General features: G+C 45.0%; 2 protein-coding genes across 5 annotated transcripts; both read right to left on the bottom strand.

The window, feature by feature from the left end:
- Positions 1-9,773: 9,773 nt before the first annotated feature.
- Positions 9,774-24,393, bottom strand: RAE1 (ribonucleic acid export 1). 4 transcript variants are annotated; one of them, XM_073681016.1, is made up of 13 exons: positions 24,240-24,392; positions 23,956-24,052; positions 21,519-21,623; positions 17,403-17,495; positions 17,199-17,285; positions 17,014-17,100; positions 14,391-14,462; positions 14,159-14,266; positions 13,576-13,682; positions 13,424-13,499; positions 10,763-10,957; positions 10,603-10,688; positions 9,774-10,266 (listed from the first exon to the last, which is right to left on the bottom strand). In XM_073681016.1, coding segments are annotated over exons 2-13 (1,107 nt in total). In that variant the 5' UTR covers positions 24,046-24,052; positions 24,240-24,392; the 3' UTR covers positions 9,774-10,265. The 4 variants fall into 4 exon arrangements, with proteins under 4 accessions (XP_073537117.1, XP_073537121.1, XP_073537120.1 ...); XM_073681020.1 differs by having other exon boundaries at positions 24,203-24,355; XM_073681019.1 differs by having other exon boundaries at positions 24,151-24,298.
- Positions 24,394-31,309: 6,916 nt separating this feature from the next.
- On the bottom strand, positions 31,310-61,018 carry SPO11 (SPO11 initiator of meiotic double strand breaks). Its single transcript, XM_073681015.1, has 13 exons — positions 60,886-61,018; positions 54,920-55,033; positions 54,437-54,525; positions 53,423-53,489; positions 53,187-53,295; positions 52,998-53,084; positions 52,327-52,363; positions 34,660-34,769; positions 34,487-34,586; positions 33,124-33,161; positions 32,011-32,087; positions 31,815-31,926; positions 31,310-31,715 (listed from the first exon to the last, which is right to left on the bottom strand). The coding sequence occupies exons 1-13, from the start codon at positions 61,014-61,016 to the stop codon at positions 31,596-31,598; spliced, it is 1,191 nt and encodes a 396-aa protein (XP_073537116.1). The 5' UTR covers positions 61,017-61,018; the 3' UTR covers positions 31,310-31,595.
- Positions 61,019-72,089: the final 11,071 nt, after the last annotated feature.

Below are 72,089 nucleotides of genomic sequence, written 5' to 3'. Positions count from 1 at the left end.
GTTTTTTTTTAACTTTGACTATGGGGTTAGTAATGGGGGTGTCTTATAGACGCCTCTCCATTACTAACCTGGGCTTGATGTCAGCTGGCATTATAAGCTGAAATCAACCCCAGCCCTATTACCCCACTGCCACCTCTACAGGGCAGTGGGAAGAGCGAGGCTAAGTGCCAGAATTGGCGCATCCTATGGATGTGCCTTTTCTGGGTCGGCTGACTGCTTGTGTTTCTAGCCTGGGAGGGGGCCAATATTCATGGCACCCTTCCTGGGCTATTAATATCAGCCCCCAGCTGTCTGCCTAGCCTTTGCTAGCTATTAAAATAGGGGGGAACCCCACGTCATTTTTTTGGGGGGGGTCCCCCATTTTAATAGCTAGTAAAGGCTAGGTATTCAGCTGAGGGCTGATATTAGTAGTCTGGGAAGCTCCGTGGGTATTACCCCCTTCCCAGGCTTCAAACATCAGCCCCAGCCGTCTGCTTAACCTCCGCTAGAGACTAAAATTACAGGGATCCCCACGCCAATTTTTGTTTTAATAAATTCTTTAACACTAAATGACAAGTACAGTAACCAACACTGTCACTGTACTTCATATATATGTTACTGACATGTTTCTATCTATCTAATCTATGTGTGATGCTCTATTCTTTCTGTTGTAAATTGCCGGGTACCGGTGTATGCCGCTGATGAATTGCCGGCTTTTCATGTAATACATTCTACATTATTCTTAGTTGCTTTCCTTCATGTAGAATTAACCTACAAGGAAAGAAAGGGTTTATTTTCATTCCGATATTTGTGTCCCATTGACTTGCATTGGTTTCCGGTATCGGAATCGGCGATATCCGATATTTTTTGGGTATCGGTCCGATCCAATCCGATCCGATATTTCCCGATATCGGAAGGTATCGCTCAACACTAATTACGACTGTAGTAAATGTGGGCGGGATCTACTCACACCTGTGAGGTCACTTCTCATCTCCTGTTCTGGGCGTTTACTTAAGGATAAGGGAGGATGAAGTTTAGGATCACAGCCCAGAGAGATTTTGTTGGTGACTAATGTGATACGGATATGTGGATAGTGTCAATGAAGACAGCTGGCAGCGCCAATTCTGTTAGTTTTTGCTGCTCGCTGTATCACACACACTGATTAGATACGCGACTCAAATGGAGTGAATCACACGCGCTGGAATTAAATAAATGGCACAGAAGACAGTATCAAACATGATAGAGTCATGTATCTAATCCTATGTCAGTGAAAAGTTCCATTCAGATTTTTGTAATACAGGGACGTCTGAATGAGGCTTTACAGCTGTGTCTGCAAAGTGAATCAGACTTCTGAATGAGGCTTACACTGACATAGCAGAGCCGAGTCAGTGTTCAGGGCATAGAAGTGTTATCATTTCTCTGCTGTGCACAAAACACTGCAGCGCTAACTGCGGTGGTGAGGGCAGGACGGGCAACCTTGTTTTGTACTACCAATGCCAGGCTACGTCCCTGTTCTCACCACTGGATATAGTTTCTGCCACAGCCCTTCATCGGTGACTTCTTCCAGTGGGGAGAACAGCTCCGTAGCCTGTTATTGGTAATACAATGCCAGGCTACAGACCTGCGCTCACCGCCCTGGACCTCCACTTACCGCTGCAGCCGAAACCTCCTGTCACCGAATACAGTGAGCGGTGACAGGGAGAAATTGTAGCGGAGTGCACAACTCTGGATTTAAAAAAAAAAAAAAAAAAGGCATCTGGCTCCCCCCAAAGTTGTGAAATGGACAGACCAGTGTGAGTGTCCAGTTGACAGCTGAGGCAGCCACTATGTAGGAGATGCGGTTGGACACGGACCGCAGTCCCCTATGGCCTGGGGTGCTGTATTTGCAGTAGGTGTCGTGCTCACTTACACACCAGGAAATAAAAATAACAGCCCCCCAGCGACTGCAGAGAAAAAAGTTAAAACAGTACATTTCATAAAAACAATTGATTACCTAAACAATAAAAATTACAACACATTCCCTTTAAAGATAGTAGCCATCATTAAAGGCCCCGTCACACTTAGCGACGCTACAGCGATCCCGACAACGATACGACCTGTCAGGGATCGTTGCTGCGTCACTATGTGGTCGCTGGTGAGCTGTCAAACGGCAGGCTCACCAACGATCAGGGGAGCAGCGACATCGTGGAAAGAATCTTTCCACGATGTCCTGCTCCTGGTTACCAGCCTGCTGAAGCAGGAGCAGGCTGGTAACCATGATAAACAGCGGGTTACTAGGGGCACACACACACTTAGTAACCCGCTGTTTATCATGGTTACGAGCCTGCTATGGTGGGCGGGAGGTTAAAGCTCACCGTAGCAGAGTGGTAACCATGATAAACAGCGGGTTACTAAGTGCGCGTGTGCCCCTAGTAACCCGATGTTTATCATGGTTACCAGCCTGATCGCTGCTCCCGCTGGTCACACACAGCGATGTGTGCTGACCAGCGGGAGGGCAACGACCAAAAAATGGTCCAGGACATTCTGCAGCGATCAGCGACCTCACAGCAGGGGCCTGATCGCTGCAAAGTGTCACACATAGCGACATCGCTGGTGAGGTCGCTGTTGCGTCACTAAAACCTTGACTCAGCAGCGATCTCGCTATGTGAGACGGGGGCTTTACAGTGATTCTCATTAACCCCATAAAATCAAGCTGTCGGATTTTCCTGATATTTTCTTAGTTGCATTTTACATCAAAAGCCAAGGTCTGTAAACAGCTGACAACACAGAAAAGGGATCTCATGGCTGAAAATGTATCAGCAGAAGGGTACAAAAACATTTCAAGGTACTAGCTACCATAGAGCACTGTGAAGATGTCATCAAGAAGTGGCTTAAATATGGCTCAACAGTGACATTACCTAGAACGGTACGTCCCTCAAATGAAAAAGACAGTTGGTCCAGAAGGCTGCCAAGAGGCCTACAGTAACATTAAAGAAGCTGCAGGAATTTCTGGTAAGTACTGGATGTACATTGCTTGTGACAAGACAGAAGACTTAAAAAATACAATTCTAAGCATAGCTATGTTTAGTTAAAATCTACATTAAGTCTGTCAAAAACATGTGGGAAAACATGCTATGGTCAGATGAGACCAAGGTTAAACTTTTTTGTCCATAATTCCAGAAGGTATGTTAGGCACAAAAGCCAACCCCCTTGCATCACCAAAAGAACATCATACCCACAGTGAAGTATGGTGGAGGCAGCATTATGCTTTAGGGATATTTTTCAGCAGCTGGAACTGGGGTTTAGTCAAAGTGGAGGGAATTATGAACAGTTACAAATATCAGTCAATTTTTCATCAAATCCTTCAGACCTCTGATAAAAAAAGCTGAAGATGAATTTCATCTTTTAGCGCAACAACGACCCTAAGCATACCTCCAAATCAGGAAAAAAAAAGGCTTGCCAGAAGATCGACGTTTTGTATTCGGCCCAACTAATACCCAGACCTGAATCCAATGGAAAAACTGTGGGTGACCTGAAGATAGTGACGTACGCAGGAGATGCCCTTACAATCTGACAGATTTGAAGCTATTGCAAGGAAGAGTGGGCAAAGATTGCCAATCATAGATGTGTCGTGCTGATAGACTCCAACCCAAACAGACTGAATGCTGTCATAAATTCAAAGGGTATTTCAACAAAGTATTACTTTTGAGCTACGGCCCCACTATCAGTATTCGGTCAGTATTTTTTCTAAGGAGTGGGAGCCAAAACCAGGTGAGGAACAATCAGAGAAAAGGTATAATAGAAACAAGTCACCAATTCTGCATTTATCACCCACTCCTGGTTTTTGGAGAAAAAATACTGACCAAATACTGATAGTGGGGTCGTAGCCTAAAGAAGTGCATATTTATGCAAGCACATTATTTTAGTTGTAAATTTTTTTCTCTCTCTACCTGAACATTTTTATTTTCAATTTAATTGTACAGATTATGGGTGACATTAAAAGGTGGAAAATGTTGTGAAATTATTCTTGACTGTATAATTTTTTTTTTACATGTCAAAACCCTGGCATTTTAACAGGGGTGTGTAGACTTTTTATATCCATTGTACAATTAAATATGTACAGCTGGTATAAGTTATACATCTTCTGTATATAGTGATATGGAGCATGCTGATATAACCTGGGTATCTCCTGTATATAATTATACATGTACAGCTGGTATAAGTTATACATCTTCTGTATATAGTGATATGGAGCATGCTGGTATAACCTGGGTATATTTTGTATATAATTATATATGTACAGCTGGTATAAGTTATACATCTTCTGTATATAGTGATATGGAGCATGCTGGTATAACCTGGGTATATTCTATATATAATTATATATATACAGCTGGTATAAGTTATATATCTTGAATATTGTGATATGGAGCATGCTGATATAACCTGGGTATCTTCTGTATATAATTATATATGTTCAGCTGGTATAAGTTATATATCTTCTGTATATAGTGATATGGAGCATGCTGGTATAAGCTGGGTATATTCTGTATATAATTATATATGTACAGCTGGTATAAGTTATACATCTTCTTGTATATAGTGATATGGAGCATGCTGGTATAACCTGGGTATATTCTGTATATAATTATATATGTACAGTTGGTATAAGTTATATATCTTCTGTATATAGTGATATGGAGCATGCTGGTATAGCCTTGGCATCTTCTGTATATCATTATATATGTACAGCTGGTATAAGTTATATATCTTGTATATAGTGATATGGAGCATGCTGGTATAATCTGGGTATCTTCTGTATATAATTATATATGTACATCAGGTATAAGTTATATATCTTGAATATTGTGATATGGAGCATGCTGATATAACCTGGGTATCTCCTGTATATAACTATATATGTACAGCTGGTATAAGTTATACATCTTCTGTATATAGTGATATGGAGCATGCTGGTATAACCTGGGTATATTCTGTATATAATTATATATGTACAGCTGGTATAAGTTATATATCTTCTGTATATAGTGATATGGAGCATGCTGGTATAACCTGGGTATCTTCTGTATATAATTATATATGTACAGCTGGTATAAGTTATACATCATCTTTTATATAGTGATATGGGGCATGCTGGTATAACCTGGGCATCTTCTGTATATCATTATATATGTACAGCTGGTATAAGTTATATATCTTGTATATAGTGATATGGAGCATGCTGGTATAATCTGGGTATCTTCTGTATATAATTATATATGTACATCAGGTATAAGTTATATATCTTGAATATTGTGATATGGAGCATGCTGATATAACCTGGGTATCTCCTGTATATAACTATATATGTACAGCTGGTATAAGTTATACATCTTCTGTATATAGTGATATGGAGCATGCTGGTATAACCTGGGTATATTCTGTATATAATTATATATGTACAGCTGGTATAAGTTATATATCTTCTGTATATAGTGATATGGAGCATGCTGGTATAACCTGGGTATCTTCTGTATATAATTATATATGTACAGCTGGTATAAGTTATACATCATCTTTTATATAGTGATATGGGGCATGCTGGTATAACCTGGGTATATTCTGTATATAATTATATATGTACCGCTGGTATAAGTTATACATCTTCTGTATATAGTGATATGGAGCATGCTGGTATAACCTGGGTATTTTCTGTATATAATTATATATGTACAGCTGGTATAAGTTATATATCTTGTATATAGTGATATGGCGCATGCTGGTATAACCTGGGTATATTCTGTATATAATTATATATGTACAGCTGGTATAAGTTATATATCTTGTATATAGTGATATGGAGCATGCTGGTATAACCTGGGTATATTCTGTATATAATTATATACAGTACAGACCAAAAGTTTGGACACACCTTCTCATTTAAAGATTTTTCTGTATTTTCATGACTTTGAAAATTGTACATTCACACTGAAGGCATCAAAACTATGAATTAACACATGTGGAATTATATACTTAACAAAAAAGTGTGAAACAACTGAAAATATGTCTTATATTCTAGGTTCTTCAAAGTAGCCACCTTTTGCTTTGATGACTGCTTTGCACACTCTTGGCATTCTCTTGATGAGCTTCTAGAGGTAGTCACCGGAAATGGTCTTCCAACAATCTTGAAGGAGTTCCCAGAGATGCTTAGCACTTGTTGGCCCTTTTGCCTTCACTCTGCGGTCGAGCTCACCCCAAACCATCTCGATTGGGTTCAGGTCTGGTGACTGTGGAGGCCAGGTCATCTGGCGTAGCCCCCCATCACTCTCCTTCTTGGTCAAATAGCCCTTACACAGCCTGGAGGTGTGTTTTGGTTCATTGTCCTGTTGAAAAATAAATGATGGTCCAACTAAACGCAAACCGGATGGAATAGCATGCCGCTGCAAGATGCTGTGGTCGCCATGCTGGTTCAGTATGCCTTCAATTATGAATAAATCCCCAACAGTGTCACCAGCAAAGCACCCCCACACCATCACCCCTCCTCCATGCTTCATGGTGGGAACCAGGCATGTAGAGTCCATCCGTTCACCTTTTCTGCGTCGCACAAAGACACAGTGGTTGGAACCAAAGATCTCAAATTTGGACTCATCAGAACAAAGCACAGATTTCCACTGGTCTAATGTCCATTTCTTGTGTTCTTTAGCCCAAACAAGTCTCTTCTGCTTGTTGCCTGTCCTTAGCAGTGGTTTCCTAGCAGCTCTTTTACCATGAAGGCCTGCTGCACAAAGTCTCCTCTTAACAGTTGTTGTAGAGATGTGTCTGCTGCTAGAACTCTGTGTGACATTGACCTGGTCTCTAATCTGAGCTGCTGTTAACCTGCGATTTCTGAGGCTGGTAACTCGGATAAACTTATCCTCAGGAGCAGAGGTGACTCTTGGTCTTCCTTTCCTGGGGCGGTCCTCATGTGAGACAGTTTCTTTGTAGCACTTGATGGTTTTTGCAACTGCACTTGGGGACACTTTCAATGTTTTTCCAATTTTTTGGACTGACTGACCTTCATTTCTTAAAGTAATGATGGCCACTCGTTTATCTTTACTTAGAATTTGTATTATGGCAAGAAAAAAGCAACTAACAGTCTATTCAGTAGGACTATCAGCTGCGTATCCACCTGACTTCTGCACAACACAACTGATGGTCCCAACCCCATTTATAAGGCAAGAAATCCCACTTATTAAACCTGACAGGGCACACCTGTGAAGTGAAAACAATTTCCGGTGACTACCTCTTGAAGCTCATCAAGAGAATGGCAAGAGTGTGCAAAGCAGTCATCAAAGCAAAAGGTGGCTACTTTGAAGAACCTAGAATATAAGATATATTTTCAGTTGTTTCACACTTTTTTGTTAAGTATATAATTCCACATGTGTTAATTCATAGTCTTGATGCCTTCAGTGTGAATGTACAATTTTCAAAGTCATGAAAATACAGAAAAATCTTTAAATGAGAAGGTGTGTCCAAACTTTTGGTCTGTACTGTATGTACAGCTGGTATAAGTTATACATCTTCTGTATATAGTGATATGGAGCATGCTGGTATAACCTGGGTATCTTCTGTATATAATTATATATGTACAGCTGGTATAAGTTATACATCATCTTTTATATAGTGATATGGGGCATGCTGGTATAATCTGGGTATATTCTGTATATAATTATATATGTACCACTGGTATAAGTTATACATCTTCTGTATATAGTGATATGGAGCATGCTGGTATAACCTGGGTATATTCTGCATATAATTATAGATGTACATCTGGTATAAGTTATATATCTTCTGTATATAGTGATATGGAGCATGCTGATATAACCTGGGTATCTTCTGTATATAATTATATATGTACAGCTGGTATAAGTTATACATCATCTTTTATATAGTGATATGGGGCATGCTGGTATAACCTGGGCATATTCTGTATATAATTATATATGTACAGCTGGTATAAGTCATACATCTTCTGTATATAGTGATATGGAGCATGCTGGTATAACCTGGGTATATTCTGTATATAATTATATATGTACAGCTGGTATAAGTTATACATCTTCTGTATATAGTGATATGGAGCATGCTGGTATAACCTGGGTATATTCTGTATATAATTATATATGTACAGCTGGTATAAGTTATACATCTTCTGTATATAGCGATATGGAGCATGCTGGTATAACCTGGGTATATTCTGTATATAATTATATATGTACAGCTGGTATAAGTTATACATCTTCTATATATAGTGATATGGAGCATGCTGGTATAACCTAGGTATATTCTGTATATAATTATATATGTACAGCTGGTATAAGTCATACATCTTCTGTATATAGTGATATGGAGCATGCTGGTATAACCTGGGTATATTCTGTATATAATTATATATGTACAGCTGGTATAAGTTATACATCTTCTGTATATAGTGATATGGAGCATGCTGGTATAACCTGGGTATATTCTGTATATAATTTCACATGCACACTATGCTGTCTCAGGTATATAACATACATACTTGTACGGGCATCAGTGAATTTCCTTATAATAAGAGAAGCAGTGAGTCGACAGAGAACATCATTACATTATAAATTTAGGAAAAATATGCAGAGGACAGACAATGCAATTATAGAAGCTGTGCTGCCACCGTGTGGTGAAGTCGGCGTTGTGCCGGATAATTACATCTGCCAGACAGGTGCACATGTAATTCAAGCAAGGTTTCCTAGTTACAGCTGTGTCAGCTTCCAACTTATGCGCTTGCTCATCCAGGCAGTGGGTGAGGCCTTTGGCCACCTTTTCAGCCTCCACGCCCTAATTGTCAGTTGTTTTCTAATCTTGTTTCCTCTCATCCATAAGACACAGTGGAGTTTCTAGATAATTTATGCCTTGTGAAAATACAGTCTAATAAGCTAGGAGTATGTTCACACTGCGCCATTTTTTTCCCCCTGAGTTTTTGGAGCAGAAGAGTTAAAACTGAGTTTTGATTGAATGAGTTTCTGTTAAAAACAACTTAAGGTGAACACACCCTCATTTTAGTGTCTATACCAAGACTCATAGAAAACCTGTGTTCCCATGATAACACTTCTTGGTAGCGCAATCTTGAACCCATCAAATATTTATTTTTTCAGTCTCTTGCCAGAGCAAAATAGAAAAAGGAAAACTTGGTTACCCCTATATCAGCAAGCAGTCCAGGGAGACAAGGAAAGAAGTGTTGTCATGGGGACACAAGCACTTAAAATCTTGGAGATGGGAATACCCCTTATCGCAATATGTAGTAGGTGTAATAATAATACTAGCAAATACCTCCAATTAGAAATGTAGTATAGTTCTTCTGATTTGCTATGATGCTTACCCCATGTGCAGGGCATTGCAGTAACTTAGGTATCCATGGTTATGACTGCTCATATAGTGACCATTAGCTGTTATTGGTCACAACCATGGATACCCAAGCTACTGCAATGCCTGCATATGAGGTAAGGGACATAGCGAATCAGAAGAACTATACTACATTTGTTATTGGAGGTATTTGCTAATATTATTATTACTACACATTGGGATAGGATCTTGGAGACGGGAATACCCCTTTAAATGAGTATATCTCCAGAATTCTGCTCCTGCCAACATCTGGTCAAAGAGGTGGCAAGCTGCAAGGTAGGTAACACCATCTTCTTCTTAGTGATTCAATGAAATGGCTAACAACCAAAGCCCAGAAAGCAAATCATGACGGGTGAAAGAAATAAAAAAGTAAAAAAAATGACAAAGTTCACAAATTATATGAAACCAACCTCTTATTTAACCATCTGTGTCCTGTGCAGTCACCGCTACAAGCAACCAAGGTATCACAATACAATATGGCAAGAAAGTATCCGCAGACTGTAAAATAAAGGCGATGCTCGGCCAGGTCACGGGACCGTCGCTTAATAAAAATGTCGTTTTATTCAGATAGAAAATAAAAACCGCAGCGAGGTTAGCTTTCATCTTAGACACAGAATTTAAGGCAGTTTGTAGCTGTCCGCATGCTGAGGCCTTGCTGTCCCACCACTGTCACAAAGTCCCACGTACGCTGCAGGGGATGGGGAAGACTGAAGCCGTGCAGGGCCGAGGTCCTCGTACTTACTGGGTCGATATGTACACGGGAGAGGTGGCAGCCACCAGGACGGGTGACGGTATCCTGGGTTTATTTCGAACACGACAAGGGATATTGTGGAGCTCGGTGAAGCCCAACAAGTGCAGAAAACGTGACGTACTGGCATGGCGATCCACCTGCCGGGATTAATACAGAGATGGGTCAGATCAGGACAGGTGCACAATACCTGCAATTGACGAGACATCACCAAAAAACCTCTCACAATGGCATTATCTCGACAGCCCTTTCCATAAGCCTCATTAGGAATATGGGCATTACATGGGGGGGATATATGCACTGGAGACATCCCCTTCATGGGTCAAAGTAGAGACGCTGACCGACTTATCCATATTGCCACGTTTAATACTACATTTCCCCACCAGCGGCCACTGCACGGAAAAGGAGTTGCTAACGGCAGCTCTGATCTGGCAAATATCAGCGGCATTTTAGGACAGAGGAGGAGAGACACTTACTATTTCTTATTCCGGGGTTTTAGTTCCTCTGCGGCATTACGCAGGAAGATATAATTCTTCTTCTGTGGATTGTAGAACTCGTGGCCCTGGATGGAAAGGAGGATTAGTGATCTATGCAGGAGGCTGCACTGGGCAGACAGCGCATGATGGGAGTACTCACCTTGGACCAATCGTAACTGGAGGAATAGGCAAAGATGTTCCCGTTGTGGTTGAAGCAGCAGGCAGAGATTGGCTGGTCCAACTGCTCTGAAGTCTTAAGTTTCGTCCGGGCGTCTTTGTCCCAGAAGCTGAAGCGTCCGTCGGAGCCGACTGTGGCCAGAGTGCCATGTACCGGGTGGAAGGCGATGCCGTTTACCTGATAGGACACAAAAGGTTAGCGATGACCATGTCAGCGATCGGAACGGTTCTGCTCCGTACTGGATGTTGATAGTATGAAACTCAATATAGACGCAAAAAGCAGAAAATGCTATAAAGCTATGTTCACATATTGCGTTTTTTAATGCAAATTTATGTAAGTTAAAAGCTGCTTTACAGTACCAGCAAAAGCTATGAGATTTCAGACATTTCATGCGCACACACATTGGTTCTTTTTCTTGACTGAATTGGAAAACTGCTGCATGTCACTTCTTTCAGTGTTTTTTCACCCATAGAAAGCAATGAGTAAGTGCAAAACCTGGCACCTGTGTTTTTTGCTGCGTCTTTAGTGAAAAAAGCAGGTACAGCAGTATATGAAACCCATTTATTTTTGTGATTTTCCCATGTTTAAACCATAATGTCTTGGTATCGTCACCTGAGATGGCAGTTAGGATTAGTACAGTTTAATTAAATTAGTGAGACATCAGGGGAAATAAGTATTTGATTCCTTGCTGTTTTCATAAGTTTGCCCACTGACAAAGACATGAACAGTCTATAATTTTAAGGGTAGGTTAATTTTAACATTGAGAGATAGAATATCTAAAATTAAAATCAAGAAAATCACATTGTATAAATTAGATTTTTTTTTTTTTAATTTTGCAGTGAGAAATAAGTATTTGAGCCCTCTGTGAAACAACACTTAATACTTAGTGGCAAAACCCTTGTTGGCAAGCACAGCAGTCAGACGTTTTTTTGTAGTTGATAATGAGGGTTGCGCACATGTGAGGAGGAATTGTGGTCCACTCCTCTTTGCAGATCATCTCTAAATCATTAGGATTTTGAGGCTGTCACTTGGCAACTCGGAGCTTCAACTCCCTCCATAAATTTTCTATGGGATTAAGGTCTGGAGACTGGCTAGGCCACTCCATGACCTTAATGTGCTTCTTTTTGAGCCACTCCTTTGATGCCTTGGCTGTATGTCTTGGGTCATTGTCTTGCTGGAAGAACCAGCCACGACTCATCTTCAATGCTCTTACTGAGGGAAGGAGGTTGTTTTCCAAAATCTCGCGACACATGCCCCTATCCATCTTCTCTTCAGTACGGTGAATGTGCCCTTTACAGAAAAGCACCCGCAAAGTATAACGTTTCCCCCATCATGCTTCATGGTTGGGACGATGTTCTTAGGGTTGTACTCATCCTTCATCTTCATCCAAACATGGCGAATTGAGTTAATGCCAGAAAGCCGAATTTTCGTCTCATCTGACCACAGCACCTTCTCCGAATAACTCAGAATCATCCAGGTGTCCATTGGCAAACTTCAGACGGGCCTGCACATGTGCCTGCCTTCTTGAGCAGGGGGACCTTGCAGGCACTGCAGGATTTTAAACCTTTAAGGTGTAATGTGTTAACAATAGCTTTCTTGGTGACTGTGGTCCCAGCTGCCTGGAGATCATTAACAAGTTCCCCCCATGTAGTTTTAGGCTGATCTCTCACCTTCTTCGTGATCAAGGATACCCCACGAGGTGAGCCTTTGCATGGTGCCCCAGATCGATGTCGATTGACAGTCATTTTGTATTTCTTCCATTTTCTTACTATTGAACCAACAGTTGTCTCCTACTCACCCAGAATCTTACTTATGGTTTTGTAGCCCATTCCAGCTTTGTGTAGGTCTATGATCTTGTCCCTGACATCCTTAGAAAGCTCTTTGGTCTTGCCCATGTTGTAGAGGTTAGAGTCTGACTGATTAATTGAGTCTGTGGACAGGAGTCTTTTATACAGGTGACTATGTAAGACAGCAGTCTTTAATGCAGGTAACGAGTTGATTAGGAGCGTCTAACTGGTCTGTAGGAGCCAGAACTCACAATGGTTTGTAGGGGGATCAAATACTTATTTCTCAATGCAAAAAAAAAAATAATAAATTATCAAATTTAAACATTGTGATTTTCTTAATCTTTTTTTGGATCTTCTATCTCTCAATGTTAAAATTAACCTGCCCTTAAAATTATAGACTGTTCATGTCTGTCAGTGGGCAAACTTACAAAAACAGCAAGGAATCAAATACTTATTTCCCTCACTGTATGTTTAAAGTAAACATTGGCTGACCAAGGTGAGAAATGGCCCACCAAAGTGTGAAAGTAAACAGTGTCCTACAAACTCAATGCTCTGCCAATGCCTTGGGTAAACTATTCCTGACCAATTCACCTCCCCCACTGTTACATTTGTAATGTGGATTTTTTCATGAACATATGTCTTGCATTGGTCACCTGTGTTCATGCTTCTGTGGTGGAGGCAAAGCTGAATTTGGGATCATGAAGAGCGCAGCAAAGCCTGCTTTTGATAAGCAGCTTCTTTACTGCCCACATAAAAAAAAAAAAAAGCAGCAAAAATGCAACGTGTGAACATAGCCTAAGACTTTCAGTCCAGAGGGTAAAGAGGAAGCTCCTTCCCTCCTGCCCAAGGATCTTACCGCGTAGATGTCCTGAGGAGCCGCAGTGTTTGTCCCATTGGATCGATGACATTTGAATGTGAAGTTGTCTTTGGCTCTGTGAGAGGATGAGAGTTATTTTACTAAGCCACCCATAGTTCACCCTGCTCAGTCCCCAGAGGTGGAGCACTTACGGATTAGGTGGGTTGATGTAATGGATGGCAACTCTCCCCTCAATGCTGCCCAGGGCGAAGCCAGTCGGCTTGTTCTGCTTATCTTTAAATATAGCGACACACCGATGCTGGAGGAAGAGCAGACGAGCAAGTCCCGAATTATGATAATTAGCAGGATATTCGCAAATTTACCAAAATACAACGTTCTGTGGTTTTCTTATGGACTTTGCTTCACTATAAAATTTTTACTTGCTGTCAGAGAATGGAAGCTGTCTTGTCTATACGAAAATAAATCATAGCGGCTTGTCAAAAGTTTGGGTGCAGAGACCTCCAACAGCTGGTGAAATGAAGGGGCTTCCTCTGCCGATTCTCATATAATAATCATATGAATTCTTACAAAGCTCTGCTTTCAAGTCTGAGCTGAAGGAGCACGGTGCTCAACTCAGCCTTTCTGTCCCTTCATCCAGTGATTAGAGGTGGGGGGCTCAGTACTGGACCCCTAAGGATCAGAACTGCTAAAGTTTTTGGAATTGGAGGGACACTAACAAGCCTTACACCTGTAAGCAGGACTAGGCAAGTACAGGTCACATACTCTGAACATTACCTGGTGTTTTAAGGGGGATTCGATCCTCCGGAACTCAGAGGGTTGGTTCTCCAGCTGGTAAACTATTAGTCCTCTTTCTGCAGTGGCTACAACGGCCATAGGATAGACCTGAGGAGGGGAACATAAAAAGCATGTACAGTACATGTACTGAGTGACATTGTGGTTTGTTTCTGACAGAACTTACATCCAGCAGACTAGATTGTGAGTATGAAGCAGAACTGGACGCACTTACCACATCTGCGCAGTAACAGCGCTCCGGGAGCTGCAGCATCATCAGTGGATTCGGAGAACGTGTGTCCCAAAACTAGAGGAAGAGAAGAGAGGCTCAAGACCTACATGGTTTTCATCAAATTAGACATTTTTTTTCAGGAATTCATCCAAAATAATATAAAAAAAACTATAATATAACTAACAATGTAGATGGCACGAACTGCTGATTGGCAGAAGCGGTTACGAGCACTGTAGATGTGATGTCACTGCAGCAGACAATCAACAGAGATCAGAACAGAAACAAAGAGGCAGCGTTGGACCTGTGGAGGTTGAGACTGTTCTTTTGGACTTGTGCAACCCTCTGGTACAATAAAATTTAAAAAGGAACATTCCCTTTAAGGGATGAACACTAGAGTCAAGAGTTAACTTTGATCCCGGCCGGCACCCACTGATGTAACTGTATCCATTTGTGGGAAAAGGATAAAAGCATAATCACATACACTACTCACAAAAAGTCAGCGATGTTTGGCTTTCGGGTGAAATTTCAGGATGATCCTAAATTGCTCTCTAACATTTTCAGGTGAACTTAATGTGATGGCTCTAAATTTTTGAATTCCTGTGTCCAACCGCTCAATGTTTCAGTGCTTTTGCACAACCTGCTGTTCTCCAACAAGGAGCTTAATGGCAAAACTCAAAAACAGGCGTTTGATCCATGAATCACCCAATGAATTTCGTGGTGCAATTAGACTTAGTATTAGGCTATGTGCCCACGATGCAGAAATGCTACAATTTTTCCTGAGCGTTTCTGCATCTCCCTGGCGGAAAAAACGCATGCGGATTGTACATGAGTTTTTTCTGCCAGGGACAAGAGTTTGTCAAGCGTTTTTAGCATGCGATTTTAGCATCACTTGGAAGGTCCTTTTACATTACCAGTACCCACCTCGGAGCCAGCAGTGACGCTTGGGAGCAGAGCGGGGGCCATCAGAAAGTGAGTATAAGGTTATTTTTTATTTTAATTCTTTTTTTACTTACAGGTACTATGGTACCCGGGTCTGGAGGAGAGTCTCCTCTTCTCCAGACCCGGGTACCATCCGCGCATTAATCGCATAAGATCGACATGACTACATGTAGTCATGCGGATCTTATGCGATCCAATGCAAGTCAATGGCAGCGATTTCGCAACGAAATCGCACTAGAATTGGTCTTGCTGCGAGTTTTACTGCAATGTGAATTCGCAGCGGAAATTTCCGCATGATGTGCACAGCACATGCGGATTTGCATTGCAGTAAATGGCAGACCTATTACAAGCGATTTTAATGTGTTTTCGCAGCGAAAATACACCACAAAAACGCATTAAAATCGCTTCGTGTGCACATAGCCTAAAACAGTTCTCCTCATCGTGCGGTTCACATTTTGACATCCTGAGACCAAGTCGATACCTAAAAATTGATCAGCAGCACCGCGCCATTGTGAGGCTTCAAGCAAGATGTTCTCAGATGGAAGAGGCCACAGAGCTTAGAGGGTCAGAGTGTGATCAGCAGGGTGCTACAGAGATACAGGAAGAGTCACAGACAGGCAGAGAAGTGGCCGTCCTTTGGCCACATCCCACACTGATGACCGCTTCATTGTGAACGATGCCCTTCGGAGCCGGATGATGAATGCTGCACAATTCCAGGCACATTTAAGGAAGGTGAGAGGCACCCAAGTGTCACGTCAGACTATTCCAAACTGTTTACATCAGCGTGGTGTGCGTGCTAGACGACCTGCAAGGCTACCTGACCACACACACAGGCGCCATCTACGAGGGACCAGTGGGCCTCAGTGCTGTCCACTGATGAAAGTTGATTCACGCTGAGCAGAAATGATGTTCACCAATGATGTTGGAAACTTCAAGGAGAGCTCTATGCATCAGCCACTGTTGTCACCAGACAACCACTTGAATGGTGGTGGTGTTAGTGTGAACAGGTGTCTACTCAATACAGAACTGCCCTACACTTTGAATGGTACAGTGACAAGCCCCTACTGCTTGAATAACATCATTAATCCAGTCATTGTGCCTCTGTACGAACAACACAGGTCTCATTTCATCTTCATAGACGACAATGCTCCAGCTCATCAAGGTCGCCTCATTAGGGAGCGGCTGCGGGAGACTGGTACCTCAAATGGAGCAGCCTGCACTTTATCCGAACCTGAATCCCATAGAAAACCTATGGGATCAGCTGAGTCGTCGTGTAGAGGCGTGTAACTCTGTACCCCAGAACCTCAATGTCCTGAGGGCCGCCCTTCAAGAAGAGTGGGATGCCATGCCTCCGCAGGCAATAACTCCACTTGTGAGCTGCAGGAGACATTGTAAAGCTGTAATTGATGCTGAAGGCCACATGACAAGTTATTGAGACATTGACATTTCTTGTTGGGGTATACCCACCACTGTTGGCTTTTTTCAATAAATTGTTTGAGATGAGGAAATCACCATTGCATGCGTCTACTTAAATGCCCTACTTTCATGATAAAATATCAGTAGAGCGTGAACATGGTACATTTCCATAAATTTTGCCCGAAAGCCAAAATATCCCTAACTTTTTGTGGGTAATGTATATTATTAGACGTACAATGGAGAAGACTGCCCCATCGGGTGTGAATTCTACCTTGAGAGTTTTGTCCCAGCTTCCGGTCATGATGCAGCTATAGTTCGGAGCCTTTATCCAGTGAACGGTCTTTATGGGTGCATCGTGCTGACAGGAGAGAATGATGGAGTTTAGGTAAATGATCGGGTTATGTGACCAGTGCATGTTGTCAGCTGTCTACCTACACTACATGGAGGACACATTACCTGGGCAATCTGTAATGACTGGTTGCTGTTCAGATCCCACATTTTGGCGGTTTTATCACAAGATGCTGTGAACACTTTACTGCCGTCCTGAGGAAGCACAGAGACAAGGATGGCTTAGTATTCACATTCTCATAGCGGACATTGCACATCCTTCTCCCATACAGGCTCATATGATGGTATAACCTAATAATGGGGGATACATACATCACTCCAGCACACGTCCAGCACCGGTCCTGTGTGCATCTGCTGGGCTTTAGGGATAGTCTGACCATTGTCCTGCACTTCCCAGCAACGAACCTGCAAGAAGGAAGAGAGCGATCATTAAAAGACATGTGATCCGTCAAATGCACCCAGCACAAACACGGCAATGGATATAGAACACAACACACATTAAAAGGGTATTCTCAGGTTTGAACGTTATCCCGGTACCGTGGGATATGGAATAACTTTCTGCCCAGGGTCCGACCACTGGGGCCCCCACTGATACAGAGGACCGGGGCTCTGAAAAGTAAATACGTATATAGCAATAGCGGAACTCATGTATCCATTAATCGTAGTATGCTGAACACAGTGTGCGTGTATTATGTCTGAAGTCTTATGTGTCAACCTGTAGTGTACTGTGAAAAATATGAGGCCAAGCAAGGTTATGTTCACACTTTGCACTTTTCCAAGTGCTCTGTACTGCAAAAACGTAGCATTTTACTGTCCCAGCAAAGTGAATAAGATTTATAAAATCTCATGCACATGTTGCCTATTCTTTCCTTCACATTGCAGATCTGCAGACTGTCAATACTTTCAACGTTTTTCACCCATTTTAATGAAAGGGAAAAAAACAAAAACAAAAACCCCATCAAAACATTATGCAAACATAGATTTTTCTGCTGCAAATATCTTAAGAACACTTTCAGAAATAGAAGTGCAAATACTTTATTTTTAGCAATTAACAAAATGCAAGGTGAAAGAGCAAAAGACACATTTAAACCAAATCAATATTTGGTGTGATCAACCTTCAAAAGACAGCATCAATTCTTCTAGGTACACTTCCACAAACACAGGGATTTTGTAGGATTATAGTCAGGTATGCGAGTAACCAACAATGCCAAACAGGTGATAATGATCTTCATTTTCATATATAGGATGAAACAGTCATTAACTGAAACAGAAACAGCTGTGTGGGATTAAAACTGGGCGAGGAGCAGCCAAACTCTGATACAAAGGGAGGTTGTGGAAGACAGTCGTCATGTCACATTCAGGTCAAACACCATGACAAGACTGAGCAGAACAACAAGACACAAGGTAGTTATACTGCATCAGCAAGGTCTACCCCAGGCAAAAATTTCAAAGCAGGCTGGGGCTTCAAGATGTGCTGTACAAGCTCTTTTGAAGAAGCAGCAAGAAATGGGCAATGTTGAGGATTGAAGACACAGTAGTCACTCAAGGACACTTAGTGCAGATGAAAGACACATCATGCTTTCAATCTGGAAGATGTCCAGCAGTGCCATCAGCCCAAAAACTGGCTGCGATCAGTTGGACTTCGTTACACACATCTACTGTTAGGGCTAGAAGAATTTTTGCCGAAAAAAACACCAAACATATTTTGGACATGGAACCAAGAACAAGCGACTCAACTATACACAAAAACATAAGAACTGGGGTGCAGGAGCTTTGGATGTATGAGGCAAAGTGTGAAATATTTGGCTGTAAAGGCCCCGTCACACTAAGCGATGCAGCAGCGATCCCGACAATGATACGACCTGTCAGGGATCGTTGCTGCATCGCTAATACATCGCTGGTGAGCTGTCAAACAGGCAGGCTCACCAGCGATCAGGGGAGCAGCGATATCGTGGAAAGAATCGTTCCACGATGTCCTGCTCCCGTTACCAGCCTGCTGCAAGCAGGAGCAGGCTGGTAACTATGGTAAACATCGGGTTACTAAGTGCGCGTGTGCCCCTAGTAACCCACTGTTTACCATGGATACCACTCTGTTACGGTGCGCGGGAGCCTCCGCGCACCGTAGCAGAGTGGTATCCATGGTAAACAGCGGGTTACTAAGTGCGCGCGTGCCCCTAGTAACCCGATGTTTACCATAGTTACCAGCCAGATCGTTGGTCCCGCTGGTCACACACAGCGATGTGTGCTGGCCAGCGGGAGGCCAACGACCAAAAAATGATCCAGGACACTTTGCAACGATCAGCGACCTCACAGCAGGGGCCTGATCGTTGCAAAGTGTCACACACAGCGACATCGCTGGTGAGGTCGCTGGTGAGTCACCAAAACCGTGACTCAGCAGCGATATCGCTAGCGATCTCGCTATGTGAGACGGGGGCTTAACAGTAGGCAGTTTGTTTGCTGGAGAGTGGCATAGTAATGAGAGTCTGCAGGAGCAGTGAAGGATGGTGGAGGGTCCTGCAAGTTTGGGGCTGCATTTCAGCAAACGGAGTTGTGGAGTTGAGGATTTGGTTAGGAATAATGGTGTCCTCAATGCTGAGAGATATGGACCAATACATATCCATCATGTAATACTGACACTGTAATACTGACACGGAAACATCTTATTGGTTCCAAATCGTCCACTACTCTGACAACCCCTTCTCATTACTATATCCCCCCTTCCAAAACAACAGCCTATACTCATCTCCGATGCAGTTACAGCTAAGAACGGATTGGTTCTCCCAGGGCTCGCGTGACGATGTTATGACACGTGAACCCTGCAACCAGTCAGTGGTCGCTGAATTCACTTCCTTCATATGTCACTGACATCCGGAGGAAGTCAGGATCAGCAGCAGCTCTCACTTCCTCCGGATGTCAGTTACATATGAAGGAAGTGAATGAATAGGCCACAGACTGGCTGCAGTGTTCACATGTCATATGGCACGTGAGCCCCAGTGCCGTCATTGCTGGAGCGGCGCTGAAGGAGAGCATAGGCTGCTGTTATTTTAGAAGGGGAGGGATATAGTGATTGAATTGTGAAGAAGTTGTCAGAATAGTGGAAAACCCATTTAAGAACTACTTGCAGTGTAAAGAAGAACAAGGAGTCCTTATCTCACATCATCCAGTCTGTCTGGAATTACATGCAAGTGACATCCACAGATCTGTGGTTATTTCCCTAAGGCCATGTTCACACCCTTTCAGTATTTTACATCAGTACTGGTAAGCCAAAACGAGGTGAGGAACAGTCAGAGGAAAAGTATAATAGAAACACGTCACCACTTCTGTATTTATCACCCACTCCTGGTTTTGGCTTACAGATACTGATGCAAAATACTGAATGTGGCTTAATATGTGTGGAACAACCTCCCTGCTGAGTTCCTTCAAAAACTAAGTATCTAGAAGAACTGATGAAAGCAAAGGCCGGTGACTATTGATGCGATTTATATTTGTCTTTTCTTCGTTCACTTTGCATTTTGCAAATTGAATAAAAATAGAACTATTAACACTTCTATTTATGAAAACATTCTTATTTTGTAGCATTTTTTCCCCCCAAACCTAACAAACTTTTGCACAGTACTGTAAATAGCCTGTAGGCACATTCCCTGCCCCAGATAAAGCACCGTGTACGATCACAGTTTTGGGGGCACTTCCATGTCATTTATATTTATAGGGGGCTCATAGCTTAGGAATACTAATGAGTGCAAGTGCTCGTTACTGGAGTTTGCTTAGAGTGCTCGGGAATACACCGAGTGACATGTTCAAGTCCCCCACGGCCACATGTTTCGCTGCTGTTAGAATGCCACAAAATATGGGGGATTGTTAGTGTTTGTCAGGCAATCCCCACATTTTGTGGCTGTCTAACCACAGCAAAATATGCGGCCGCGGGGACTCAAACATGAGTGTATACCCGAGCACTCTAAGCAAACTGGAGTAACGAGCACTTGCGCTCATCACTACTGAGGAACATTATCCAAAGAGGTACTGGGGGGCAGACAACATGGTAAAAAGAGATTGGAGTACTGAGGGATACTAATGGAGAACCTTTGCTCTTGCACAAAATATCAAAGCCAGTCACCATCTGAGACTGACCAGAGAACGTCACATTACCCCAACGGTGAGCGTCAGACACCAGACTGCTGTCTACTGCCAGGCTACAGTTTCACAGTCCTCTGTCTGTACTCTGACACTCTGCACATCGTGGAAGGTTAAATGCACTTTTCTCAAAAACCATTACAACCTGCATGACATACACTACAGCACTAATGCCACCGGTGTTGTAAAACTACAACTTCCAGCACACCCACAGAGGCATGTTGGGAGTTGTAGGCTTCCACCTATAAGGAGCTGTATAATTTACCCATTACCTCAATTTTTGCAGATAGAACTTACATCATTTGCCCAGGATCCCGCGATTAGGAAGTTGCCCGGTAACGTTGGGGGGCTGAAGGAAAGGCAGGCTATGCTGTCATCAGGGGGGGATGTGACCTCTATGTCCTGGCGATGAGAAGAGCAGAGATTATTAGAAGCTGGAGCACATATACTGGGACCAGTAAGAACTTGCAGTGTTATAAAGTAACAAGAGAGTAGCCAGCTTACCCACACGGCCTGCAGTGCTCCAGAGCAACGTCACTGTCACAGATGGAGGAAGCAGGTCCAACTTCATGAAATTAAAACTGTAAATTGGATTCATTTTAAATTTATGCTATACATCCAAATGCTATCAATATAAAGAGTACACCCGAAGTATTAATAGTGCACATAGCACCTTTATTTAGTTGAATAAAGGTGCTACATGTACCAGCAATAATGTGGGTGTACTCTTTATTTGGATGTATAGCATGATTTTAAAATGAATGAATAAAATCTATGGCTTTAATTCCGTGTAGCTGGATCTACCTCCTCCTCCATTTGCAGTGGAATACAGTAGTAAATCCCACCAAGGACAATATCTGCAAGGAGTTTGTATGTTATCCCCGTGTTTGCGTGGGTTTTCTGATCTGCTGCCAAATCTTCAAGTCCGGTGTCACCTGGCAGTTAGAAGGGAGTTCTGTAAATCTTTACTTTCCAGAATCCACGGTGAGGCGTTTGATTTGTCATGGCCAGAACGATGTGACGCACAGATAAAGTGGCATCAGCTGTGGCTAATCAAACACGTCAACGGGGACCCCAGAAGGTAAGAGATTTACAGGTCTCCTGTCTACAGCTGCCAGGTGATGCTGGACTGAAGTCCCGCAGATGAATCCGCTCATCTCTACTCACGTTGATCTTTTTCGTCTGGTCACAGTTTTGCTTTTTTCCCCAGCTTTCATTTGTCTCCATATTCCGAGAGCTGTAACTTTTTTTTTTTATATTATCCCCAACATAGATGTAGAGGGGCTTGATTTATGCTTTTAGAGTTAAAAACAGAGATACTGGATAGTGTTATCCATAGGCTTAAATGCTTTATTAGAAGTACATCAACGCATTTCGGAGCAAACACAGTTTAAAGAGCTGTGGTTAGTCCAGTGCCACCTCGGCTGGCTTCTCCCAGTACCGCTCTACTTGATTAACGGTTATCTCCCATGTACGCCCATGAAAGGGATCTGCCAATCACTAGACGTGGCGCAAGGAAAAATCTTTAAACTATGTTTCGCGCTGAAACACTGGAGCGTTTCAGATGGAAAAAAAAAAAAAAGAGCTGGATGCAACCACACAGCCAGGCCCAGATTCGTGGTGCTCGTGGCTCGGGCAGCCTGAATCTAGTGAAAGGTTCCCTTTAAAAGGGAAGGAAAAAAAAAGACAAAAGTGCAAATATTCACAATACCTCCACTGTGATCACGCTTTCCTGGTCCCCCATCAGTCTCTGTACACTCAGCCAATATGATGACGTCATGACTTCAGCAGCCAATTACATGCTGCAGAGGGCACGTGATGACATCAGCGCAGGAGGCCGGGTGTAGAGAACGACAGAGACCACAGAGGTTTGGTTTTTCCCTAAACATTCAAGGTATATTCTGCAAGAAAATCTGGAGAAAAAAATAAAAGTCTTCTTCCGATTTAGTGCATATTTCCCTGCAGAATTATTTCACAGTAAATCCAGTCCAGACGGAAACCTCCATACCCACGTCACCTCCTCTGTACCATCGACGCCCCCTCCATAGCCCCTCCTGTATCCCTGGTGACCCATCTGTAGCCTCTTCTGTACCCACAGCGACCCATCTGTAGCCCCTTCCGTACCCACGGCGCCCCCTCCGTACCCACAGCGACCCCTTCCATACCCACGGCGCCCCCTCTGTACCCACAGCGACCCCTCTGTAGCCCATTCCGTAACCACGGTGCCCCCTCCGTACCCCTGGTGACCCTTCCGTAACCACGGCGACCCCTCTGTAGCCCCTTCCGTAACCACAGCGACCCCTCTGTAGCCCCTTCCGTAACCACGGCGACCCCTCTGTAGCCCCTTCCGTAACCACGGCGACCCCTCTGTAGCCCCTTCCGTAACCACGGCGACCCCTCTGTAGCCCCTTCTGTACCACTCTGTACCCACGGCAACCCCTCCGTTGCCCCTTCCATACCCCTGGTGACCCCTCTGTACCCACAGCGACCCCTCCCGTACCCCCAGTGACCCCTCTGTAGTCCCTTCTGTACCCACAGCAACCCCTCCGTTGCCCCTTCCGTACCCCCAGTGACCCCTCTGTAGTCCCTTCTGTACCCACAGCAACCCCTCCGTTGCCCCTTCCGTACCCCCAGTGACCCCTCTGTAGTCCCTTCTGTACCCACAGCAACCCCTCCGTTGCCCCTTCCCATACCCACGGTGCCCCCTCTGTAGCCCCCCCAGAGCAGCACCCACCTTCATTGGGTTGTGGTTATCGGTGGTCGTAGTACCGAACATTCCCGTCCCTCCAGTTCCGAATCCCCCGGTAGAACTGAACAGACTCATTGTGGTCCTGGAAGGTAAAAAAAACACAAGGAAAGGGTGAATGACATGAATGTGCTCATCCCATATGTACGAGGCAATGGCGGAGACAGCAGCACAGGGAAATACCCAGGAGCATGTGCAGACTGGAGCTAGACCCTCGCACATGTGGCGACATTACCCTGCCTCCTCTATTTCCGGTGCTCCCCGGTCCTCACCCTTCTCTTCGGTTGTCAGACGCGGCCGGCAGCACCTCCCGCGCTCCACGCTTCCTAGGCGACCGGTAACGTCACGGCTGCGACGCTCAATTCTCAGACAAGCGCGGCTCCACCTGTTGGACTGAGTGAGGAAGTGCTAGAACGTCGCTCGTATATCGTACAGCGCGCCACCTGCCGCTTGCAGGCTAGAACTGCTAAATGTCATCAAAGGAATAGTGACAAGCGCGCCACCTGCTGGAACGTGAAGGAACTGACCAATGAATGAACGAGTGAATGATTTCAAGTGAATGTCAACTGCTGCTGGTTGTCGGTGAATAACGACCAGGAGGAGCTCATCTTCTCACTAATGTAACGTATTTCTTCCAGCTATAAGATACATTACAGAACGCCCCAGTAAAATGCTGCTATCAGCTTGTCAAGATCGATCACCTGTCATTGAAAACGTTACTAAAGATGAAGAAGCGATCACATATCCGTGATAATATGGGAGACTCCAGTTTTTTTGGATGAAATAAAAAGTCTGAACAACTTTCCCATCCAAAAAAATTGATAGCAGGTGAAATGGATCTTTTTATTTTAACATTTAAGTCTATGGTACATGAATCAAATAAAGTGGTCATCTGGTTAATGGATCCGTTTTTTTAGTACTGCACATGCCCAGAAGACTAGCAGCGGGAGGCGTTCAGAGACACCAACAGTAAAAACAGACCCATTACAGGTGGAACAAAAATGAATGCAAAACACAATCTTTTTACCTACTGTACATTTTTTTTTACTTTTTTTCTTACTGAAGCCAGATGCCAAATGCACTTGTGAACAAAGCCTAAGTACATTTACTATACTATTATTTCATTATGATTGCCCCTTTAACAGTGCTGCAGTCTCGGGAATTGCGGGACGGTTTGTTGCTCCAGGCGCCAATGTCATCCCCCCTTCTGTCCCCACTATCAAGGGGTCAGTGCCTGCAATTAAGGCCACGGCCCGCTATCAGTATTTGGTCAGTATTCGGTCAGTATTTTTTCTCAGGAGTGGGAGCCAAAACCAGGAGTGGGTGATAAATGCAGAATTGGTGACTTGTTTCTATTATACCTTTTCTCTGATTGTTCCTCACCTGGTTTTGGCTCCCACTCCTGAGAAAAAATACTGACCAAATACTGACCAAATACTGATAGTGGGGCTGTGGCCTAAGATAAAACCTATCTTTCCTTCTGCACAGTGTTTTATATGTAGAATTTCCTTAAAGAGGACCTTCCACCAAATTTTTCATTTTGTACTGGACACACAATGTAATAATGGCTGCAGAGCAGAATAAAACGTTTGTTTATTTTTTATTTCGCTTTTACACTGCGGCATTAGCAAAGTATTTAACACCTAATGAGTTCATTTTAAGTCCAAGTGGGGGTTATTAGATATTAGGTGTGTACTTCTCCCTGTATCATACTGACCAGGTCCAGGCAGATGCTCTCTGGGCTGCACTAGCCATCTTCACAGTGGGCCAGAGGCCCTGACTTTATGACTGCTGGCACTTTTATTTTTCCTCACAGGCTGTGTATGTGCGTACATGCACATGCATGCAGCATTCAGTACGCCACAGCAGTGAACTCACTGCCTGAGAAGAAGCCAGTCGTCCTGTCCCCTTTGCACGCAAGGTCCCCCTGGTCACGCCAGCACATGTCCAGGACCGTTTGAAGTTCGTCAATGACCATCTGGATGATCCAGAGGAGGCATGAGAGAAGGTTATGTGGTCAAACCAGACCAAAATAGAACTTTTTGGTATCAACTCCACTCGACGTGTTTGCAGGAAGAAGAAGGATGAGTACAACACCAAGAACACTGTCCCAACCATGAAGCATGGTGAGGAAAACATCATACTTTTGGGAGTGCTTTTCTGCAAAGGGGACAGGACGACTGCACCGTATTGAAGGGAGGATGGATGGGGTCATGTATCGCAAGATTTTGGCCAACAACCTCCTTCCCTCAGTAAGAGCATTGAAGCTGGGTCTTCCAGCATGACAATGACCTGAAACACACAGCCAGGGAAACTAAGGAGTGCCTCTGTAAGAAGCATTTGTAGGTCCTGCAGTGGCCTAGCCAGTCTCCAGACCTGAACCCAATAGAAAATCTTTGGGGGTAACTGAAACTCAATGTTGCCCAGCGACAGCCCCGAAACCTGAAAAATCTAGAGAAGATCTGTATGGAGGAGTGGGCCAAAATCCCTGCTGCAGTGTGTGCAGACTTGGTCAAGAACTACAGGAAACATCTGACCTTTGTAAATGCAAACAAAGGTTTCAGTACCATATATGAAGTTCTGTTTTTCTATTGTATCCAATACTTATTTCATGCAATAAAATGCAAATTAATTATGTAAAAATCATACAATGTGATTTTCTGGATTTTGTTTTTAGATTCTGTCTCTCACAGGTGAAGTGTATCTACGATAAAAATTACAGACCTCTCCATTCTTTGTAGGTGGGAAAAATTGCAAAATCGGTAGCGTATCAAGTACCTATTCCCCCCCCCCCCATCAGCCTCGGTGTCTCCTATATGATGCACAGTGAAGGAAATAATTACCGTATTTGATCCCTTGCTGTTATTTGTAAGTTTGCCCACTGACAAAGAAATGAACAGTCTATAATTTTAAGGGTAGGTTAATTTTAACATTGAGAGATAGAATATCCCCCCCAAAAAATCAAGAAAATCACACTGTATAAATTTTGATATTTTTTTTTGCATTTTGCAGTGAGAAATAAGTATTTGATTCCTCTGGCAAACAACATTTAATACTTGGTGGCAAAACCCTTGTTGGCAAGCACAGCAGCCAGATGTTTTTTTGTAGCTGATGATGAGGGTTGCGCACATGTCAGGAGGAATTTTGGTCCACTCCTCTTTGCAGATCATCTCTAAATCATTCAGATTTTGAGGCTGTCGCTTGGCAACTCGGAGCTTCAACTCCCTCCATAAGTTTTCTATGGGATTAAGGTCTGGAGACTGGCTAGGCTACTCCATGACCTTAATGTGCTTCTTTTTGAGCCACTCCTTTGTTGCCTTGGCTGTATGTTTTGGGTTATTATCTTGCTGGAAGACCCAGCCACGACCCATTTTTAATGTCCTGATGGAGGGAAGGAGGTTGTCACTCAGGATTTTACGGTACATGGCTCCATCCATTCTCCCATTGATGCTGTGAAGTAGTCCTGTGCCCTTAGCAGAGAAACACCCCCAAAATATAGTGGGGATGGTGTTCTTTGGGTCAAAGGCAGCTTTTCTCTTCCTCCAAACACGGCGAGTTGAGTTAATGCCAAAGAGCTCAATTTTTGTCTCATCTGACCACAACACCTCCCAATAACTCACAGAATCATCCAGGTGTTCATTGGCAAACTTCAGACGGGCCTGCACATGCGCCTTCTTGAGTAGGGGGACCTTGTGGGCACTGCAGGATTTTAAACCTTTAAGGCGTAATGTGTTACCAATGGTTTTCTTGGTGACTGCGATCCCAGCTGCCTTGAGATCATTAACAAGTTCCCCCCGTGTAGTTTTAGGCTGTGTGCCCACGTAGCATTTTTCAAGCGTATATGCTGCGGAATTTCCGCAGCGTAAACGCTTGAAAAACGCATGTATATCCGCACCCCATGGTCCCCAATGGGATTCCGCAAGTTCTATGCACATGCTGCGGATTTTTCCGCAGCGTTTATGCCGCGTTCAAAAATCCGCAGCATGTCATTTAATTTTGCGTTTCCGCAAGCGGAATTGCCTTTGTCCAATGCATAAAAAACGCAAGGCAATTCCGCATGTGGAAAACGCGTGATAAACGCGCGAAAAATGCGCGATAAACGCGTGCGGAATTCCACATGCGTTTTTCCGGGAGAGGACTTGCATTTATGCAGCAGAAATTTTCTGCTTCATAAATGCAACGTGGGCACATAGCCTTAGGCTGTGTGCCCACGTAGCGTTTTACAAGCGTTTTTGATGCGGAATTTCCGCAGCGGAAACGCTTGTAAAATGCTTGGTAACCCGCACCCCATGATCCCCAATGGGTTTCCGCAACTTCTATGCACATGCTGCGGTTTTTTCCGCAGCGTTTATGCCGCGTTCAAAAATCCGCAGCATGTCATTTAATTTTGCGTTTCCGCATGCAGAATTGCCTTTGTCCAATGCATAAAAAACGCAAGGCAATTCCGCATGTGGAAAACGCGTGAAAAACGCGCGAAAAAAGCGCGATAAACGCGTGCGGAATTCCGCATGCGTTTTTCCGGGAGAGGACTTGCATTTATGCAGCAGAAATTTTCTGCTTCATAAATGCAACGTGGGCACATAGCCTTAGGCTAAGTGCCCACGAAGTAGAAATGCTCTGGATTTTTTCTGCATCTCCCTGGCAGGAAAAATGCATGCAGATTTTACATGCATTTTTCCTGCCAGGTAGAAGCGTTTGTCAAGCGTTTTTGCATGCATTTCTGCATGCGGTTTATCAAGCGCTTTTCCAAGTGATTTTAGCATCACTTGGAAAAGTGCTTGACAACTTGATCACACTATATAAATCCATGCAACCGGCATGGATTTATATAGTGTGAACAAGTTAATAGTTAAAAAAAGAATAAAAATGGTAAAAAATAAAAAAACAAAAATAAAAAAACATTATACTCATCTTCTGATGACCCCCTGTCTTCTCTCCGGTGTGTCCGTTGTCTTGGGCGGCTCGCGGTGGTGTAAAAGGACCTTCCATGACGTCATTTAGTCATGTGACAGGTCACGCGACCGCTGACGCCGACGGTCGATTGACCTGTCACATGACTAAATAACGTCATGGAAGGTCCTTTTACACCATCGCGAGCCACCGGCGAGCCAGGACGCACCGGAGGGAAGACCACGGGCCATCAGAAGGTGAGTATAATGTATATTTTTTATTTTAAATTCTTTTTTTTTAACAGGTACTATGATACCCGAGTCTGGAGGAGAGTCTCCTTTTCTCCAGACCCGGGTACCATCCGCACATTCAATCACTTAATATCCACATGTGCACATGTAGTCATGCGGATATTAAGCGTTTCAATGCAAGTCAATGGCGGGAATTACGCCGCGTTTCCGCAAAAATAATGGACATGCTGTGGATTTTTCTGCAATGATAATCCGCAGTGGAAATTTCCGCAGCATGTGCACAGCACATGCGGATTATCATTGGGGACCATGGGGCACGTATTACCAAGTGTTTTTAAGCGTTTTCGCTGCAGAAATTTCGCGGCAAAAACGCTTGAAAAACGCATAGTGGGCACACAGCCTTAGGCTGATCTCTCACCTTCCTTATGATCAAGGATACCCCACGAGGTGAGATCTTGTATGGTGCCTCAGATCGATGTCGATTGACAGTCATTTTGTATTTCTTCCATTTTCTTACTATTGCACCAACAGTTTTCTTCTTCTCACCCAGCGTTTTACTTATGGTTTTGTAGCCCATTCCAGCTTTGTGTAGGTCTATGATCTTGTCCCTGACATCCTTAGAAAGCTCTTTGATAATGGTTTGTAGGGGATCAAATACTTATTTTTCACTGCAAAATGCAAATAAATGTATCTAATTTATGCAATGTGATTTTCTTGATTTTTTGTGGATATTTTATCTCTCAGGCTATGTGCCCACGTTGCAGAAATGAAGCAGAAAATTTCTGCATGTCCTTTCCCGGAAAAACGCTTGCGGAATTTGGCAAGCGTTTTTCGCACGTTTTAGAAGCGTTTGGGACATGCGGAATTGCCTTGCGGTTTTTTATTGCATTGACAAGGCAATTCCGCATGCGTAAACACAAAAATAATGGACATGCTGCGGATTTTTGAGCGCATCAAAAACGCTGCGGAAAAATCCGCAGCATGGGCATTGAAATTGCGGATTCTCATTGGGGACCATGGGGGACGGATTACCAAGCGTTTCACAAGCGTTTACGCTGCGGAAATTCCGCAGCATATACGTATATCAGCTGTGTATCCACCAGACTTCTGCACAACACAGCTGATGGTCCCAACCCCATTTATCAGGCAAGAAATCCCACTTATTAAACCTGACAGGGCACACCTGTGAAGTGAAAACCATTTCCGGTGACTACCTCTTGAAGCTCATCAAGAGAATGCTAAGAGTGTGCAAAGCAGTCATCAAAGCAAAAGGTGGCTACTTTGAAGAACCTAGAATATAAGACATATTTTCAGTTGTTTCACACTTTTTTGTTAAGTATATAATTCCACATGTGTTAATTCATAGTTTTGATGCCTTCAGTGTGAATGTACAACTTTCATAGTCATGAAAATACAGAAAAATCTTTAAATGAGAAGGTGTGTCCAAAGTTTTGGTCTGTACTATATGTGTATATATATATATATATATATATATATATATATATATATATGTGTATATATATATATATATATATATATATGTGTATATATATATATATATATATATATATATATATATAAAATCAGACTCGGCGACTCCTACATGACGTATATACATCAAGCCCTTCATCTCCTAATGTGATGTATATACAACAGTCTCATTGTATCTTTTGTAATGTAAACAGCATAATTAAGTATATAGCATGGTATTTAGTATAATATATACTAAGGTGCTGTCTGTATATAGTGTAGATATCTGTATATAATATGGTACTGTGTGTAAAGTATATAGTGTGGACTCCACACTTCTGCAAATCTGGCATGACGTCGCCAATCAATTCCAGCCAAATTTGCATTACAAAATTCAAAGTGAGCACCTTAACTTCCGAGCCGTGCCGTGTGCCCAAACAGTAGCGTCCAACCATATGTGGGTTATTGCCGTGTTCAAAATAAACTGCATAACAATTGTGGAGTCCATTTTCTCCTATTACCCCATTTGGAACTGAATTATTATGGGGCTTAAGCAATATTTTAGAGGAATAAAATGTAATTTTTCATTTCACTTTTCTTTTATTCTTTTGAAGCACCTCAAGAATGTTTGGTAAATTTCATTTTTTTTTAATACTTATCAGAAACAGAAAATATTTAAACCTAAATTTACTTGTAATTATAAAAGTACAATGTGTCCCCTACATGCCCCCGAAAAACAAACAAACTCATAATCACTTGGATAAGTAAGAGCATTGCAAAATAATTAACACAAAGTGATGCATCAAAAATTGGGTTCGTCCTCTTGTCCCAAATAGGCTGCGTCATTAAAGGGTTAAATTGGAAATTAACTGTAAAGAGAATTATTGGGAGCAACGAGGTGTATACTGACTAAGGAGCCAATATTTATAACACTTCAACCAGCAAAACATTAAACTTTAACAACTAGAACTCCATATCGGGGAGACACGGAGATCCATCAGCCCCCTCCAACCCTACTTAGATCCATCCTCCATACTCCAGCTTGTTGGGTAGGTAAACACTAGTGAGAAATGTCGGGGCGAGAGACGTCAAAGCTTGGATTTCTGCTTTCATTTTCCTCGAACTCATGATATCAAGCTGCAGAAATAAGAATGCAATAATTCAATAGTTTCTGTTTGATAAGATAATTTCCTTTTACTAGAATCTTCATAAATAATGTCATATTTGCTCACGCACTTCTTGCTTCCATAGCGGCTGGCAGGAAAGGTACGGCCTCTTCTGTAAACTCAGCAGCTTCCTCTGGTCCAGTGCAGATAATGGAATCAGAGCTTCTGCTGGGACATGCAACCTAAAACATGGAGGGCTCCATGTAATGCTTCTCATTGATGCATTGTCCATACCGGGATTACATACATATTTACTTATTCCCCACCTCTCTATGTCGGATGGCAGCAGGCCGAGCCAAGCAATAGACGGGACTGTTAAATTATGAGCCTCGAATGACATTGACTAAAGGAGGAAAAAGAAATAAATCTCACATGACTAATGCAGATCCTCCTAAGAAGAAGCTCTCTGCATGCCTGGAAAAGGTGAGAACTAGAGATGAGTGAACCCGAACTTTAAAGTTTGGGGTTCGTACTGGACAGCTAATGTCTGGTGATGAACTCCGAACACAGACTTCTCCCAGAAGTCTGTTTTAATGTTCGGAGTACCGGGAGGAGAGAGACGTTTGGCAGCCCCCTGGCCCCTACTACGAGCATTTTACAGCACCAAAGTTCGGGTCCCCTTTGACTTCTATGGGGTTCGGGTTCATCCTTCTGAATGGACAGTTGCAGAAATCCTAAAGTTGACATTTCTTCTACAAATCTGCCACGTGTGAATATACCTTTATATTGATGGCAAAAATTATTTCTCTAAAATGCAAAGAGCTTTAATCTTAGAGTACAGTAGGATACATCGGGTCTGAGAATACTGAAGCCATGTACATATGTGTATGGCATATTAGGTATTTTTGGAATGCCAGACGGACTGTTATGTATATTTGGATATTATAAATGAGTAAAAAGATCTGCGGTGCCCAATTCCAACTTCTGGTCCGGTCCTCTGTTGCAGTCAAACTTCACTTTTGCAGCTGGCATCTCCTGGGCGCCGCTATTGCTTCTTAGGCCACATGACGATATCAAATGTGTTGCGTCGTGACGTCACCAGCGCTAGCTAGCGACAGAGGCACCAACGAGATGCTGGCTTCAAAAAACAAAAGGCCACCTGCAAACCGGACCGGAGGATATTTAGAATTTATAAGTCCGAGAGGTCACAATTACACACCGGCAGGGATACATAATGACATGCCGTCTCTCCACAGTCTGGGTCAGATATAAGCCACACAAAATGCTCCTTGGTCTTTTCTTAGTTTCAGGACTACAATAAGGGACTTTTCCCCAATTTTAATGATGGAAGATGAAGAAGCTCATTTCATGAGAAAATTGGTAGTTTCAATAGTGTTATGGTCGTAATGATGCTATGAAATTTTTTCTTCTTTACTCACCACTGATCCATATTTGTAGATACACATAATCTCTATCCCTATATTAAAAAAAATTAAATGTAACTGTTACCGCAGAAACATTAACCATACGCAGACTAAGACAGGAATAAATATAAGCACAAGGTGGCCGAATGGTGGAAAAGACTGGAGTGACGGCACCTAAGGAAAGGAAAATAAGTCACAATGCATAAATGTTTATGTACAACAACCTTTCTGGTTTCGTTCACATGTATGTTATGGTTTCTGTCATAAAAAACAAGATGCAGTGCTGAATTTGTCACATGATGGCACCAGAGGTGACCGATAAACCCTATTGAATTATAATGGGGTTTGGTGAGGAAAAATAAAGAGGCATGCAGAGCTACTCTTCCTGTCAAAAACGATGGTAACAATTTTACTTTGTCGTAGAGAAAAATTTTAAAATCCATAAAGACATCTCCGGAAAAGGGACATATCACCCTAACATTGAGCATATGGGATTAATTATAACTGGAGAAGTGAGAAAGAGCTGAGACATCATCCTCCATTGAAGTAGAACCTAATGCCGTGAACAGGAGGTTACAACAGGGGATCTGCCGCCTGGGAGAAGATATCCTCAATTTTCAAGATCTCATAATCTTCTAAAGACCTAGCACATCCAACGACCAGCCCTCTATATGAGCTCACCAAGGCGAGGTATCTGGGCGCAACTTTGATCTAATAAAAAATCATAGTTTGGGTTTTTGTCACTTGTCAGTTCTGGAAAACACAGTGCTCTGTTGTTCTTTCCGTTGCTCTAAGGAGTGCTTCCATCCGCTAAGCTCTGAGCCATTTCCATGACACAGGTTTAGTACTTTTCTTTTGTTATCCCTTTTATTTCTTGTATTGTATATACTGTATTGTTTTGTTCCCATTTTGTAACATCTTTGTTGATTTTTTTTTACAAGCATGGCCTACTTTTCCGGATTAGATATATAAAATTTAATAGCTTAGTTCCTCTTGCTCTGTAAACTGCACCCCTGAAGCCATAAGCTACCTGTCAGGTGTCCAATTGGCCAGTATAAACGATTGATGATGGAAACTATTTTTTTGTGGATTATTGGGAAGCTTGGTGGTGGCCATACTGGAATATATATATATTCCATACGTTGAAATTAGATGTCTATATACCATACGTTCACTGTGAGTTCCCTAATATCTGACCTTGTAGTGAAAGCAGCCGTGGCCTCATCCATCAATCGTCAGCCAATTGCGCAATTGTCTTGACGTTTGGAGGTGGAGGAGTGCTGGTTGGTGAACAACGGTCAACGGCAGGAAGATATCTGCAGGATCTCCTGGCTGTTCCCCTAACATACTGTAATTATTTACTTTGTGAAAATCATACCGTGAGGATCAGCATCAACCAAGGTGAATATAGGGATCTGAAAAGAATCCCACAACTTTCGTACAAAGAGCCTGGTGTTCAGATCCGGGACTCCTTTTCCCTGAGATCAGAATATTGTACAGGTTACCTGCGGCCTGTGGAGGGCGATCATACTAACAGCGGTGCACTCTTACCGTAATAAGGATACAGGGACCACACTTTCCACAAAAGTCGTCATCAAGAAGCCTTTGAAATGTTGCATCTTTTTCTATAATAAGGACGAAGCGAGCGGAGGTTCTCAAATCTTATATGTTAAAGAGAGAGAGTAAATCTATGGATACAGTAATATTTATTTCTTATGCACTTAAAGAGGTTGTCCACTACTTTATCACCAATGTCAGATAGGTCGGGTTCGACACTCGGCACACCCCTGCTGATTAGCTGTTCCCAGTGTTGGCAGTGGTGGTGGCCTGAAATGCTCAATTGCAGAGCTGCTGTCACGCAAAGTGTGGGAAAGACTTAGCGCAACACAAAGGGAAGAGGGAAAGGGAACCCAGACTCTAGGGAAAGGTGGGAAGTGGATACCTCCTAGGTTGATCTAGCATCACCCTGTCTCCCCTAACGTCCCTGTATTGGCTCTTCACCAATCGCCGTACGCGTGCCTCGCCCTGTCTTTCCCTGGCGTATGGCTAAGGCTAGGGAAGGGAGGAGATGAGCACTAGTCAATCTCCACTAAACACTATAGACAACAAGGGTATACAAACATGGGGAAATTGCTTAGCTTTAGACGACTTCAGACAAATGCGCACACGTCCTCAAGCTCTAGAGAAGACGAAGTACTTCTCTTGCTAAAGCCTTCACAAGTAGTAATGAATATCGCCGGCACCTCCCTCTGAAACACAGCAGGTATTTATACACCCAGGCAGGGTGTTAATTAGCCAGAGGAAGGTCGCCGCTGGGTCCTAGAGACAGCCTCTAAGAAGATGTCTGTAATGCTAAACGTAGAGATTTCCTGCAACCAACTGCACTGACTGTCACTTCTGACACACTCGTGACAGCTGCTCCATCTTCTGATAGTGGCCACGGCAGGGAACTGCACATCCGCCTCCTATTGATTTGAATAGGAGGTGGATATTTAGTACCGTGCCGCGGCCACTATCAAAAGACGGAGCAGCTCCGCAATGGAGCATTTCCATCCGGGGCCGCCGACACAGAAAACAGCTGATCAGCGAGGGTGCCGGCTGTCGGACCCCGATCGATCAGACATTGATGACCTATCCTCAGGATGGGTCATCAATGATAAAGTAGTGGACAATCTCTTTATTTGTCAATTCAGCAATTTCTGCATTATCTTGATGGAGGAGGTGGGGGGAGATGAGGGAAAGCAAATGGTGATGTGGGGGGAGATGAGGGAGAGCAATGGTGATGGAGGAGATGGGGGAGATGAGGAAGAGCAATGGTGATGGTGGGGGGAGATGAGGGAGAGCAATGGTGATGGAGGAGGTGGGGGGAGATGAGGGAGAGCAATGGTGATGGTGGGGGAGATGTGGGAGAGCAATGGTGATGCAGGAGGTGGGGAGAGAAGAGGGAGAGCAATGGTGATGGAGGAGGTGGGGGGAGATGAGGGAGAGCAATGGTGATGTGGGGGGAGATGAGGGACAGCAATGGTGATGGTAGGGGGAGATGAGGGAGAGCAATGGTGATGGTGGGGGGAGATGAGGGAGAGCAATGGTGATGGAGGAGATGGGGGAGATGGGGGGAGATGAGGAAGAGCAATGGTGATGGTGGGGGGAGATGAGGGAGAGCAATGGTGATGTGGGGGGAGATGAGGGAGAGCAATGGTGATGGAGGAGACGGGGAGAGAAGAGGGAGAGCAATGGTGATGGAGGAGGTGGGGGGAGATGGGGAGAGCAATGGTGATGGAGGAGGTGGGGGAGATGAGGGACGGCAATGGTGATGGAGGAGGTGGGGGGAGATGAGGGACGGCAATGGTGATGGAGGAGGTGGGGGGAGATGAGGGAGAGCAATGGTGGGGGAGATGAGGGAGAGCAATGGTTATGGAGGAGGTGGGAGGAGATGAGGGAGTGCAATGGGGATGATGGGGAGAGAAGAGGGAGAGCAATGGTGATGGAGGAGGTGGGGGGAGAAGAGGGAGAACAATGGTGATGGAGGAGGTGGGGGGAGAAGAGGAAGAGCAATGGTGATGGAGGAGGTGGGGGGAGATGAGGGAGAGCAATGGTGATGGAGGAGGTGGGGGGAGATGAGGGAGAGCAATGGTGGGGGAGATGAGGGAGAGCAATGGTGATGGAGGAGGTGGGGGAGATGAGGGAGAGCAATGGTGATGGTGGGGGAGATGTGGGAGAGCAATGGTGATGCAGGAGGTGGGGAGAGAAGAGGGAGAGCAATGGTGATGGAGGAGGTGGGGGGAGATGAGGGAGAGCAATGGTGATGTGGGGGGAGATGAGGGACAGCAATGGTGATGGTAGGGGGAGATGAGGGAGAGCAATGGTGATGGTGGGGGGAGATGAGGGAGAGCAATGGTGATGGAGGAGATGGGGGAGATGGGGGGAGATGAGGAAGAGCAATGGTGATGGTGGGGGGAGATGAGGGAGAGCAATGGTGATGTGGGGGGAGATGAGGGAGAGCAATGGTGATGGAGGAGACGGGGAGAGAAGAGGGAGAGCAATGGTGATGGAGGAGGTGGGGGGAGATGGGGAGAGCAATGGTGATGGAGGAGGTGGGGGAGATGAGGGACGGCAATGGTGATGGAGGAGGTGGGGGGAGATGAGGGACGGCAATGGTGATGGAGGAGGTGGGGGGAGATGAGGGAGAGCAATGGTGGGGGAGATGAGGGAGAGCAATGGTTATGGAGGAGGTGGGAGGAGATGAGGGAGTGCAATGGGGATGATGGGGAGAGAAGAGGGAGAGCAATGGTGATGGAGGAGGTGGGGGGAGAAGAGGGAGAACAATGGTGATGGAGGAGGTGGGGGGAGAAGAGGAAGAGCAATGGTGATGGAGGAGGTGGGGGGAGATGAGGGAGAGCAATGGTGATGGAGGAGGTGGGGGGAGATGAGGGAGAGCAATGGTGGGGGAGATGAGGGAGAGCAATGGTGATGGAGGAGGTGGGGGAGATGAGGGAGTGCAATGGTGATGGGAGATGAGGGAGAGCAATGGTGATAGAGGAGGTGGGGGAGAAGAGGGAGAGCAATGGTGAAGGAGGAGGTGGGGGAGATGAGGGAGAGCAATGGTGATGGAGGAGGTGGGGGGAGATATGACATGGCAATGGTGATGGAGGAGGTAGAGGAAGATATGGCATGGCAATAATGATGGAGTAGGTGAGGGAGATATGCATGGCATGGTGATGGAAGAGGTGGTGGGAGATATGCATGGCATGGTGATGGAGGAGGTGGGGGAGATATGAAATGGCACTGGTGATGGAGGAGGTGGGGGAGATATGGCAATGATGATGGAGGAGGAGGGGGAGATATGGCAATGATGATGGAGCAGGTGGGGAGATATGGCAATGATGACCGAGGAGGTGGGGGGAGATATGGCAATGATGATGGAGGAGGTGGTGGGGGGGGGGATATGGCATGGCAATGGGGGAGGTGGGGGGAGATATGGTGATGGAGAAGGTGGGGGGAGATATGACATGGCAATGGTGATGGAGGAGGTGGGGGAAGATATGGCATGGCAATGATGATGGAGGAGGTGTGGGAAGATATGGCATGGCAATGAAGATGGAGGAGGTGGAGGAAGATATGGCATGGCATGGTGATGGAGAAGGTGGGGGGAGATATGCATGGCATGGTGATGGAGGAGGTGGGGGGAGATATGGCAATGATGGAGAAGGTGGTGGGGGAGATATGGCAATGATGATGGAGGACGTGGTGGGTGGAGATTAGTGATGAGCGAGCACTAAAATGCTCGGGCGCTCGATGCTCGGGTCGAACACATTGGAATACTCGGGTGCTCGACCCGAGCAACGAGCCCAATGTAAGTCTATGGGAAATGCGAGCATTTTTTTACAGGCGGCTCCCCCTGGCGGTCTGCAGAGGGCCTAAAAATTGCCCAAATCGATGGGAACAGTGCTCAAATGACATGGGGACAGCATGGGGAAGACCCCTGTAAGCATTTCTGACTCCCAGGTCACTTCTGTCAACAACGTTGTCAGAGGTATTATGCCACTTTTACGGACTCACAATAAAACATACCAAAACTAAATCAAAATGGAATTTCCTGGGAAATATGTTAAGGAACATCCTTTCCAGGGTAATGACTTGTATATAAAGCAAAATAAATAACCAAAAACAAAAATGCTCCTCCACACCTTGGGCTACGTTTACACGTAGCATTTTTGATGCGTTTTTTCACTTTTGCATTGCTTTCAACCGCGACAAATGCATTCACCAGGAAATGTCTTTTTTTTTACAACCTTGTCTGGCCATGTGGTGTGTGAGATATCATCAGACACATCGTGTTTCATTTATGAAGAAGGGACTCAGAGTCACAAAGCCTATTTTTATAAGGCCATCAGGCGGCCTTTACTATTCTTAAAGGGCCAGCAGTCGGCCCTCACTATTCTTAGAGAGCCATCAGCCGACTATGTTTTATTGTTCCCATTACTAAAGAGTGGGTCTCCTATACTGTTATTGCGTATGCAGTGAGTGCCAGGGCTGCCCAAAATTTGGATGCACCCCAATACCACTTTGAAAATTTGGATGCACCCCAATATCCCTTTGAAGAGACTTAGAGGAGGACCTCCTGAAAACAATATTCCCATTATTAGGAAGTAGGTCTCCCATTGTGTTTGCCTATGCAGTGAATGCAAGCGTTGCCAAAAATTTGGAGGCACTCAAGTGCCCCTTGAAAGAGACGTGGAGGTCAGAGGGCCTCCTGAAAACAATGTTCCCATTATTAGGAATTGGGTCTCCCATTTTGTTTGCCTATGCAGTGAATGCAAGGGTTGCCAAAACTTTGGAGGCACTCCAATGCCCCTTGGAAGAGACGTGGAGGTCAGAGGGCCTCCTGAAAACAATGTTCCCATTATTAGGAAGTGGGTCTCCCATTGTGTTTGCCTATGCAGTGAATGCAAGGGTTGCCAAAAATTTGGAGGCACTCCAATGGCCCTTGGAAGAGACGTAGAGGGCCTCATAAAAAAATGTTCCCATTAGAAAGGAGCGGGCCTCCTATACTTGTAATGCCCATGCACTAATTGTATGGGCTGACAAACATTTACCCCTGGGGGGTATACATGAACATACTGTATAAACAATTTTATGGGCATCATACACACCCTTTAAAAAAATTATGTGTGTGTTGCATCACGGACCACGGTCACCCTGGTGATACTGTGGTGGAGGATGAGGAGGAGGAGGAGGACAAGAGCAAATAGCCAAAATCAGGAAGTGTATACCCATGTCTGGGTGTGAAAAGGTGCATGGTAATACACCTCCCAAGAAAAGACACTGGATTTGAGTTTATGTTACGCCGCTATCATTCGGTGGTGTTGATAAGTCTGGCCCAATCCAGCCCTTGTTCATTTTTATAAGAGTCAGCCTGTCAGCATTTTCAGTTGACAGGCGGATGCGCTTATCAGTTATAAATTCCACCAGCAGCACTAAAAACCCGCTCTGATAAAACGCTGGTGGCAGGGCAGGCCAGGACCTCCAAGGCATAGAGAGCTAGTTCATTCCACGCATCCAGCTTGGATATCCAATAATTATAAGGCACAGAGGAATCACGGAGGACGTTGGTACGGTCGGCAAGGTACTCCCTCGGCATCTTTCCAAACTTTGCACTCCTTGTGATAGTACCCCGTGCCTCAGGGCCTGTGCGATGGGAGGGGCTGAGAAAACTCTCCCAGAACTTTGACAGTGTTCCCCTGCCTCTGCTGGATTGATGTTTTGTCTCTCTTGCCTGTACTCCTTGGTTGTACAACGAAGTGTGCCCTCTGCCGCCAGCGTTTTCAGATGGGAATTTTTTTAATAGTTCCGCAACAAGGGCCTTCTGGTACAGCCCCATTTTGTAGACCTGTCCGCCTCAGGAATAAGAGATATAAAGTTCTCCTTGTAGCGTGGGTCTAGAATTGTCACCAACCAGTAATGACTGTTACCCAAAATTTTGAGAACGAGAGGGTCATGGAAAAGGCAGCGTAACATAGTAGTCTGGCACGCATGGCTGAGTTTAACAGGCAAGACTTCCGTGTCATCACCAAGAAGATGACTGACCATGCTCTCCTCCTCCTCTCTGTCCTCTGGCCATCCACGCTGAACAGACGGTATGACAGCTGTGCAGGTAGTACCGTCTATAGAGCATGAAACTAGCTCCTGTCCTTCCTTTTCCTCTTCCTCATTGTCACCCAATCCACGTTGGGATGAGATGAGGCTGGGCTGTATGTAATTGTAATCACCCTGCATGGTTTCTTGCTCCATCTCATCGTGCTCCGCCTGCAATGCATCCTCTTTGATTGTGAGCAGAGAGTGTTTCAGAAGACAGAGAAGCGGGATGGTGACGCTATTTATGGTGTCATCGCCGCTCACCATCTTGGTGGAGTCCTCAAAGTTTTGGAGAATGGTACATATGTCTGACATCCATGTTCACTCCTGAGGTCTTATGTGTGGAGTCTGAACTGAATACCGACGGCCTTTTTAATGCTGGTACTCAACAACTGCCCTCTTCTGCTCACAAATCCTTCCCAACATCTGCAGTGTAGAGTTCCAACGCGTGGGGACATCACACACCAGTCTGTGAGCCGGAAGCTTCAAACGCTGCTGAAACACGTCAAGGGCGGCGGAAGCTGTAGGTGACTTTCTCGCCTCGCCTCAGAGCCGCCACCAGGTTCCGGCCATTGTCTCACATGACCATGCCTGGCTGTAGGTTCAGCGGTGTGAGCCACAGATCAGCCTGCTCTTTCAGAGCTGTCCACAACTCTTCAGCATTGTGCAGTTTGTCACCTAAGCATATTAGCTTCAGCACAGCCTGTTGCCGCTTGGCCGAGGCAGTGCTGCAGTGCTTCCAGCTTGTGACTAATGTGGTAATTTCGGAGATGGAGGCTGAAGAAGAGGAGGAGGCTGAGGAGGATGAGGTGCAGGAGCTGTAGACCGTAGGAGCAACCTTGATTGACCTAGGGCCCGCAATCCTTGACGTCGGGAGGATGTGTTCCGTCTCAAGGTCAGACTGGGTCCTGGCTTCCACCATGTTAACCCAGTGTGCCATCAGTGAGATGTACCGTCCCTGCCCACAAGCACTTGTCCACGTGTCCGTGGTTAGGTGCACTTTCCCGGTAACTACGTTGTTGAGGGCACGGCTAATGTTTTGGGACACGTGCTTGTGTAATGTGTGGACGGAACACCGGGAGAAATAGTGGCGGCTGGGGACCGAGTACCGAGGGACGGCCGCCGCCATCAGGTTGCGGAATGCTTCCGTCTCCACGAGCCTAAAAGGCAACATTTCGAGCGCAAGCAGTCGTGAAATGTGAGAATTTAGTAATGTGGCCTGTGGGGCGTTGGCTGTGTATTTGCGCTTGCGTTCCAAGGACTGGGGTATGGACAACTGTACGCTGCGCTGGGACAAGGACATGGACGTGCTTCCTGATGCTGCTACTGAGAGTGTGCAATGACAGGTGCAGGGTAGGAGGCATCTTCACATGCACCATGGACAGGGGATTGGCTTGCATGCACGACGGCGGAAGAAGCAATGGTGCCACCCGCAGACACTGTTCCTGGACCCTGGGGCTCGGCCCACAAAGTCGGGTGCTTTGCTGCCATGTGCCTGATCATGCTGGTGGTGGTCAGGCTGGTTGTTTTGCCACCCCTGCTGATGCTGGCCTGGCAGGTGGTGCAAATGGCCTTTTTGGGGTTATCGGCAGAGTCTTTAAAAAACAACCAGACTCGGGAAGACCTAATAGTTGTACTGGCAACTTCCTTTGTGTTGGTGATACGGGGAATGGTTGCCTTTCTTCTGTCTGCGGCCACCACACTGCTTCTTCCTGCCTGTTGGGGTGCTCTGCCTCCCCCCCCCGTGTGCTGCTCTCCTCGCTCTGCATGTCCTCCGGCCAGGTTGGGTCAGTCACTATATCATCCACCACCTCGCACCTTCCACTTCCGCACCCTGGTCCTCCTCCTGACTTTCTGGCAATTGTGTCTTATCATCGTCCACCTCTTGTGACACTTTCCCACTGTCGCCTACGTGTCACCGTGGCTGCTCAAATATTTGGGCATCGCTACATGCGATCTCCTCTTGCCCCGTTCAAGTCGACCGGGCGAGGGGTCCGAATCTATAAATGGAAAAGTGAACAGCTCTTCAGAGTGTCCAAGTGTGGGGTCAGTTGTCTCTGGGGACTTGGCATGGCGGGAGGAAGGAGGATCAGGGTGAGGAATATGCGGTCCAGACTCACGGCTACTGAGACTTGATCGTGTCGAAGACAGGGTGGTGGTGGTGGCTAAGTGACTGGAAGCATTATCCACTATCCAACCAACAACCTTTTGACACTGCTCTGCGTTCAATAGTGGTGTGCTGCGGTCCCCTAGGAATTGGGACAGGAAGGTCGGGCGAGAAGATGTGGGTGTTTGTTGTGGCACAATTTCAGCTTGCCCACGGCCTTATCCTCGGTCTCCGCATGCACCATCACCATCACATCCAGTTCCCCGTCCCTTGCCACGTGCCTTGCCCATTTTAAATGGAGGACAGTATCTTCCACGCTCACTACAAATGACTGAGTTTGGAGCGAACTTATATGTGATCCGTGTGACAGAGAAAACAAAGATTTAAATACCTGGCCTGTAGGTAGCTAGTTTGAACAGCAAACTGGTGTGAATTGCTTCACTGACACAATGAAAGAAATTTTTAATGGAGGCCAGAAATGGCAGTATTTTCTGACAACGTATATGTGATCCGTGTGACGGAGAAAGCAGAGTTTTAAATACCTGGCCTGTAGGTAACTATACTGCTCAAAAAAATAAAGGGAACACTGAAATAACACATCCTAGATCTGATGAATGAAATATTCTCACTGAAAACTTTGTTCTGTACAAAGTTTGAATGTGCTGACTACAAAATCACACAAAAATCATCAATGGAAATCAAATTTATTAACCAATGGAGGCATGGATTTGGAGTCACCCCCAAAATTAAAGTGGAAAAACACACTACAGCCTGATCCAACTTTGATATAATGTCCTTAAAACAAGTCAAAATGAGGCTCAGTATTGTGTGTGGCCTCCATGTGCCTGTATGACCTCCCTACAATGCCTGGGCATGCTCCTGATAAGGTTGCGGATGCTCTCCTGTGTGATCTCCTCCCAGACATGTACTAAAGCATCCGCCAACTACTGGACAGTCTGTGGTGAACGTGACGTTGGTGGCTGGAGCAAGATGTGATGTGCCAGATGTGCTCAATCGGATTCAGGTCTGGGGAATGGGCGGGCCAGTCCATAGCTTCAATGCCTTTATCTTGCAGGAACTGCTGACACACTCCAGCCACATGAGGTGTGGCATTGTCCTGCATTAGGAAGAACCCAGGGCCAACCGCACCAGCATATGGTCTCACTGTTATGATCTGCAACATGTACTAAGGAAAGATAGGGGAAAGCTGTCCCTACAGTAAGACTAAGCTGAATCCCTACGATGTAGCGGGCTGCCTGTTCCTTGTGAACAGACCCGCCTTAGTCCTCAGCTAGTCTGAACGAAGACCTATAGAATTAAGGGAGGGGTCCCTAAATGAACTAAGGACTGGGACACTTCCTAAACAGAAGTTGTTGCAGAGCACAAAAAGACAAACTGACAAAAAGTACTAGAGGTCCCAGAGGACCAAGCGAACTTGACAGAGAAAGGCACAGAAGCACCAGGCTAGAGAGACAGTAGAACACTGAAGTCCAGCACAGCCAGGAGGGTGGAGCTGGAATATAAAGGCAGATGGTCACATGACCGCAAACCACAAGATAGAAAAACAAACAGGAGGGTTCTAACAGTACCCCCTCTTTTATGAGGATCCTCCAGACCCAGGCCTATCCGGAAACCTCCTGTGGAAAGCTTTAACAAGCCTAGGAGCAGAGACATCATCCGTCCTTACCCAGGAGTTGTCTTCGGGACCGAAACCCTTCCAGGAGACAAGATACTGTAATCTCCCTCTATGCCATCTAGAATTCAAGATACGAGAAATTTCATATTCGCCGTCTTCCACCACAGGAGGAACTGTGACAGTGGCGTCCCTATCAGATACGTCAGCCTTTTTCAACAAGGAAACATGAAACACAGGATTAATCTTCCAGGAAGTAGGGACATCCAACCTAACAGCAGACTGGTTAACAACCTGAAGCACTTTAAATGGACCCACAAGCTTAGGACCCAGTTTTTTAGAGGGAATCCTCAACTGCAGGTTCTTCGAGGACAACCAAACCATGTCACCCACAGTAAACAAAACCTCTTTACGTTTCCTGTCAAAATACTTCTTGGACTTTTTGTTAGCCTCTTGAAGGTTACAACGTACATTAGTCCAAACTCTCTCCAAATCACTGGAAAAATTCTCCTCCTCCGGCACCGCCGACCCCAATTTGGAGAACGAACCAAAAGACGGATGTCTCCCAGTACAACAAAAAAAAGGAGAACACCCAGCAGAGGAGGATGTATGATTGTTAAGAGCAAATTCTGTGAGAGGCAGAAACTCAGGCCACACCTCTTGATTGTCCGCCACAAAACAGCGCGAAAACTGTTCAACATCCTGGTTCTTTCATTCAGTCTGTCCATTAGACTTAGGATGATAACCAGACGAAAATGACAAATGGACTCCCAACCTGTCACAAAAAGCACGCCAAAAGTGAGCCACAAACTGAGGTCCTCTATCAGAAACAATATCCGTGGGAACGCCATGGAGCTTGACAATCTCCTTAACAAACGCCTTAGCGAGTGTCTTGGCGCAGGGCAACTTAATGAATGGAACCAAATGACACATCTTACTAAAACGGTCCACGACCACCCAGATGACAGTAAAACCCTCGGACACTGGAAGATCAGTAATAAAATCCATAGTGAGATGCGTCCAAGGCGCACTAGGAACCTCCAGAGGGCAAAGCAACCCAGCAGCAGGAGTATGTGAAGCCTTTGACCTAGCACACACAGTACACTGACGCACCCACTTGATGACTTCCTTCTGCCATCCAGGCCACCAAAAACTGCGACTGGTCAGTCTCTTAGTTTCCGAAATTCCTGGATGACCTGCCAACCGAGACTTCTGACACTCCACAAACAAATCTCTCCTAAAGGCTCTAGGCACGAACAACCTCCCATGGGGAGTGTTAGATGGAGCATCATCTTGAGCTTTCAGAATCCCATTCTCCAAAACGGAGTACAAAGCCGCCAGCACAACTCCTTTCTGTAAAATGCTCTCCTCCTCCTCGGCACCGACCGTAGGATAGAAGCTGCGAGATAAAGCATCGGCTTTAACATTCTTAGTACCAGGGATATAGGTAACAGAAAAATGAAACCGAGAAAAAAAAAGTGCCCACCTAGCTTGACGGGCATTCAAGCGCTTGGCAGCATCCAGATAGATCAAATTCTTATGATCTGTGAAAACCTGAATAGGAAATCTAGCGCCTTCCAAAAAATGACGCCAATGTTCAAACGCGAGTTTAATAGCCAGCAACTCCCGATTTCCAACATCATAATTTAGTTCGGTTTCTGAAATTTTTTTCGAAAAGAAGGCACAAGGATGTACTCCACCCTTGTTCTCCTGAGACAAAACTGCTCCGACCCTCACTGATGAAGCATCGACCTCGACCAAAAAAGGCTTGGTCTCATCAGGCTGCATAAGGATAGGGGCAGAACTGAACCGCTCTTTGAGATACTCAAACGCTTCAATGGCCTCAGTAGTCCACTGGGCCGTATTCGCACCTTTCCTGGTGAGATCGGTTAGAGGTTTAACAATTACAGAAAAATTCTTAATGAATTTCCTGTAATAATTGGCAAAACCCAAAAATCTCTGTATAGATTTCAAACCAATAGGCCTAGGCCATTCCTGCAAAGCCTGAACCTTCACAGGGTCCATCTCAAAGCCCTCGCTGGAGACAATGTAGCCCAAAAAACGAATTTTCTGCACAGCGAACTCACATTTCTCCAGCTTAGCAAAGAGTGAATTATCACTCAATGACTGCAAAACTTCACGTACACTCTGCCAATGGGACTCCAGATCTGGTGAATAAATCAAAATGTCGTCCAAATACACAACCACATTTTTACCAATCAGAGGTCTCAGGATGTCATTAATAAGGTTCTGAAAAAATGCAGGTGCATTGGTAAGACCAAAACGCATCACCAGATTCTCAAAATGACCTACCGGAGTGTTAAAAGCAGTTTTCCATTCATCACCCTCCTTCACACGTAACAAATTGTATGCCCCCGGAGATCAATTTTGGAGAACCACTTGGCTCCCACTAACTGGTTAAACAAGTCAGGAATTAACGGCAATGGGTAGGAATTGCGTACGGTAATCTTATTAATTACACGAAAATCCAGACATGGACGTAAACCGCCGTCCTTTTTTTTTACAAAGAAGAATCCAACTGCCACAGGCGACTTAGAAGGTCTAATGTGACCAGCAGCCAGGCTAGTCTCTATGTACTCCTCCAAGGCCTTTCTTTCAGGGATAGTCAGATTAAACAAACGACTTTTGGGAAGAGTAGCACCCGGAACAAACTCAATGGCGCAATTCTAATCCCTATGAGGAGGTAAAACTTGCGACTCCTCCTCCGAAAAAACCCTCCAAAAATCTTGAATAGGTACAGGTAATTCCACTTTTTCCACAGCCGCAATGCGACCATTGCAACATTTATCATAGCACTTCGGACTCCAAGACTTAATCACATTAGTAGACCAGTCCAATAAAGGATTCTGCAGTCTTAACCAAGGCAATCCTAGAACAACTGGAGAGGGCAAATTATCCAAAACAACCAAGTCCAACATTTCTTGGTGAACTCCATTGATAGTGAGAGGAAATGCAGCAGTCTTGTGAGTAATACATTTCAAAGGAGTGTTATCAATTGCAACCACAGAAATAGGTGATGACAAAGGTTTGGATTTCAATTTAAGGTTTTCCAAAAACCCTTTATCAATCACATTAAGTGTTGAACCACAATCCACAAATACCTGAAATTCAATCAAATCTCCCTGCAGAGTAGTACTCCCAGAAAGAAACACTCCTGCAGAGCGTAAACAGGCTATACTGGCGTAACTGACCTTTTTTTTTTTCTTTACTTAAATGACGCTCACAATACTTAATCAAATGGTCAGCTTTACCACAATAAAGACACAATCCCTTGGCGAATCTCTGGTCTTTTTCCTGAGAGCGGAGTGACGTCCCCCCAACCTCCATCGGTTCCCCACCGTCAGAGCAGATTTTCTGGGGACTAGAACCTGACATTACAGGAGTCTTTACCTCATTCAGCCTGTACCTCAGTCTCCTGTCTATAAGAACAGCTAACTGCATAGCTTCCTGCAGAGTCTCAGGTGCAGGGAATGCAATTAGCAAATCATTAACCCTTTCACTCAGACCAGCAAGAAATAAACATCTCAGCGCCGAATCATTCCACTTAACTTCTGAAGCCCATCTCCTGAAGTGTGTGCAATAATTTTCAACATCATCTGACCCCTGATTCAAACGTCTAAGTTCTGATTCAGCAGATGAGAGTCGATCAGGATCGTCATATAATAGCCCCATAGCAGAAAAAAATTCTTCAACAGAACTTAAACACGGATCATTAGGCTGGAGAGAAAAGGCCCAACCCTGTGGTTATTTGCGCAAAAGTGACATAATAAAACCAATGCGCTGTGATTCATTCCCAGAGGATCTTCGTCTCAAACAAAAATATAACAAACACGCATTTTTAAAGGAAAAAAAATCTTGCTGTTTACCATAAAAAATATCAGGCAGTCGTACCTTGGGTTCGACAAAATGCGCTCCAGGACAGCTACTCACGTGATGCTGAAGCTCGGCCACCTCCAGAGACAATCCCTGCAAGCGTTGAGCCAACTCCTGGACGGAAACCATACTGATCCCCGAATTTCTTTCCTTTAGTTTTTTGGGCTAGACTTACTGTTATGATCTGCAACATGTACTAAGGAAAGATAGGGGAAAGCTGTCCCTACAGTAAGACTAAGCTGAATCCCTATGATGTAGCGGGCTGCCTGTTCCTTGTGAACAGACCCGCCTTAGTCCTCGGCTAGTCTGAACGAAGACCTATAGAATTAAGGGAAGGGTCCCTAAATGAACTAAGGACTGGGACAAAAATGGGACACCTCCTAAACAGAAGTTGTTGCAGAGCACAAAAAGACAAACTGACAAAAAGTACTAGAGGTCCCATAGGACCAAGCGAACTTGACAGAGAAAGGCGAGAAGCACCAGGCTAGAGAGACAGTAGAACACTGAAGTCCAGCACAGCCAGGAGGGCGGAGCTGGAATATAAAGGCAGATGATCACATGACCGCAAACCACAAGATAGAAAAACAAACAAGAGGGTTCTAACACTCACAAGAGGTGTGAGGATCTCATCTCGGTACCTAATGGCAATCAGGCTACCTCTGGCGAGCACATAGAAATGCCACCCCACACCATTACTGACCCACTGCCAAACCGGTCATGCTGAAGGATGTTGCAGGCAGCAGATCGCTCTCCATGGCGTCTCCAGATTCTGTTACGTCTGTCACATGTGCTCAGTGTCAACCTGCTTTCATCTGTGAAGAGCACAGGGCGCCAGTGGCGACTTTGCCAATCCTGGTGTTCTGTGGCAAATGCCAAGCATCCTGCAGAGAGTTGGGCTGAGAGCACAACCCCCATCTGTGGACATCGGGCCCTCATACCACCCTCATGGAGTCGGTTTCTAACCGTTTGTGCAGACACATGCACATTTGTGGCCAGCTGGAGGTCATTTTGCAGGGTTCAGGCAGTGCTCCTCCTGTTCTTCCTTGCACAAAGGCTGAGGTAGCGGTCCTGCTGCTGGGTTGTTGCCCTCCTACGGCCCCCTCCACATCTCCTAGTGTACTGGCCTGTCTCCTGGTAGCGCCTCCAGCCTCTGGACACTACGCTGACAGACATAGCAAACCTTCTTGCCACAGCTCGCATTGATGTGCCATCCTGGATGAGCTGCCCTACCTGAGCAACTTCTGTGGGTTGTAGAGTCCGTCTCATGCTACCACGAGTGTGAAAGCACAACCAACATTCAAAAGTGACCAAAACATCAGCCAGAAAGCATTGGTAATGAGATGTGGTCTGTGGTCCCCACCTGCAGAACCACTCCTTTATTGACTGCGTCTTGATAATTGCCAATAATTTCAATCTATTGTCTATTCCATTTGCACAACAGCATGTGAAATTGATTGTCAATCAGTGTTGCTTCCTAAGTTTACAGTTTGATTTCACAGAAGTTTGATTTACTTGGAGTTATATTCTGTTGTTTAAGTGTTCCCTTTATTTTTTTGAGCAGTGTAGTTTGAACAGCAAACTGGTGTGAATTGCTTCACTGACACAGTGAAGGAAATTTTTAATGGAGGCCAGAAATGGCAGTATTTTCTGACAACGTATATGAGATCCGTGTGACGAAGAAAACAGAGTTTTAAATACCTGGACTGTAGGTAACTATTTTAAACAGCAAACAGGTGTCAAAAACTTTGCTGACACAGTGAAAAAAAATTGGAATGGAGGCCAAAAATGGCAGTATTTTCTGAAAAGGTATACGTGATCCGTGTGACGGAGAAAACACAGTTTTAAATACTGTAGCTTGATTTCTAGCGCTGTAATATGGAAATGACCTGGCTGCATTCTGCAGTGCCAACAAGCAAATGGCGCAGAAAAACGGTGTTCTCTGGATTGCTTTTTAAGCAAATAATGAGGATTAAGATCCAAAAAAAAGTATTCCTGGCCCCGTAGACCTGGGCCTTTGTATAGAAATATCTAACAGCAACAGAAGGCAGAAGTGGAATGGAGGCTCTTGTGCTATATGCACTGCAGTCTGCTATATACACTGCCTGCCTATATACCATGCCTGCCTGATATCTCTGCAGATGGATTAGTCCTCAGAAGGACTCTTTGTTAAGATGGATATGTGTAATGTATGGTTTTTCTCCCTACACTACCTAATACACAAGCAAATCTCTCCATGACGCAGCAGCACCTCTCCCTACTCTACCTGATTCCGGAGTGACTGTGACGAGCGCAGCGGCGCCAGGTCTGATGTAGACCTGTTGACGCTGTGCGGCCAGCCAATCACTGTAATGCCACAACCACCATGGCTGCGGCATTACAATGAGTGGCAGGCAATCCCTGCATGTTGATTGGCACGCTAAAGAGCGCCAAACATGCAGGGAGGCGACCCGAGCATCCGCCCAAGGATCTCGCAAGTACTCGGCGAGTTCCGAGCATCTCGAGTACTGAGATGCTCGGGCGAGTACCGAGTACTTGCGAGTATGCTCGCTCATCACTAGTGGAGATATGGCAATGATGGAGAAGGTGGTGGGGGAGATATGGCAATGATGATGGAAGACGTGGTGGGGGAGATATGGCAATGATGATGTAAGACGTGGTGGGGGAGATATGGCAATGATGATGGAGGTGGTGGGGGGAGATATGGCAATGATGATGGAGGTGGTGGGGGGAGATATGGCATTGATGATGGAGGATGTGGGGGGAGATATGGCAATGCTGATGGAGGAGGTGGGGGGAGATATGGCAATGCTGATGGAGGAGGTGGGGGAGATATGGCAATGATGGAGGAGGTGGGGGAGATATGACAATGATGATGGAGGAGGTGGGGGAGATAGGGCAACGATGGAGGAGGTGGGGGAGATATGACAATGTTGGATAAGGTGGGGGAGAGCAATGATTTAGAAGGTGGGGGAGAGCAATGATTGAAAAGGTGGGGAGATCAATGATGGGGATGGGAGGAAGCAATGATGGAGGAGGAGGGGTGAGAGCAATGATGGGGATGGGGGAGAGAAATGATAGGGAATTATTTGGACCCTATATGCTGTTAATATCTGGTCTGGTCACGGTGTGGTGGCATTTCTCCTTTGTATGTGGTACTATTGGTGTTGGTATAGTGGATTGTATTGTGTATGGCGGTCATTTGTTATCTCTGATATTAATTAGGAGAAAATTATTTATTTCCATTAGTGATTAAATACTTGGAACAAGATGCACTTGCAGGGGTTCTCCGGGGAAAACAAGTAATCACCTCTCCACAGGATAAGTGATAAATTATTGATTAGTGGGGGTCTGACTGCTGGGACCCGCACCGATTGGTAGAATGTGGAGCTTTTATCTCCATTAGACTGGAGCTCGTGCGACTTGACCACTGATCCATTCATTCCCTCAGTGGCTGTTCTTGTTTTTTTTCTGGAAGCCCCAAAGAGAATGAATGGAGCTGCGGTCAGACGTCCCACCTGCCGCTGCATTTTAAAATGGGGATAAGTGTGCTGACAGGGATAAAACTTCCACATTCTTCGGATTGGTGCGGTTTCCAATGTTCGGACCCAAACGATCAATAAGTTATCACTATCCTGTGGATCCCATGGTTCGGTGATAACTTGTTTTAACCAAAGAACTCCTTTAATGCAAACATGTACATCCCAGTTATAGCATGTGCACAGTCGATGTGCAGGAGCCGTCTGTGATTTACAGTTGATGCTCCACTATAACGGGGATATCGGCTAACAGGTATTTGCATATTGCTGTAGGGTGGGCCCCGAGGATCAATTCCTCCTGTGGGCCCCAGACACCACAGTCCGCCACTGCTTCAGTCTATAGGGACCTGCTAGAATAGATCTTGTTATTCATGTTCAGTGTTTCGTTTTCTCATCTGGCGCATAAAGGATACTTGTGACTCCTTCCACATTTGATGGCACCAGGACTCCCTATAATGCCAAGTAGATGTGTTAATTTTTCATAGTACAAGAAAAATACCAGGAACATGGAGAATTTTTATTCCAAAATCCAACAAGTCTGGCCTCATACCCCCTCCTTGAGGTAGGGTCTGAGGATTAAAGAGGTTGTCTTATGTTCATGCTCATGTTCCTCCTGGCTTCCTGCTAGCCAGGTTAGTGGGGGCAGTGCGCTCCTTATGACTGACAGTTCGGACTAGCGGTATGGATGGGCGTCTGGGATGCTACAAACAGGAACAGCTCAGCCTCTGCAGATTCAGTGAAACAGGGGCACTAACGTTGGACAGATCTAGCGATCCGATCAGTTTCAGTGCAGCACTTACAAGCTGTATTGGTAAGAGCTTGTAAGCACTACACTCCTTGTCTAGCAGACTGTCCAACGCTGATAGACTACAGAGGTCGCCACTAACGTAGGCGATGAGAATTAAACTATAGATTAAAAATTCCTGAGAACAAAGAATATGTTTTAATAAGAGGTAAATTGCAAAGTTTCTTGTTTCAACAAGCACTTTGTTATTTTACCTATTTGAGAAATTGAGACAATCCCTTAAATGACTACCTTTGTATCCCTCTGCTACTGAAAGCAATGACTGTATGAAGTCCTTACCGAGGTGTTAGAGCTGCAGTCCACTTTGGTCCCGTCTTGCTCTATGTATAGCAGGTTGCCGGCCACACAGCCCTTGGATGTGGAAAGCTGTGATACAAATTAAATGTCAGTATTGATAACAGCTTTTATTGTTTCTTAAAATCAATAAAAAAATAATAGAAATGAAATAGGGCTGATCCGAGAACATACAATGTGTAAGCTTCTTCTCGGGACCTTCAGCATGCAGGAGATATCTGTCACTATATTGTCCACGGTAGTCTGGCTGCCGTAAAGCTGTACGTTTTCATAAAAAATGTCCCTGGGGGTAAGACATACAAAATAAAATAAATTATCTATGCATTAGGTGGTCCAGTTGTGGTTGCAACCTTTGTCCCCCCCCCAACGCCACTGATGATCAAACATATCTATGCAAGTCCTTAACCTACCTCTTCGTGGCGTATGTGTCGGTGTGCACAAGTTTGTAGATCACAGACAAGATTTTCATGGTCAGGGCTGAGGTTAGAGAAATAATATGATTATTGATAAATGTCCATATAGTGCGTCTGGTGGCAAACACTAATATTGGATATGTAAAAGGGTGTTATCTGAAATAATCTGCCCAAAACAGTGGCGTAACTAGAGTCCGATGGGCCCCATTGCAAAATTTGGACCTGGACCCCCACCTGCAGGTTGGTTAGATGTATGGGCCCTTATGTATTAACCGGGGAGAATGACTTGCTGCAGTAAGCGGTGTCCTGTCACTCAGTGAGCTCAGCGGAGGTCCGGGTCCCACTCGCTGGAGCGAGTCATTCTCCCCGGCTGCTCGGCATGAGAGGTCAGATGGATTACAGCGGGGGACATCTTCGGACAGGTGAGTATAAGGATTTTTTTATTTTATTCTTATTTTTACAGCAGGACACAGTGGGAGCAGAATACTACTCTCACCACTGTCCCTTGCTAGTTCTGATTGCAGTGCAAGCAGGGGACAGTGATGAGGGCAGCGTTCAGCACCCGTTCTGCGAGAAAAAAACGGACACTGACATGTACGCAGTCTCATTCATTTGAATGGTTCTACGTGTGTCAGTGTCTCTAGTATGTGTGGACACTGACACCACATGTATTCAAAACACTGACTTCTGGAAGGCGCCTTAAAATGTAACTGTGGTTTCAGGAGAACTTGCAGCGGAATGTCTGTGCCTTCCTCTAGCTCCTCCCCCTCCATATAATCTTAAAAACACCAACTCAGTAATGGGAAAGGCTGGATTTGCTGAATACAGATTTTACCCCTGAAATGAGTGGGAAAGATCAGTCCAGGAGGACAAAGAAGCAGATTTATCTGATAAGATATATTACAAGGTTACATATTTTCATTTATACTATTGACTTATGAAATAAAAATTAAAATGATGGTCACTCTTTAATGTGTTCTAGTAAGCTTAATAAAGTCCTCATGCTCTCACCAAACCGCTGAGCAGACTTGGGACAGTCGCTTCTGACTTTTCGAGTTGTGCAATTTTTAGCCATTTGCAATCCAATTGATTCCGTAAACCTGGACAAGAATAGTTGGGTAAGTGACTATGAAAATGTCAGAACTAGACATGAGCTTATCTCTACATGCAACCCTGGTCCAGGTCAGTGTTCTCAGGCCTTGAACCAGAGCTGTGTGAATTTCCTGAGCTTCCGGATTCCCCAGTGCGGTGTTTTGTTCGCCATGCGGCATTGTCATCTATGAGATGCAGAGGTGAGGTCTCGCCAGCCCGCTTAATCACAAACCGAGCCTCCTATCCTAAAGGCTAGGGAAATTGGCCCAGCTACTGTTTGCAAGCGGAGAGCACTGACCTGGACCGGGGTTGCATGTAGCAATCCCTCATCTCTAGTCAGGCACATAGGAACTGAGATTTCATCATATTGCATTTTTTGCACTGATGTTTTCGTAGACTTACTCTATGTTGGTCCAGTTTGATCTGTTTTCCACAGTGAGAGCCGGGGCTTCATCTTTAGAGAGACTCTCCAAAACCTCTTGGACGATCTTATCAATTGCAGCAACAACCTGAGAGCTGAGACCAGAAGATTTTGATGTACAGATTTCCACTATCAGATTTTATTGGACAGGTGTCTGAATAGTTGGGTCCCTGTCCTGCTCATTCTTTATCTACATTTAGGTTAGCTGACATAAGGTAAGGTCTTAATACTAGAGAAAGGATAGGACAGTCCCGATGGGTAGACCTTGTTGCGGTGTGATGGCTTTTATGCTTTTTTGATCAAAATAGTGTTAACCAAGTACCCTATGTTATTTACATGTCCTATTATTATTTACTAATTTACTTACTACAGGGTATATGCTCATTTTGTTTGTTCTTTTCTTGGGTTTTGTCTGTGAAATGTCCACAGTGTGACCATGCTCTTACACATTGCACATATACCAACTTGTGCTCCAGCTCATTTCTTTGGTTTTGCAATCTTATCAATTGCATTAACAACCAGAGAGATGATGAGAAGATTTTGATGTACAGATTTCCAGTACCATGTATTGCTAGTCTCCATCATGCCAGCCTAGCCTGATGTAACACGACACATCACCGAGTACAAAATCATCTGAAGAAGATGGCAATGCTGGGAGATTTCAGCTCTGCGGCCTGAAAAATTGTGAATGAAGTGCTAAGTATGATGCTAACTAAGCATCAGTACAAGAAACGTAAAGTACTGTAGTTACACACAGGGCTGCCACCAGGAATTTCAGGGCCCAAGACTGGCAAAATTTTCGGGCCCCCTTGAGACTCCGCCTCCACCCCAGCTCCCCCTCCACCCCTCGAACCTTCCAGTGTCACATCGCCCACTCTTGGAAAAACTCCACTTCTGCACCCCGTCCTCACCAATCACACATTACCAGTTCCCATCGAACACCATATCACATACACAGCCAGCAGCTTTTGTTTTGGCCAAAAGATTTTTTAAGCCGCCACCATGACAAGGTAGATTCTTCTGGCAGGGCCATACTCTACTCTAACCTATTAAATATTTCTTAAAATATCCAGTACTCTTTTTAGGTATATTTTTATTTATTTTTCTTTAAGGGAATGTGTCACATACATTTTTTAAAATGACCAATAATATCACATACAAAAGACAAATACCGTCACGCCATGACCAGACCACATATTACCACCACATAGTAACCGAATACTATGTGACATTCAGAAGTAGTGCTGTTGCTTCAAAACCATCCAGCAACTGTTACAAATAACACAAGCACAGGAGACAGGAAGTGTTGTGCTTCAGAAGCATCCAGCAACTAGAGGGGTTAACACAGTCACAGGAGACAGGGAGTGTTTTAGCAGACCCCCAGGGGGATTGTGGGGAACTGGCTGAAGAGAAAGGTGGTGTGATATCTGGATCTGACAGAAGGCAACTGAACAGGATTCAGATCAGGAGAGAAACTAAACACAGGTCAGATAAACTCCTTGAACTAACAGTGCAGAGTATTATCAGGCAGGAAGATAAGGACTGGAATGAATTGTGTCACAGGGATCATCTCCCTCATCAAACCCTCCCCCCTCTCCATCTCCATGCAGGATAAAGAATGCTGTGTACTTTTGTGTCCTTGTGAAGGAAAAGCCTGTGGTTGTGTATGCATAGAAGTGTGCTGCCAAGAGATCTAATCTATGCTGAATTATGCTACTGAAGAGATTGTAATACTGTGCCTTGTGAAGAAACTACTGTATTGTTACTGGAGCCGGTTGCTCAAGAAACTCAGACTGTACTGTAATGAAGATTGTTGCTGTAATACCCCTGAATTGCCCTGGCCATGCTTCAGATAAAATTCCACTGTTAAACTGTTGAAAAAGACTCTTGTCAGATGTGTCTGGTCCGCAAATGAATCTATCATGTGCCTGAGAGAAGCTGCAGCCTATGGTCGCCCTGAGTAACGGTTCCCCCAGGATTCCAAAGAATTCCTGAAACCCGTCTCGCCCTATTTGAACATAGCGGCATGCGTGTAACAACTACTACATACAAGGAATACCACTACACCATGACCAGACCACATATTACCACCACATAGTGACCGAATAATACTACATACAAGGAACAAATACTGCCACTCCATGACTGGATTACATATTACCACCTCATCGTGACCGAATAATACCACATACAAGGGACAAATACTGCCACACCATGACCAGACCACATATTGCCACCACATAGTGACCGAATACTACAATATTGATCATTAATAAAAAAACACAATACTAATATTACCATAAATGCCATTATACACAGGAGCTCTGTACATAGTATACAGTGTATAGTGTCAGTGTACAGGTAATATAGTGATTACCAGTGACATTATAAACAGGAGCTCTGGGTATAGTGTCAGTGTACAGGTAATACAGGGATCATCAGTGATATTATACACAAGAGCTCTATACATAGTATACATTGTATAGTGTCAGTGTACAGATAACACACTGACTCACAAGTGACGTCTCCAGTTGAAGTCCTTCATCTTCGCTTTTCTTTTTCACCCAGCGTAGACCGTCATCACTTCTTCCAGCCAGGACTCGTCGCTGCATAAAATAACAGTTATCTAGAGCACATTCCCCAACTTCTGCATTACGCAGCTGAATACAGGCGTGCACCCACCATAATATATAATTAGCTATTATGCAACCCACCATTCCAAATATAAATCGTAATCCACCACTGCGTCCCCACCAACTATAAATAGCCACCTTTCCCCACCCAATAAAGATATAAATTAATTAAAACCTGTACTCTTTCCCCCAATTACCAGTCACACTCCCTCTCCCAATTCATTATATTTACATGCCCCCTCCGCCCAATTCATTTTGTCATGTCCTCTCTCTCACCCCCACTGCATCATTTACTCTCCCCCACCCCCAATTCATCATCATGTGTTGTCCCTCATCCTCAATTCATTATCATTTGCTCTCCCCACCCCAATTCATCATTATTTGCGCTACCCCACCCTCTGTAAGGAGCTGAATCATGTATCTGTTCTGTCCGGTTTTTGCCCTTATCCAAAATGGAGCCCCATGTACCTGTGCTGCCCTTATCCAAGATGGAGCTGCATGTACCTGTTCTGTTTGGTTCTGCCCTTATCCAAAATGGAGTTGACAGCCTCGGGGGCCATCTTGTTTCCTGTCTGATATCTCCTGTTTCCTGTTTGCTATATATATATATATATATATATATATATATATATATATATATATATATATATAAGAGACTCTGGCCAACTACACTTTGCTTGTGTATCTTGTATGTTACCTGCTGCCAAGCTTGAAGGACTTGCATCGTGCCTGTTGCTTCTCTACATTGGGATTCCCCACCTGTTACCTGCCTGCCGTTTATCCGGACTTTCATCTGTGTGCAAAGACCCGCTCTGCATCCACCTGCAGTTCAGCTTGCTCTCTGCAAGGAGCCTGGTCCGGGCTCAGGATCTCATGGACTGTGCGTTTCTGGACCTGGGACATCTATCGGTTTGTACTGACATCACAACCGTTTCCAGAGACTGTTTACTGATCGCTTATTGCCTATACCTGCCTGCTATAATGTATGCTTGCCTGCTTCAATATATCCTGTTAATACGATATATCGTGTTTGTCTTCACTCCGACCCACGCTATCGATCTCCATAAGTATAAAGTATATAGCTGACACCCTCAATTCATTATTTGCTCTCCCATCCCCACTCCCAATTAATTTGCTCTCCCCACCCCCCACTCATAATTCATCATTAGCTCTCCCCACCCCCAGTGCCAGTTCATCATATGCTCTGCCAACTCCCCAGTCCCAGTCCATCATATGCTCTCCCCACCCCCACTCCCAGTTCATCATATGCTCTGCCAACTCCCCAGTCCATCATATGCTCTGCCCACTCCCCAGTCTAAGTTCATCATATGCTCTGCCCACTTCCCAGTCCCAGTCCATCATATGCTCTGCCCACTCCCCAGTCCATCATATGCTCTGCCCGCTCCCCAGTCCCAGTTCAACATATCCTCTGCCCACTCCCCAGTCCCAGTTCATCGTATGCTCCCCCCACTCCAAGATCATTTAATTAATTCTATTAAAAAATAAAAAAGTTTTCATACTTACCTCTCATACGATCCCTACAGCTCCACTTCCGGACTGGCAGCATCCTGGCACTCGATGCCGGCGGGTACGCGATGACGTCATTGCGTACGCACCGACTCCATTGGGCCTTGAGAGCTCCAAGGCAAAAGCTCCCTGACCCAAGATATACGCCGCCGGTGGCGGCGACACGCCAGCACGAGATACCCCGGGGCTCGGTGAGCAGAAGCACAAGAGGGGGGACCCCGGACCGGGGCCCCAGCCCCTGCTCTTTACTGCTGTTCACCGGGCCCCAGGGGTAGTGTCTACACTACAGCAACAATATTAGAGCAGAAGGAGGAATAAGAATGGCAGGAAACCTGACATGACACATCACCTAGAATAGGTATACACAAAAACCTCTACATTATTCTTTAAAAAGGGTTGTCCACTAATTGGACAACCCCTTTTGAAAAACTATATTCTCCAGTGTAAAAGAAAAATAACATTCACCAAGTGTAGTATGAAAACTGCATCACATTAGCGGCCACTGATTGGTTGCAGGGCTCACATGACAAAAATTTGATGTGAGCCCCAGGAGACCAAGTGTTGACATTGCTGCAACTACGCCGGTGGGAGAGGCGAGTATCTGTTATTTTTATTTTACAGAGGGGAGTATAGTATATACATAAGAAAGTGTTATCAAAGTATACATCTGTGCTACTAACCATTTACCTACTGTTCCCACATGTATCCTAACACCTTGCTCTGCTTTATCTGCTTCTTCGTGTTCCACTTCTCTGCTGCCATCCTGCATACCTACCTGTCCTGGCCTTCGCTGATGCACATGCCATCCGTACAACCCACTTCAGGGGTGGACATATCATTGGTGCAACTTGTACACAGCACAGTGGCCCAAGAGGTAAGGGGGCCCATTTCCACCTCCAAAACGGGTGAAATTGTGCATTATGATGAGCTGTTGGACTGCAAAGGGCCCATACACTGTTCTTGTACAGGGGCCCTCTTCTGCCTACTGCCAGTGACCCACTCTACTGCCCCACCACCTCTAGACTGAGCTGCTCACCCTAGTCTATGACTTAAAGAATCTACCTCATGAGGTGAGCTTATAAAGGGATTGGTCACCTTTGGGGACATTTTTTTTTCTTAAATACATATATTTTATTCTAGAAATCATTTTTTCAATTGCGTTTCATTACAAATTTTGCATCATTTTGCCTTTACAGGCTCTTTAGTTTCTTTGCATATTCAACTTTTATATGGTCTGTGGTTGTAAATCAGCTGAGAGGAGCTCAGAAAGAGACAGAAGGAAAAAAGTCCCCAAACATGGCCAACTCCTTTAACACATCTGAATGGAGCAAGCAAAAATTAATGTTCCTGCTGTGGAAACAACAAATCTGCCATGAGTGCATACACCTTATAGATGGCCATACACCTTAGAAAGTTCTATCAGTTTTCCCGACGCTCTCCTTACAAATCCAAGCTCAGTTCAACCAAGTGTGCAAATGACCTCAATGAGATGGAAATAGGCTGGTGCCAGACACTACTGTTCCTGGTTGCTTGTCTTTTATAAGAACAAAGCATCTAGCAAGTTGAAATCCAATATGCCCGATCTTTCATTCCCCTCCACACCAGATGTCGGGAGGGGTGGGGTGGGGGTGAGACCTGGATTGCCCTTATACTCATAAAACTGTTGGCCAGTCATGCTGAAAAAGTCAGACTCAGACAGAGATAATCTAATCTGCATGTACAGTCCTTACAGCACACATGCTGAAGTCTCCTAGCGCCACAGTTGCAGTAATATCTGATTCTTGTACCTTGTAATAGGTTCCTGCTTTATCTCTTTTGCTTCTGGATTTTGTCTTTCTCTTCTCTGTATGGCCCTCAGCAGGGACGCCCGGTGCTCATCTACGCAGTGGAAAAAATCAGGACTTTGCACAAAAGCCATGTGGAAACTGCAAAGAAAAAAATACAAAAGAAAATAATAAAATATTACTAAAACGCAGTTCATTCTCTGGACGTATGACGCAATGAATGCCTACGTATTCCTACATCAGTCTGCCGGAGGGTTGAATTTTCATTTCTCTCTCTCTGGAGTTCGGTTTGGTGGTTTTACCCAACTCCAGCTGACAATCTGAAGTGCTTTATGACGAGAGAAGGCAAAGTGATCGAACGCTGGACATAAGAGCTTACATTCTGAAGAGCGAAGGGCTATAAACTGATGATGTTGCATTTTCCTAAAATACTATGTACATGTTTTACTTGCAATTAAATTAAATAATTGTTGCAATGCTAGTTTTACAAATTGAACACTAGAGGGGGCTACAGGCATAATGATCAAATAATAAATCCTTTTTTTTATAGACTTGCTACTATACCAGCTTCAGACAATGTATGATCTACAGACAAGGGACAATAGCTTTAAGCATTTTACTTCTGGTGGAGACGGCTTATTCTCGCCTCGTCTTCAGGATCGAGCCTCTCCTCTGCCTCCTGGCTTCCAGCTTACCAAGGAGGAACAATTTTGACAAGCAACATGGTTGATCCGACTGAATTGTGCGCTCTCCGATGCTGCAAGCAGATGTAGCTTTGCATCTTCAGTGTCAGAGGAGCGAAATGGCTATGAAGCTGGCCAGAGCAAGCGATCCGGCCAATTTCAGGGCAGTGCTTGCAAACTGTACACCAAGGAGCTTGTAACCCCCTGCTCCTTGCCTAGGAGACCATCCACAGCTGATATGACTGAAGAGGTGCCAATAACCTGAGCTACGAGCAGTAAACTATAGAATAAAAATATATATTTGTTCTTGAGAACAGAGAGGATTATTAATAAGAAGTAAATTGCAAAGTTGCAGATTACACATAGGACTTCAATGGTGTCAGTGCTGGGAGATTCACGTCAGATCAGACACATTAATATCTATATAATGTACATAATGATTGCACAGACTGCTGCTCGCTTCCTTGTGTCGCTGATTGCGGTCTGTAAATGGAGCAGAGATGTCTCTCTGTGTGAGCGGAGCCCTTGTCTGTGGGTCACTTCTTATATAGGGTGATTTAGAGAGTATATGAGCTAAGGATAATGGATTTTACAGACATAGTAGGAAAGAAAAATAATCTCTTCTGACTTTGCAAAGAACGGACAGCTGCCAGCACGTCTGATCTGCAGGTACAGAAATGGCATATTCCTGAATAATACATTGACCTATATTTACAAGTATTAACCACTTTTCTAGGAAACTTAAAAGTATAAATCTTAACTTTGAAGACTACACTCATCTCAAAACCTTCATTTATACTTTATATACATAAAATCTCCATAAACGGTTATGTAATTACTAAATAAATCATCTTGTACTCCAGAGCTGCATTCAATATCTTCTTCTTATAGTCTCGGAGTACATGTATTACATTACTTATCCTGTATCCTGAGTTACATCCTGTATTATACTCCAGAGCTGCACTCACTATTCTGCTGGTGCAGTCGCTGTGTACATACATTACATTACTTATCCTGTACTGATCCTGAGTTACATCCTGCATTATACTCCAGAGCTGCACTTACTATTCTGCTGGTGCAGTCACTGTATACATACATTACATTATTTATCCTGTACTGATCATGAGTTACATCCTGCATTATACTCCAGAGCTGCACTCACTATTCTGCTGGTGGAGTCACTGTGTACATACATTACATTACTTATCCTGCACTGATCCTGAGTTACAGCCTGTATTATACTCCAGAGCTGCACTCACTATTCTGCTGGTGGAGTCACTGTGTACATACATTACATTACTTATCCTGTACTGATCCTGAGTTACATCCTGCATTATACTCCAGAGCTGCACTCACTATTCTGCTGGTGCAGTCACTGTATACATACATTACATTATTTATCCTGTACTGATCCTGAGTTACATCCTGCATTATACTCCAGAGCTGCACTCACTATTCTGCTGGTGCAGTCACTGTATACATACATTACATTATTTATCCTGTACTGATCCTGAGTTACATCCTGCATTATACTCCAGAGCTGCACTCACTATTCTGCTGGTGCAGTCACTGTATACACACATTATATTACTTATCCTGTACTGATCCTGAGTTACATCCTGTATTATACTCCAGAGCTGCACTCACTATTCTGCTGGTGGAGTCACTGTGTACATACATTACATTACTTATCCTGTACTGATCCTGAGTTATATCCTGTATTATACTCCAGAGCTGCACTCACTATTCTGCTGGTGCAGTCACTGTGTACATACATTACATTACTTATCCTGTACTGATCCTGAGTTACATCCTGTGTTATACTCCAGAGCTGCACTCACTATTCTGCTGGTGCAGTCACTGTGTACATATATTACATTACTTATCCTATACTGATCCTGAGTTACATCCTGTATTATACTCCAGAGCTGCACTCACTATTCTGCTGGTGCAGTCACTGTGTACATACATTACATTACTTATCCTGTACTGATCCTGAGTTACATCCTGTATTATACTCCAGAGCTGCACTCACTATTCTGCTGGTGGAGTCACTGTTACATATATTACATTACTTATCCTGTACTGATCCTGAGTTACATCCTGTATTATACTCCAGAGCTGCACTCACTATTCTGCTGGTGCAGTCACTGTGTACATACATTACATTACTTATCCTGTACTGATCCTGAGTTACATCCTGTATTATACTCCAGAGCTGCACTCACTATTCTGCTGGTGGAGTCACTGTTACATATATTACATTACTTATCCTGTACTGATCCTGAGTTACATCCTGCATTATACTCCAGAGCTGCACTCACTATTCTGCTGGTGGAGTCACTGTGTACATACATTACATTACTTATCCTGTACTGATCCTGAGTTACATCCTGTATTATACTCCAGAGCTGCACTCACTATTCTGCTGGTGCAGTCACTGTGTACATACAGTACATTACTGATCTTGGACTGATCCTGAGTTACATCCTCTATCATACTCCAGAGCTGCACTCACTATTCTGCTGGTGGAGTTACTTTGTGTATAATACATGATGCAACATGGGATGTATGTACAAAGTATTCTTTATTCTCACCAGACTCTGGACAATCATCTGATGTTAGAACTACCTGTCCTCCTGTGCTACAGAAGTCGCGTGTGACCCAAGGATCTATTTCTTTAGTGTTTCTGCATCATGTAAAGCCCCATAGGGCACAACGTTAGACATAACACAGCACATCAGCTTTGCACAGATTGTTCCTTAAAAACAAATGCACAAAAGAAAGTTACAGTGAAGTGGTTACTAATATATCCCTTTGAAGGTTCACATTGTAGCTGACATTCTGTATTATAGAACTTTGCTACCCTTCAAGTGAAAAAAAAAATATTTTGTGTTCAGTGTATAATAAATTGTAGCAAACGCGTCTGACATGCTGTTCATATATCTGCCAAGAAGCACTTTACCATTAGGAGCTAGGGTTGTCTTGGCCTGGTTAAATCTCTCTTTTCTGACTGGTAATCCTCTCTGGGCTCGTTAATTTACAGAATAAATAAAGACACTGCGCGCCATTGATAAATGTTTGTCTAATCTCTTTAGAATGAATGTGGTTGAATTCCATTAGCATTACAAGGCGGTGCAGGTTTTATGTGCAGAATCGTGTTTTAATGGAAAAGGAAGAAAAATAACAGCAGAGCAGCGCTTCCATCAGACTCTTTACCTGGAGAAAAGTTTACCAAATAAGAGGCCCCCTAGGCGTGGAGTACAGTATACCTGTACAGCACCAAAAGACGATCTAAGGCTACTAGTGAGCGGTGCTGCTCACAGAAGAGAGCAGGGCAGTGACCAAGTGTGACACCAGACCAGTGCGGTAGTGTGTGCATTTTGTCATCAATCTGAGCCCTTTTCAGACATTAGAGTGGAGCTGGGTTAAAGAGGCTGTCCACTACTTTATTATTGATGATCTATCCTTGAGAGAGATAATCAATGTCTGGTTGGTCAGAGTCTGACACCTGGCACCCCCGCCAATCTGCTGTTCTTGGAGTCTGCGGACGGAAATGCTCAATTGCGAAGCTCTCCGTCTTCTGATAGTGGCCGCGGCAGGGTACTGCACATCTGCTTCCTATTCAAATCAATAGTACACATCAAAATAAGCACCTTTGTAATATATTTGTATCAGTGAAATTACTTTTTTCACCTTCTGGATTGATCTTTGTCTCTCAATTCAAAGGAAAAATCTGTCTTCAGTGAATACAGATTTTCCCATTACTGAGATAGGAGATGGCAGTTGTTGCTTTTAACATTCTATGGTGGAGGGAGGAGCTAGAGGAAGGCACAGACATTCAACTGCAAGTTCTCCGGAACCAACAGTTACAGTTCTCCATAGAACTTTATGAGCACCAACTGTCATCTCAGTAATGGGAAAATCTGTCTTCACTGAATACAGATTTTACCTGTGAATTGAGAATTTTGAGAATAAATGGTCAGTCCAGGAGGAGAAAGAAGCAGATGTCTCTGATAAGATGTATTACAAAGTTTATTATTTTAACGTATACTATTGGTTTATGAAAAAGAAACCAAAACGAAAATTACTCTTTAAATGGGATGTAAGAGGCCCCATTTAAGTGAATGGTGCTGGCTCCAGTTCCCTTCACAGCTGAGTGTGCTGCTGAGTGTGCTGCTCAGGGCGGGTGCAGATGACCGTATTTTCCGTATCAGAGTGCGATATGACAAAACATTGGATCGTACTTGGAGCAATGTTATTCTATAGGGCCGTGTACAAGTCTGATGTTTTTCCTCAGACAGAATCTGTCCGAGGAAATAAAAAATTACTGCATGCCCGAGTTTAATCTGATATTCGGATCGCACTTGGCCATGCAAGTCAATGAGTCCATGGAAACCATCGGCCTGCACTTGGATGACATTTGAGTACAGTCTAATTTCCACAGACTGACACAGTGGAGAAGATGGAGACATTTTTTTTCCATCTTCTCCTCATCCAAGAGAATCGGATCACACTATGATCACACACTCATGGACTATGCCAGGGGTCCTCAAACTTTTTAAACAGGGGGCCAGTTCACTGTCCCTCAGACCATTGGAGGGCCGGAATATAGTTTTTAAAAAAAACTATGAACAAATTCCTATGCACACTGCACAGATCTTATTTTGAAGTAGAAAAAAACAATACAGGAACAAATACAATATTTAAAATGAAGAACAAGTAAAGTTAAATCAACCGGTATTTCAGTAGGTAGGTAACTGTACCCAATAGGCAGGTAAATGTACCCAATAGGCAATATAGTTCCCCAACAGGCAGGTAAATATCCCCAATAGGCAGCATAGGTCCCCAATTGGCAGCATACGTCCCCAATAGGCAGGTAAATGTCCCCAATAGGCAGCATAGGTCCCCAATGGGCAGGTAAATGTTCCCAATAGGCAGCATAGGTCCCCAATGGGCAGGTAAATGTTCCCAATAGGCAGGCTGTTTCCGCCTTATAATGCCATATGCAGGCTGTCCCCCCCCCCCTTATAATGCCCCATGCAGGCTGTTCTCCCCTTATAATGCCTCATGCTGGATGCCACCCCCCATATAATGCCCCATGCAGGATGTCCCTTTCTCACACCATATAATGCCCCATGCAAGATATCACTCCCCAGTCTTTATAATGCCCCATGCCGGATGTCCCTTTCCCCCCCCATATCATGCCCCATGCAGGATGTCACCCCCCATATCATGCCCCATGCAGGATGTCACCCCCCCATATAATGCCCCATGCAGCATGTCACCCCCCCATATAATGCCCCATGCAGCATGTCACCCCCCCATATAATGCCCCATGCAGCATGTCACCCTCCCATATAATGCCCCATGCAGCATGTTACCCCCCATATTATGCCCCATGCAGCATGTCACCCCCCCATATAATGCCCCATGCAGCATGTCACCCCCCATATTATACCCCTTGCAGGATGTCACCCCCCATATTATACCCCTTGCAGGATGTCACCCCCCCATATAATGACCTGTGCCTCCATACATTAAAAAAAAATAAAATCCAATACTCGCCTCACTTCTCACTTGCTGCCGCTGCTCTACTCTGGTCTGGACTCCAGCGTCGCGGCGGCATCTTACCGCTCTGCGCTTCCTGTGACGGCAGTCGGGAGGGCGCGGTGTAAAGACGTCACCGCACCCTCTGACCTGAGACGTCACAGGAAGCGCAGAGCAGGAAGACAGCGGATCTGCGGAGGCATGGGGAGAGGTAAGTATCCAGCTGCCGGGGTCCTGAGCAAGCGGGGGAGATGGGCGGGCACTGACACCGCTCTCCTCTCCTCCGCTCATAGCCCAGCGGGCCGGATAAAAGTCCTCCGCGGGCCGCATGTGGCCCGCGGGCCGTAGTTTGAGGGCCCCTGGACTATGCTATCGTTTATTCTTTTGTTTTGTTTTTTTTCCCAGTAAGGCTGTGCTATTTTGCTGGAGTGCAGGGCTTTATGCCGTTTAATAAAGCCTGCAGAGAAAAAACTTGGGCTCCTGAGTCTACTTCCGGAAGCGGCAGAGCAAGTCGTCTTGCCACAGATGGTGTGAGAGTGCATGCAAGATTCCTGGAACACGTGTACCCGCCACAGAGACCAGTGGATGTCCTGGGTGAAGGCCGCCAGCCAGCGAAGTTCGGCAGCATGGAGGAGCTCATTAAGCACCTGGTGCAGAGCCAACAGATGCAACAGCAGCACTTGCAGAGCCAGCAGCAGCACCAGGAGACGACCAAACTGTTGCTTCAACAGATCTAGTTGCAGCAAAAGGCGCAGCAGCAACAGCAGATACAGCTTCTGTCAGACGCCATCCAGGGCAGGGCAACCGCCCAACCCCCAGGGTCGACTGATGACTTCCACATCAGGAAGGTGGTAAGATGGGCCATGCAGAAGATGATCAACAGGGATGATGTAGAAGCATTTCTGACAGTCTTTGAGAGGGTGGCTGATCTGGTGGAAGTCTCTCCCGAACAGTGGGAAGAGGCTCTGGCACCATATTTGTCAGGGGAACCCCAAAAGGCATATTACGACTTGGCATTGCAGGATGCCAAGGAATACACCAAGCTATAGACAGAGATCTTAGCACACCTGAGAGTGAATATGGCGGTGAGAGCCCAATGTGTCCCCCACTGGGCGTATGACAGCGACAAACCCCCTCACTCGCAGATGTTTGACCTACTGAATCTCATTCAGAAGTGGTTGCAGCCAGAGTCCTCCACTCCAGCCCAGATGGTATAGCGGGTGGTAATTGATAGATTCGTGCACTGCCTTCTCAAGTTGGTACAGACCTGGGTTGCCCAGGGCGATCCCCAGAACGCAGATGACTTCATTGGCCTGGTAGAGAGGTACCAGGTGGTTCAGAAATCCCTCGGGAAACCGGATATAGTCACTTCTCCATACTGGGATACCCGAAAGGGGCGGGTTCACCACAAAATGGGTCTAGAGCCATCACTGGGGGGCGTCCCACTCCTACTGAAGGTGCCACAAGGACTGTTGTCAAAGATATAGTTTGTTGGCGGTGTCACAACCCTGGACACATAGCCGCCAGGTGTCATATGTCCCCTGAGCCCATGGACTGCAGCCTAGGCAGACGGGTCTCCTATTATGCTTATCCAGCCTGCAGTGTGGACTGTCGACCCGGTGAGAGACCGCAGGTGTGTGCCGTATCCGTTAATGGAGTAAAAGTGCTTGGACTGTTGGACTCTGGGAGTCTGGTGACCTTAATCAGAGCTACCCTTCCCCACCAGTTGATCCCTTCCAAAACTGTGGGCGTTCGGTGCATCCATGGCGACGCCAAGGACTATCCCGTGGCCACAGTGACAGTGGGAACAGACTGTGGCGCCTAGTCCCACGAGGTCTGGGTGGTTAAGGACCTGATACATCCCGTCATACTGGGCCATGATTTTTCTTTGGCACTTGCGGGGGAAGGGAATCGGACTGGTGATCATGGACTATGCGACCCAGTATCCAGAAGCGGTGCCACTACGAAATTCATCAAGTAAATGCATAGCCAGGGAACTTGTCCACATCTTTGCCAGGACCAACCTGCCGAAGGAAATCCTGATGGACCAAGGAACCCCATTCATGAGCAAGGTGATGAAGGAGCTATGTAAAGTGCTTCAAATTACCCAGCTGTGAACCTCCGTTTACCATCCGCAGACCGATGGCCTAGTGGAGCGCTTTAACAAGACCCTGAAGGCGATGCTCAAGAAGGTCGTAAAGAAGGATGGACTTGACTGGGACTACCTACTGCCCTTCCTGCTCTTCTCGGTAAGGGAGGTTCCACAAGCCTCTACCGGTTTCTCTCCATTTGAGCACCTGTATGGACGACATCCGTGAGAGCTCCTGGATATCGCTAAGGAAACCTGGGAAGCCGAGGTTACACCACACCAGAGCATCATTGAACATGTCGCCCGGATGCAGGAAAGAATAGCAAAAGTGATGCAATCGTGAAAGAGCATCTCCTTCAGGTGCAGGAAGCCCAGGCAAGGGTCTATAATCGATCGGCGAGGCTGAGGCAGTTCCAGCCCGGGGACCATGTTTTGGTGCTAATCCATACAGTTGAGAGCAAGTTCCTGGCCAAATGGCAAGGTCCGTACGAGGTGGTGGAGAAAGTCAGCGAACTTAATTATAAAGTCCACCAGCCTGGCCAAAGAAAGCCGCACCAAGTATACCATGTAAACTTGCTCAAGCCGTGGCAAGACTGGGAACCGGTGGAAACTCCTTGCCTGGCAGCCGCTCTTGAAGGCAAGGTGGAAGAGATCACTATAGCAGAGACTCTATCGCCGGCCCAGAAGCAATAGTGTCGAGAACTACTACAGTGAAATCGGGAGTTGTTCTCGGAGTTGCCGGGGCATACTCAGGTGGTAGACCATGACGTGTTGACAGAGCAACGTGTAAGAGTGAATCTGAAGCCGTGCCGGATTCCGGAAGCCCGCCGGGAGGTGATCTCCGACGAGGTGAAGAGGATGCTAGACTTCAGGGTGATAAAGGAGTCAAAGAGTGGGTGGTCGAGCCCAATCGTCCTAATGCCAAAACCCAACGTAGAGTGGAGGTTTTGTAATGACTACCGCCAGCTGAATGAGGTATCCAAGTGTGACGCATACCCGATGCCCCGTGTCGACGAACTCATCGAGAGGCTTGGACCGTCAAGGTACATCACCACTCTTGACCTGACGAAGGGCTACTGGCAGATTCCCATGTCCCAGACGGCCAAGGAGAAGACGACTTTCTCGACACCTGATGGGTGCTTTCAATACATTCGGATGCCGTTCGGACTACAGGGGGCCCCAGCCACCTTCCAGAGGGCTATGGATCGGATCCTAGCCCCACATAAGAAGTATGCAGCAGCCTGCCTTGACAACATTGTAGTCTTTAGCCCAGACTGGGCTAGTCATCTACCTAAACTACAGGCCATTCTGGATACTCTAAGGAAGGCGGGATTTACAATAAATCCAAAAAAATGTGCCGTTGGAAAAGAGGAGGCCAAGTCTTGGGCTATGTCATCGGGAGAGGCGAAATAAAGCCGCAAGTTAATAAAGTGGAGGCAATCCAGACCTGGCCGCAACCGCTCTCCAAGAAGCAAGTAAGAGTGTTCCTGGGAATGGTGGGATATTAACGGTGGTTTATCCCAAATTTTGCCATGATGGCCGCACCACTGACGGATCTCCTAAAAGGCACCAGGGCAACCATGGTGAAGTGGACGGAGGAAACAGAGACCGCATTTCAACTGCTGGAAGTCAGCACTGTGTAAACAGCCGCTCCTGGTTGCACCAGACTTTAAGAGTTTGTGGTCCAGACAGACGCTTCAGAGGTTGGTCTAGGAGCCGTACTCTGTCAAGAGATAAATGGGGAAGAACATCCCATTCTCTATCTGAGCCTAGAAGCTTTCCTCCTGCAAGAAAAACTACGCAATAGTAGAAAAGGAGTGTTTAGCAAAAAGTGGGCAGTAGATACACTAAGATACTACCTACTAGGCCAGAAGTTTAAGTTGGTGTCAGACCATGCCCGTTCAGATGGTTGAGGGAAAAGAGGGGTAAAAATGCTAGGGTAACTAGATGGTTCCTAGCTCTTCAGGACTTCAACTTTCACATAGAGCATAGGCCCGGGAAGTTACACGGAAACGCTGATGTCCTTTCTAAAATTCCCTGTCTGGTATTGGAAGGTGCCCACACCCTGGCTTTGGGCAGAGGGGGGGGGAATATGTGACAGAGTCACTGGTATGATATATGAGGGGAGGTATGTGTCACACAGGTTGCTAGCCTGTGTGAACTGAAACCAATAAACTTTCTGCCAGCATGTTATATGCTGGGGGTTAACTCTTTTAAAGTGTGTGGTTTTATGGGAATGACAGAGATGGGAGGGAAGTCATTCCCCATACCTCCACCTCAGGGTGAGGCTGAGCAACGTTTAAATGTTCAGTCCTGTTTTTTTTCTCTGTTGTGGTTTGGAGAGGCAAGTTCTCCAGACTGGGAGAACTTCAGCTCAGGAAAGAGCTGAAGGCTCGGACTACAATGTGTGTGGGTGAATCCCATACTTATATGGACTCTGCTATCGTTTATTCTTTTGTTTTGTCGTTTTGCCAGTAAGGCTGTGTTTATTTCACTGGAGTGCAGGGCTGTATGCTGTTTAATAAAGCCTGCAGAGAAAACTTGGGTTCCTGAGACAACTTCTGGGCGCAGCCGAGCGAGTCATCTTGCCACAATATATTATATATACACTGCTCAAAAAAATAAAGGGAACACTCAAATAACACATCCTAGATCTGAATGAATGAAATATTCTCATTGAATACTTTGTTCTGTACAAAGTTGAATTTGCGGACAACAAAATCACACAAAAATCATCAATGGAAATCAAATTTATTAACCAATGGAGGCCTGGATTTGGAGTCACCCCCAAAATTAAAGTGGAAAAACACACTACAGGCTGATCCAACTTTGATGCAATGTCCTTAAAACAAGTCAAAATGAGGCTCAGTATTGTGTGTGGCCTC

This window comes from Phyllobates terribilis, unplaced genomic scaffold, assembly GCF_046119375.1.
Source record: "Phyllobates terribilis strain yellow unplaced genomic scaffold, ASM4611937v1 Scaffold_5__5_contigs__length_657084704, whole genome shotgun sequence".
In the NCBI taxonomy this organism is placed as follows: Eukaryota; Metazoa; Chordata; class Amphibia; order Anura; family Dendrobatidae; genus Phyllobates; species Phyllobates terribilis.
Note: the sequence above shows the minus strand (reverse complement) of the source record. Positions and strands in the feature narration are given on the sequence as shown.

Bases quoted from the DNA above. Each gene is read 5' to 3' on its own strand.
- SPO11 (XM_073681015.1), bottom strand. From the start codon at position 61,016: ATGGCTTTTGTGCAAAGTCCTGATTTTTTCCACTGCGTAGATGAGCAC. The intron at 55,034-60,885 runs GTACAAGAATCA...TTCTGGTCTCAG, and splicing joins AAGCAGGAACCTATTACAAG to CTCTCAGGTTGTTGCTGCAA. The intron at 31,716-31,814 runs GTGCGTGAGCAA...TTATTTCTGCAG, and splicing joins AGCCGCTATGGAAGCAAGAA to CTTGATATCATGAGTTCGAG.
- RAE1 (XM_073681018.1), bottom strand. From the start codon at position 24,045: ATGAGTCTGTTCAGTTCTACCGGGGGATTCGGAACTGGAGGGACGGGA. The intron at 13,683-14,158 runs GTAATGTTCAGA...CTCTTCCTCCAG, and splicing joins AATCCCCCTTAAAACACCAG to CATCGGTGTGTCGCTATATT. The intron at 13,500-13,575 runs GTAAGTGCTCCA...ATCCTCTCACAG, and splicing joins TACATCAACCCACCTAATCC to AGCCAAAGACAACTTCACAT.